Source organism: Marmota monax, unplaced genomic scaffold (assembly GCF_021218885.2).
Source record: "Marmota monax isolate L192 unplaced genomic scaffold, Marmota_monax_Labrador192_F-V1.1 WCK01_AAM20220418_F8-fsc00050, whole genome shotgun sequence".
Taxonomy (NCBI): Eukaryota; Metazoa; Chordata; class Mammalia; order Rodentia; family Sciuridae; genus Marmota; species Marmota monax.
In genome coordinates this window covers 10,782,004-10,854,092 of record NW_026694552.1, presented here as the reverse complement: position 1 = coordinate 10,854,092, position 72,089 = coordinate 10,782,004, and the positions used below count along the sequence as shown (strand labels likewise).

The 72,089-nt window shown below is 39.0% G+C and overlaps 1 protein-coding gene across 2 annotated transcripts; it reads left to right on the top strand.

The window, feature by feature from the left end:
- Window positions 1–16,135: 16,135 nt before the first annotated feature.
- On the top strand, window positions 16,136–68,723 carry Lhfpl1 (LHFPL tetraspan subfamily member 1). 2 transcript variants are annotated; one of them, XM_046420850.2, is made up of 4 exons: window positions 16,136–16,274; window positions 24,999–25,625; window positions 36,507–36,605; window positions 67,482–68,723. In XM_046420850.2, the coding sequence occupies exons 2-4, from the start codon at window positions 25,124–25,126 to the stop codon at window positions 67,661–67,663; spliced, it is 783 nt and encodes a 260-aa protein (XP_046276806.1). In that variant the 5' UTR covers window positions 16,136–16,274; window positions 24,999–25,123; the 3' UTR covers window positions 67,664–68,723. The 2 variants fall into 2 exon arrangements, with proteins under 2 accessions (XP_046276806.1, XP_046276805.1); XM_046420849.2 differs by lacking the exon at window positions 16,136–16,274 and adding an exon at window positions 17,289–17,427.
- Window positions 68,724–72,089: the final 3,366 nt, after the last annotated feature.

Genomic DNA, 72,089 nt, shown 5'->3' with positions numbered 1-72,089 from the left:
TTATAGTTAAGTGTTTGATTCAAATTAATTTTTGTATATGGAGTGAGATGAGGTACAGCTAGAACTTCATATTTTTGTCTATGGATATCCAGTTAATTTTAACTTGCTTTTTGTTCTTTATGTACTCCAACCATTTTGATACCCTGAGGCCTTTTCATTTGCTATTTCCTCTACCTGGAATTTTCTTACCACTCTTCTTTGTATGACTGGCTCCTGATCTTTTAGGTCTCATGTCAACTATCACTTCAGAATCTCTCCTAAATACCCCATCTATTTTAAAGTTGTCCATATTCCCACTCTCACATTCAAAGTTTATTTTCATTTAAGAACATCACTATTTAATTAATTGTTCACTTGCTTTCTTGTCTCATTTTCCTACTAGAATGTGGGCTCTGTGAGAGCTTGGACCTTGTCTATTCTTTTATCATTGTATCTCCAGTGCATGACACATCATAGGTGGTCAACCAATCATTGCAGAATGAACATAGTGGTCCCACAGGTAGTAGCAAGACTAGTAACAATGTCCTTCACATCATTTTGCAACTAAATGGATGATCAGTTCTTATGGTGTACAAGGATAGCTTTTAATTTTCTAAAATTTTCCTGTAGGTAAGGAAAGTAAGCTCTGAAAAAGGTGAAAATGACCGCTCAAGGTCAAACAGGGAGCCTTTGATTTGTAGAGCAATTCCCACAGTATTAATTTGGCTTGTGGTAGCCCACAAAAGTGAAGGAGAAAGACACAAGAGATGCATAGCTTGGAGCTGCTCAAGGCCACATCCAGGGTGCTTGAACTTGATTTTAGCCTCCCTCCCATTTCTTGAAATTTGTCTAAAATCAAGAAAGAAAACCAGGTGGTACCAGAGTTGATGGCTCTTTGCCAAGCACAGCAAGTGTCAGCTACTGAGTGGCCCCTTAGAACTCATTAAAAATGAAAAAGACTTGTTAATAAAGCTGGAAATAGAGTTGCATTTCTGAGTGAGATTGGTTTTTCACAGCTCATCCTTGGTTACCTCCGGACAATGGTTGGTCGATAAAGCACTTAAAATGGAAGGATTTTTAACCACTCTGCCCACCCCCAACCCCCTACCCCCACATGCCCACATCCTGAGCCAGTTCTTCCTGAGCCAGCTCTTGTCCCCAAGAGGCTGTGGTGTGTGGAGAAACAGGAAGGTAAGAGGGACACTGACCAATCATTGTCTCCTTCACAAGTCCTTGTCTCTTTACTCATCCTTTAAGTGTGGGTGTTGCTCCTGCCCTTGGCCCTCATGTTTGACAAATCCTTTAGTCATATTATCTACTCTTAGTGTGGGTGTCTCCTACACATGAACTTTCAGTTCAGAACTTTCTCCTGAGCTCTAGACCCATATATGCTTACTATACATCTCTACTGAGATGCTTCACAGATGCCTTGAACCTAATAGCCAAGGTGAACCCAATCATTCACTGATCTTCATAGTCCCTCATGAAGGAGAAGGGATGGGAAGGAAGAGACACTGCTATGTGCCTTTACCCTTATCTTAAAGAATGATATCTCTGTACATATGTTTCCTAAAGGTAGAAATTTAGGATTCAAACCACATCTCTCCCTTTCCTTCATACCCATTTTGGCCTCTGCCTTCAGTTTCCATTCAACCTATCTTTTGTCTCCAAGATATTTTCTGAACACATTACTTAGTAGACCTCATTGTTCTGAGACTTTGGGAAAGCCATTTAATTTTTCTAAGCCTCTGTTCCCTGTTCTGAAAGTGCGGATTTCATAAAGTTGTTGAGAAGATTACTTTACTATTCAAATTTAAGGAATGATTATTCATTAAAAGGCAAGTCCTATTGGCAAAGGTTAAGCAATATTTGCCTAGAATTCCCTGGAAGTTTTTCTTTTTTAAAAATGTTTTTATTGGTGCATTGTAGTTGTACATAATGGTGGGATTTGTTGTCACATATTTGTATATACACACAACATAGCAATGCAATTTGGCCAATATCATTTCCTAGCACTTCCCCCCACATACCCCTTGGTCCCTTTCTTCTACTCTACTGACCTCCCTTTGATTTTCATGAGACACTTCCTCCAACTTTTCATTTCCTTTTTCCTTTGTAGCTTCCATATATGAGAGAAAACATGGCCCTTGACCTTCTGAGTTTGGCTTATTTTGCTTGACATAATGGTCTCAAGTTCCATCCATTTTCCTGCAAATGCCATAATTTTCTTCTTTATGACGGAGTAAAATTCCATTGTGTACACATGCCACATCTTTATTCATACATCCATTGATGGATACCTAGGAAGGTTCCATAGTTTTGCTATTGTGAACTTTGTCCCTCAAAAATTCTTGATGATAGGCTCCTGGGAACGTATTCCAGACATAAGGCATTTTAGAATCACTGATGTGCCTATGATATCCCCAGAAAGATGAACTGCATCCCAGGAATGAGTAATACAATATTTTTGGCTGTTAATTGGTTTACTTAATGTTGTCAAGAAAACATGATTTGTATTACAAATCACTAGACAAATGTGCACTGAAGTGGTCTTAACCCAGCACCCCAACACTTACTGACAGAATAAAACTGAGATCCATTGAATAGGGTTTTTCATATTGTGTGGTCTTTGCTTTAGCAGCTGTTGCTTCATGGCATTTTGTGAGCAAGAAGTCTGGCTTGTAGTGCTGTCTCCACTGGCCAGTCACTGGCCCGATCAGATTACCACTGTGGAAAAGGCTGTTGTATATATCCTGAGCTCTATCTCTTATTTCCTGAGCATTTTTGGGTTCTTTTGTAACCCTTACTTCCCCTTCAGCCTCTAAGCTATCACTGAAAAGGAAGGCACACTCATCCTTTTAGCTTTTAGTGTCCTCTGGTGTGGTTGCCCAGGTTTTCAGAGCAGCCTGGCCATATACACCACTCAGGGAAGCCAGAAAAGTGTAATAATGTTGTAATTACCAACCTGATGTCAAGAAACAAAATCTGTGTGAGTGAAGTTGCCCAATTCACAGAGCTGTGTGACTTGCTTCAAGAGATAGAGGCAAGAATAGTGATTTCTGGGTTCTGGAATGCTGCTTCTCTTGTTTCACAGAAGTTTCTAATACCCAGTTTAATTGTTCTAGGGAAAATGAACCGAGGCTATTTGGCAAATCTGTTATGCTACCAGTGGCCACTCCCACACATGATTTGACTGACTGAGAAGACAACGGTATTAGTATGAGAAAGGCTTCAAAAGACAGTGATGCCTTTGTGATAAGAGGACTGGGGTGGGAAAGAATGACAGAGGAACACTATTGATAGAGTTGGGAGACCATTTGTTCTGTCAGCTCTCTGGACCATCATTTAGCACACTGCTCTAGAAATAGAATTCTATCCAAACCTTGATTAAGTGGAGTATGAGAGTGGACTTTCTGTTCCTAGGTTAATCGTCCCATAATTAGTTCAATTATTGGGATACCTTAAATGCAGGAGCCAAAAGGGAAATGAAAACTGAAGACTGGAGGTTTTAAATGCAAGATGACAAATGAGGAAAGGAAGTTTTGAGAAAAAACTGGAGCCTATAAATGCCAACAGTACAAAATTATGCATTTTATAAGATGATCTCCAAATATAAGCTAGATAGTATTTTAAATCAGCCAATGCCTTCCCCTTGCTCAGGTCAGAGCTGTAAACTTACTGCTGTCTAAATATGTGATAAATAATTTCTAGAAAACCCTGAAATAAAGGGAAAAAACAAGTTGATGGACACTCTTTCCTGTAGCTGTTTGAATTTTCCTGGAGATAAGTCTGAGCTGATAAGGTCTTAGAGGTCTAGAGATGGGACAAGTACCATCAGAAGCCTACTAGACTCTATTTACACAGCAAATTCTTTGTGTGCTATACTGAGCTCACAAAAGGCTTGTCCATTACCTGCCACTGCAGTTAAAAAGAAATCTTACAGTTCTCTATCTTCCTTCTTTCTACCTCTCTAGTCCTAGCTAGTACCACTTTGTGGTTTGCTATGCCCCAACTCCACTGACATTTCAATTTCTCAGCATGCCATGATCCTTCCTTCCTCAGAGGCTTTGAATTTGCAATCTTCTCTCAGCTTCTTCCAGCTGTTTTCTGTTTTTCATCCTTTGGGGTTCCACACTGGGATTCCATGATTGTTCCTTTTAAAGTAGATATCTCTCAGACTACTAAAGTAGAAGAAAGGGACCAGGGTGAGGGAGGAGGGGAGCGAAAGAAGAAATACTGGGGAACGATATTGACCAAATTATAATGTTATATTGTGTGTGTGTGAATGTGTATGTAACAATGAATCCCTCTATTCTGTATAATTAAAGGCACTGCTATGGTTTAGATATGAAATGTCCCCAAATTTAGTGTTTGAATCAATGCAAGAATTTTCAAAGGTAAAATAATCACATCATGAGAGGTGTAAACTAATTGGTGGATTAATCCACTAATATGGATTACCTGGGCAGTAACTGTAGGCAGGTAGGGTATGGATGGAGAAAGTAGGTCACTGGGACTGTCCCTTTAGAATCTCTCTCTCTCTCTCTCTCTCTCTCTCTCTCTCTCTCTCTCTCTCTCTCTCTCTCTCTTCTTCCTGGCTGTCATGTCCTGAGCTACTTTCCTCTGCCACACTCACTTCCACCCTGATGTTCTGCCTTACCTTGGGCCCAGAGCTATGGAGTTGGCTAACCATGGACTGAACCTCTAAAACTACAATCCAAAAAACCTTTCCTCCTCTAAATTGTTCTTGTCAGTTCTTTTGGTCACAATAACAAAAAGCTGACTAAAACATTACCAATTAAAGATATGGAACAAAATCAGAAATGAATATTAAAAAATTAAGTGGGTTTATCTCATCTTTATTGCCCTATGATATCACTATATTTTTTTATCACCAGAGTTCCTTACTATATGTTATTGAAGTATTTGCTTATTTAATCTTTTTCATTTCCCTGAATAGAATGTAAACTTCATTATGGCAGGGTCTCTGTTTATATTATTTTTTAAAAAATTTCCTTTAGTTATACATGAACACAATATATTTTATTTATTTATTTTTTTTTTAAAAAATTTTTTATTGTTGGCTGTTCAAAACATTACATAGTTCTTGATATATCATATTTCACAATTTGATTCAAGTGGGTTATGAGCTCCCATTTTTACCCCATATACAGATTGCAGAATCACATCAGTTACACATCCATTGATTTACATATTGCCATACTAGTGTCTGTTGTATTCTGCTGCCTTTCCTATCCTCTACTATCCCCCCTCCCCTCCCCTCCCCTCCCCTCCCCTCCCCTCTTCTCTCTCTGCTCCCTCTACTGATTTTCGTTTGTCCCCCTTATATTATTTTTCCCCTTCCCCTCACTTCCTCTTGTATGTACTTTTGTATAACTCTGAGGGTCTCTTTCCATTTCCATGCATTTTCCCTTCTCTCTCCCTTTCCCTCCCACCTCTCATCCCTGTTTAATGTTAATCTTCTTCTCATGCTCTTCGACCCTACTCTGTTCTTAGTTACTCTCCTTATATCAAAGAAGACATTTGGCATTTGTTTTTTAGGGATTGGCTAGCTTCACTTAGCATAATCTGCTCTAATGCTATCCATTTCCCTGTAAATTCTATGATTTTGTCATTTTTTAATGCAGAGTAATACTCCATTGTGTATAAATGCCACATTTTTTTTATCCATTCATCCATTGAAGGGCATCTAGGTTGGTTCCACAGTCTAGCTATTGTGAATTGAGCTGCTATGAACATCGATGTAGCAGTGTCCCTGTAGCATGCTCTTTTTAGGTCTTTAGGGAATAGACCGAGAAGGGGAATAGCTGGGTCAAATGGTGGTTCCATTCCCAGCTTTCCAAGAAATCTCCATACTGCTTTCCAAATTGGCTGCACCAGTTTGCAGTCCCACCAGCAATGTACAAGTGTACCCTTTTCCCACATCCTCGCCAGCACTTGTTGTTGTTTGACTTCATAATGGCTGCCAATCTAACTGGAGTGAGATGGTATCTTAGGGTGGTTTTGATTTGCATTTCTCTGATTGCTAGAGATGGTGAGCATTTTTTCATGTACTTGTTGATTGATTGTATGTCCTCCTCTGAGAAGTGTCTGTTCAGGTCCTTGGCCCATTTGTTGATTGGGTTGTTTGTTCTCTTATTGTCTAATTTTTTGAGTTCTTTGTATACTCTGGATATTAGGGCTCTATCTGAAGTGTGAGGAGTAAAGATTTGTTCCCAGGATGTAGGCTCTCTATTTACCTCTCTTATTGTATCTTTTGCTGAGAAAAAACTTTTTAGTTTGAGTAAGTCCCATTTGTTGATTCTAGTTATTAACTTTTGTGCTATGGGTGTCCTATTGAGGAATTTGGAGCCCGACCCCACAGTATGTAGATCGTAGCCAACTTTTTCTTCTATCAGACGGCGTGTCTCTGATTTGATATCAAGCTCCTTGATCCATTTTGAATTAACTTTTGTGCATGGTGAGAGAAAGGGATTCAGTTTCATTTTGTTGCATATGGATTTCCAGTTTTCCCAGCACCATTTGTTGAAGATGCTATCCTTCCTCCATTGCATGCTTTTAGCCCCTTTATCAAATATAAGGTAGTTGTAGTTTTGTGGATTGGTTTCTGTGTCCTCTACTCTGTACCATTGGTGCACCCACCTGTTTTGGTACCAGTACCATGCTGTTTTTGTTACTATTGCTCTGTAGTATAGTTTGAAGTCTGGTATCGCTATACCGCCTGATTCACACTTCCTGCTTAGCATTGTTTTTGCTATTCTGGGTCTTTTGTTTTTCCATATGAATTTCATGATTGCTTTCTCTATTTCTACAAGAAATGCCATTGGGATTTTGATTGCATTAAACCTATAGAGAACTTTTGGTAATATCGCCATTTTGATGATGTTAGTTCTGCCTATCCATGAACAGGGTATATTTTTCCATCTTCTAAGATCTTCTTCTATTTCTCTCTTTAGGGTTCTGTAGTTTTCATTGTATAAGTCTTTCACCTCTTTTGTTAGGTTGATTCCCAAGTATTTTATTTTTTTTGAAGATATTGTGAATGGAGTGGTTGTCCTCATTTCCATTTCAGAGGATTTGTCGCTGATATACAGGAATGCCTTTGATTTATGCGTGTTGATTTTATATCCTGCCACTTTGCTGAATTATTATTATTATTAGCTCTAATAGTTTGTTTGTAGACCCTTTTGGGTCTGCTAGGTATAGAATCATGTCATCTGCAAATAGTGATAATTTAAGTTCTTCTTTTCCTATTTTGATGCCTTTAATTTCTTTCGTCTGTCTAATTGCTCTGGCCAGTGTTTCGAGAACTATGTTGAACAGAAGTGGTGAGAGAGGGCATCCCTGTCTTGTTCCAGATTTTAGAGGGAATGCCTTCAATTTTTCTCCATTCAGAATGATGCTAGCCTGAGGCTTAGCATAGATTGCTTTTACAATATTGAGGAATGTTCCTGTTATCCCTAGTTTTTCTAGAGTTTTGAACATAAAGGGATGCTGTACTTTGTCGAATGCTTTTTCCGCATCTATCGAGATGATCATATGATTCTTATTTTTAAGTCTATTGATGTGGTGAATAACATTTATTGATTTCCGTATATTGAACCAGCCTTGCATCCCAGGGATGAATCCTACTTGATCATGGTGCACAATTTTTTTGATAAGTTTTTGTATCCGAGTGGCCAGAATTTTATTGAGGATTTTTGCATCTAGGTTCATTAGAGATATTGGTCTGTAGTTTTCTTTCTTTGAAGTGTCTTTGTCTGGTTTAGGTATCAGGGTGATGTTGGCCTCGTAGAATGAATTTGGAAGTTCTCCCTCTTTTTCTGTTTCCCGAAGTAGCTTGAAAAGTATTGGTATTAGTTACTCTTTAAAGGTTTTGTAAAACTCTGCTGTATACCCATCCGGTCCTGGGCTTTTCTTAGTTGGTAGTCTTTTTTTTTTTTTTTTTTTTTTTTTTTTTTTTCATCATCTTAATATTTTAATGTTCTACACTCAGTATGAAATAAATGGGTTAGATTGTATAATATTATTTAAATCACATTAAGTACTTTGATGTGGCACAGCTCAAAGTGTTCACTCAATTTGGGGATTTTCTTAGACTCAATTAAATTGATATTTCAGATATAGGAAGAACTAAATTTGCAGGCCACTTCTTTTACAGCAGCACATTGGGTATTGAATAAATATTTGCCTAGTTACTAACCAATAATTAATTGTCAAATACACAGTAGATGAACTCTGATTGTACTGCAAAGCTAATTCTTTTTTTTTTTTTTTTATTTTTTTTTTATTTTTTAATTTTTTATTGTGGGTTGTTCAAAACATTACAAGTTTCTTGACATATCATATTCCACACTTTGATTCTAGTGGGTTATGAACTCCCACCTTCACCCCATAGTTGGTAGTCTTTTGATGGTTTCTTCTATTTCCTCAATTGATATTGGTCTGTTTAGGTTGTCTATATCCTCCTGACTCAATCTGGGCAGATCATATGACTTAAGAAATTTATCTATGCCTTCACTATCTTCTAATTTATTGGAGTATAAGGATTCAAAGTAATTTTTGATTATCTTCTGTATTTCTGAAGTGTCTGTTGTGATATTGCCTCTTTCATCCCGTATGTTAGTAATTTGAGTTCTCTCTCTTCTTCTCTTCGCTAGCATGGCTAAGGGTCTGTCGATTTTGTTTATTTTTTCAAAGAACCAACTGTTAGTTTTGTCAATTTTTTCAATTGTTTCTTTTGTTTCGATTTCATTAATTTCAGCTCTGATTTTCATTATTTCTTGCCTTCTACTTCTTTTGCTGTTGTTTTGCTCTTCTTTTTCTAGGATTTTGAGATGAAGTATGAGATCATTTATTTGTTGGTTTTTTCTTTTTTTAAGGAATGAACTCCAAGCAATGAATTTTCCTCTTAGAACTGCTTTCAATGTGTCCCATAGATTCCGATATGTTGTGTCTGTGTTTTCATTAATTTCTAAGAATTTTTTAATTTCTTCCTTGATGTCTTCTATAACCCATTGATCGTTCAGTAACCTATTGTTCATTCTCCAAGTGATGTATTCTTTTCCCTTCCTTCTTTTATCATTGATTTTCAGTTCCATTCCATTATGATCAGATAGGATGCATGGTATTATCTCTACTCCTTTATATTGTCTAAGAGTTTCCCTGTGACATAATATATGATCTATTTTTGAGAAGGATCCATGTGCTGCTGAGAAAAAAGTGTAACTGCTTGATGTTGGGTGGTATATTCTATATATGTCAATTAAGTCTAGGTTATTAATTGTGTTATTGAGTTCTATAGTTTCCTTATTCAACTTTTGCTTGGAAGATGTGTCCAGTGGTGATAGAGGCGTGTTGAAGTCTCCCATGATTATTGTATGGTGGTCTATTAGACTCTTGAACTTGAGAAGAGTTTGTTTGATGAACATAGCTGCACCATTGTTTGGGGCATATATATTTATGATTGTTATGTCTTGTTGGTGTATGGTTCCCTTGAGCAGTATGTAGTGTCCCTCTTTATCCCTTTTGATTAACTTTGGCTTGAAATCTATTTTATTTGATATGAGTATGGATACTCCTGCTTGTTTCCGAAGTCCATATGAGTGGTATGATTTTTCCCAACCTTTCACCTTCAGCCTATGTATGTCTTTTCCTATCAAATGCGTCTCCTGTAGGCAGCATATTGTTGGGTCTTGTTTTGTGATCCATTCTACTAGCCTGTGTCTCTTGATTGGTGAGTTTAAGCCATTAACATTTAGGGTTATTATTGAAATATGGGTTGTTCTTCCAGCCATATTTTTTATTTCTGTTACTAAACATGGTTTGTTTTCCTCTTTGATTATTTTCCCCCCTTTACTGTCCTACCTCCCACTGTTGGTTTTCATTGTTATTTTCCATTTCCTCTTCCTGTAATGTTTTGCCAAGGATGTTTTGAAGAGATGGTTTTCTAGCTGCAAATTCTTTTAACTTTTGTTTATCGTGGAAGGTTTTAATTTCATCTTCCATCCTGAAGCTTAATTTCGCTGGAAACACAATTCTTGGTTGGAACCCATTTTCTTTCAGTGTTTGAAATATGTTATTCCAGGATCTTCTAGCTTTCAGAGTCTGTGTTGAAAGATCAGCTGTTATCCTGATTGGCTTACCCCTAAATGTGTTCTGCTTCCTTTCTCTTGTAGCTTTTAAAATTCTCTCCTTATTCTGTATGTTGGGCATCTTCATTATAATGTGTCTAGGTGTGGGTCTCTTATGATTTTGCACATTCGGCATCCTGTAGGCTTCTAGGATTTGGGGTTCTGTCTCATTCTTCAAGTCTGGGAAGTTTTCTCGTATTATTTCATTGAATAGATTGCTCATTCCTTTGGTTTGAAACTCTGTCCCTTCCTGTATCCCAATGACTCTTAAATTTGGTCTCTTGATGTTATCCCATATTTCTTGGATGTTCTGCTCATGGTTTCTTAACAGTCTTGCTGAGCTGTCTATGTTCTTTTCAAGTTGAAATACTTTATCTTCATTGTCTGATGTTCTGTCTTCTAAGTGTTCTACTCTGCTGGTAGTATTCTCAATTGAGTTTTTAAGTTGGCTTATTGCTTCCTGCATTTCTAGGATTTCTGTTTGTTTGTTTTTTATAACCTCTATTTCCCTGTATAGTTGATCTTTTGCTTCTTGGATTTGTTTATGTAATTCATTGTTGAAGTGATCTTTCATTGTCTGATTTTGCTGTCTGATGTCTTCCTTGAGACTCCAGATCATCTGAAGCATGTATATCCTGAATTCTGTATCTGACATTCCATCTGCTGCAGCTATTACCTCTTCTAACGTTGAGTTGACCTGCAATGCTTGTGGTCCTTTCTTTCCTTGTCTCTTCATACTGTTCGCGTTCCTTTCTACTTGGTGAAACTGTTGTGCTATTGAATTTTCCCCCTATATATTTATATTGGTCTTGTATAGTTGCAAAGTCTCCCTCGCAGGCGCGGGCGGCGGCTCTGTCCCTCTGCAGGCCGCTAGGCTTGTTCTGTCCGTGGTCACAGTTCTGTCTACTTTGCAGGCGCAGGCAGCGGCACTGCCCCTCTGCAGGCCTCTGGGGCTGTACTGCCAGTGGGTCGCAGGTGCGCCTACCTTGCAGGCGCGGGGGGGGGGCGGCTCTACCCTTCCTCAGGCCACTGGGCCTGTTCTGTCTCTCGGTTGCAGGTCTGGCCTGTTCTGATGGTGGTCACAGTTCCGTCTACCTTGCAGGCGCTGGGGGGAGGGGGCGGCTCTGCCTCTCAGCAGGCCGCTGCTCCTCTTCTGCCGGTGGGTCGCAGGCCCGCCTACCTTGCAGGAGTGATTGGAAGCTCTGTCCCGTCGCGGGCCACTAGGCCTTTTCTGACCGTGGTCACAGTTCCACCTACCTGGCAGGCGCGGGGGGTGGGGGGCGGCTCTGCCCCTCAGCAGGCCGCTGGGCCTGCTCTGTGCGTGGTCACAGTTCCCTCTACTTTGCCGGCGCAGGGGGAGGGGGTGGCTCAGCCTCTCAGCAGGCCGCTGCTCCTCTTCTGCCGGTGGGTCGCAGGCCCGCCTACCTTGCAGGAGTGATTGGAAGCTCTGTCCCACCGCGGGCCACTTGGCCTTTTCTGTCAGTGGTCACCTGGCAGGAGCGGGGGGTGGGGGTGGCTCTGCCCCTCAGCAGGCCGCTGGGCCTGCTCTGTGCGTGGTCACAGTTCCCTCTACCTTGCCGGTGCAGGGGGAGGGGGCGGCTCTCTTATTTTTTTATTTTTATGTGGTGCTAAGGATGGAACCCAGTGCCTCACAAGTGTGAGGCAAGTGCTCTGCCACTGAGCCTCAACCCTGGCCCCCTGTTTATCTTAACTCTACGTTTTGAGAATTTACCACAGTGCCTGATGCATGTGGAGAATTAATAAATGTCTTAGTGTGTTTCTTCTGCAACAGCAAAAATCCTGAGATTGAGTAATTTATGAAGAAATTAATTTTCTCACAGCTCTGGAGGCTGAGAAATTCAACATCAAGTTACTGGCAGGATTGGCTGTCTGTTGAATGCTGCTCTTTTTCCAAGATGGCCTTATTGCTGCAACTTCCATAGGGGAAGAACACTGTGTCCTCACATGGCTGAAGCCGGAAGGACAGAGATCTGAATGCTGTGTGAAGCCTCAATTATAAGGGCATCAAACCTCTTCAGGATACGAGGAGCTTCATGGCCTAATCACTTTTTAAGATCCTACCTCTTAATACTATTATATTGGCAACACCTGATTTTTTGGACAAAACACATTTAAACCAAGGCAGTAAGTAATGGTTGAATGAATATTAAAAAAAAATAAGTGTTTTTTTTCTCAAAACCCACTTATGGAAAATTAAAAATTAAGTGGTAATAGGATTTTTTTTTACCTTTTTAAAAATGTATTTAAATTCCAATTAGTTATATATGCCAGTAGAATGCTTTTGGACACATCATGCATAAAAGGAGTATAACTTTTCTTTCTTCTGGTTGTACATGATGTATAATCACACTGGTTGTGTAATCACATATGCACACAGGGTATTAATATCTGATTCATTCTACTATTTTCCCTACCCACATACTCCCTTTCTTCCCTTCACTCCCCTCTGTCTAATCCAAAGTACTTCTATTCTTCCCTAGCTGCTGTCCTTATTGTGAATTAGTATCTGCATATCAGAGAAAACATTCAGCTCTTGGAGTTTTGGGATTGGATTATTTCACTTAGCATGATATACTCCAGCTCCATACATTTACCAGCAAATGCCATAATTGCATTCTTCTTTTAAAGCTGAGTAATATTCCATTGTGTATATATACCACAGTTTCTTTATCCATTCATCTATTGAAAGGCACCTAGGTTGGTTTCATAGTTTAGCTATTGTGAGTTGAGCTGGGTAATAGGACTTTTAGAAGAGTTTTATTTAATATCTTGATGGAAATTTTTCTAAATTTGTTTTAAAAATATATTTCAATATAAATATGCATACAGAAAGATACTCAAAATGGTTATTATAATGCAATTTAATTTAACTTACTCTATGCAATTTGGACCCCAAATTTGGTACATTAGTTAAGTTTAAAAAAAGGATTTCTGGTTTATTTTCATGTGTTATAAATATAATAAAGATCCTCCTTCAAAAGCTGTTAAAGCAGGCATCAAGATCCCTGAGCAATTTATTTTTGGTTTACTTCTGAATAATATACAAATTGCACTATAAAAGTTAAAAAGTTGGTGCCCAGTAAAACATTTTGAAGTGTTTCAGTGCCAGTGACTATATTGCATAGCAGGGAAAAAGCCCATGTGTAACATGAAACAACTGTGATAGCTATCCCATTTTGATTAATACTGTATGTAGCTTATAAATCTACACAGACCCAAACTAATATACTTTGAATCTAAATTCCAGTGGTAAACTGGAGCTAGTTTACACTATCTTGTGACTTTCAATTGTGTGTATTTTTTGCCAACTCCACTTTCATTAACTTGGTAACTTGAAACTGGCCATGGTTGGAGAAATTAAACTATGGGAATCAGTAAATGCCACAAATCTGGGCTCTCTTGTACCCCACTCTCCACTCTGAAGCCAGTCATTAAACATTTACCAGTATACTGTATCACTGGTTAACATAATAAGTTCATCCTCTGAGATCAATAGGGAAATTCAACAAAAGAATTTTCAATTCTGGTCATTATATAAAAAAGATATGTTTCATTCCTAAGTTTTTAGTACAGAACTAAAACTACAGTACAGGCAAGGAGTATTTTCTATATTCACTTTGCATGAATGACAGTTTGACAGGTCAGAGTCTATGTGATTTGAAATTTGTAAGCACAAACTTTTCAAAGTTCAAGGGCAATGGGATTCTACACCTGATTTTACAATTGTAGAGTAGAATTTATGTGTAGGGTATAATTTAGGTATTCCATGGCCAATAACTATTTTAGCATAGTTATTGGGCTAGGTTTGTGGCTCAGTGGCAGAATGGGTCCTCCTTGGAAGACTAGAACATAAATCCATAGTAAAGAGAAACTTTATAAAAACCAAAATAAGGAAGGAGCTCCCAAAGTAGAAGCAGATCCAACGAAGGAGGAAAAAAAGAACTTGAAATATATTGGAAAACAACATAAACACTGGTTCAAAGGAAGGACAGAGAAATACATTTTCACAAAACCACTGAATATTTGGCCTATATTAAACACTAGTGTGTTGTTAACCCACAGGCAGTAGATTTTGAAGAACCAATGTTAACTTGCACCTTAATGAAGCTGAACACAAGTGGCCTTTCTATTTATTTCACTATCCCCCCTCCTCTTCAAATTCTTTCTTCTAACAATTAACACACACACACACACATGTACACACACATATGTGTGTGTGTGTGTGTGTGTGTGTGTATATATATATATATATATATATATATTTGTATGAGTATAAACTATGAGTCAACATCTTTTTTTTTCCTGTAAAGAGCCACATTATAAATAAATAAATAAATAAATAAATACTTTAGGCTTGGTAGATCATAAGGTCTCTGTCATAACTACTCAACTCTGTAATTGCAGTATGAAAGCAGTCATAGACAATACATAAATAAATAAGTTGTGGTTGCATGCCAATAAAACCTTACAAAAACAGACAGCCTACTTGATTTGGCATGCACAGTCTCTGGCTTGCTGACCCATTGTCTAGACTGCAAAATGTGGGAGTATTGACACTGCTTGAGAAATGCTACTATAGAGAGCAATGTTTGGTGAACCAGGGATGGGGATGGGACTGTGTATCAGAATTACTAGTCATTGTATCTCATTTTTGCAGAATCTCTAATTCTAGACTGTTCAAAGGTAGAATTTAGGTATTACCTGGCCAACAACTATTTTAGCATTATTAAAAGTACTACATATGGCCCATCTCCTGAACACATTACCAGAAATATCCCCTTCTCAAATCGTTCCCACATGATATTATAAAAGCATCACTGAAGAGCAGTTTTAATTGAGAAAATATGAAGGGCCACATGATGAAATCAATTTATTTCTAAGAAAACTATTAGCTGTTAAATTTTAAACAGGAGAGGATGTAGTAGTAGCTCAGTGGTAGAGTACTTGCCTAGCATGTGTAAGGCCCTGGGTTCAATCCTCAGCACCACATAAAAATAAATAAATAGAATAAAGGTATTATGTTCATCTACAATTAAAAAGTTTAAAAAGGAAGTAAAACTTGTCCTATAGATAATATTGTTTGGTATATACATTAAGTCTCCCTATTATTTCATTTACGGGAACTGGGGGCACAGTGAAAAGAAGTTAAAAAGAGGAAACATATGTGAATATGCCACAGTGAATTTCACCATCATGTACACCCACAAGACACTAATTTAAAAAAAAATTACATAAATAGCAGAAAGATGGGTAGAGTAGAGGGAAGGGAACAGGAAGAGGGAGGAAGTGGGGGAAGGGGAAGTACTGGGAACTGATTTTGAACAAATTATATTCCATGCTTTCATAATTGTATCAAAATGATCCTAATGTTATGTATAACTAAAAAGAACCAATACAAATGCAAAAGAGGGAATTAAAAATTGCAGTATTCTTAGAGTTCCAGTGATAAACTTCCCCAAATGACAGGTGTAGCCACTAAGTGAAAGGCAATGTTTACCAGTGCACAGAGTGAAATCAACTACTTTTCATGACTAAATTTTCATTCATCACTTACATACAGTTACTATGTGTCTGCTAATATTCACTTACTTTTCATGAAGGAGGGCCTAGCACTTCTCTTTATACAGCTCTATATCTGAAGCAGTGATTCCTAAGGGGATGGCAACTGGGAGATGATTAAAATTATCTAGGGAGCTCACACTACCAAAAGTCTGACATTCCACCCAAGAGGTCATCTCTTGTTCTTGCAGAAACTGCCTCAGTAAGCTATTATTACAGATGGGAATGTGGTTTATCAGTGCACAGAGGAAGAAAAAAAATGTTTGAAACTGCTGATGGTAAATAGCTGGATAAACAAATGCATGCATGAATGTGAGGCTATGTCAGTGATAAAAGACAGGATGCACACTCATACCCACTGCAGGCAGGAAAAACTTTAGTAACTTCATTAAATAATTCTGATGGATATATTAAATGGCTAGTTAATTTACTCTCATTTTTTTATTATTGCCACAAAATTTTAGTAAACAGGACTGACAACTTTTATAGCATTCTGGGAAGGCAATTGGGTCATTATAGAAGCACCAATACTTTGGATCCAGTCACATATGCTCTGTTAAGGTAAGCTATTTACCATTCTTCCTTCCAACTCATTTTGATTTGTAAAGCTAAGTTCCCTGTTGACAGGGCATCTAGAAGGGGAAATGAGATACATATGTAAAAAAATTAATACAATGTAGAAGGTGACTAATTTCCCAAAATAAATGTAGAGTATCAGGGACATTCAAAGATGGAAGAGATAACATCAGGTTGAAGTAAAGCATCAGGTAAAACTCCATCCATTTCCAGACCTCTTACCTCTTTTCCCAGTCAGAAAAGCAGTTACTGGTACTTTGTGATAAATTAGACACTGAGTTGCAGTACTTCTGTCATTTAAAAAGGTATCATTTATCCCTTTCAATGTGTGCTTTTGATAGTTTCTTTTTAAATGTTTTTATCAGTGTATCATAGTTATGCATTTTATTGAGGTTCATTTTGACATAATTGTATATGCATGTAATATAATCTACCCCATTTCAGTCCCCAGTACATCCTCCTTCTCCCTCCCTGATCCCCTTCCTCTCTTGCACTGTCTTCCTTATATATATTTATTGATAGTTTCTTAAATGTAACTTGGCTACATCTTGGACCCTAAGATTCTTCTGTTGGAGTGTCATCCCCATCAGACAGTGTAAGTCAATTTGGGGAAAAGACCATATTCTGTCTTGCTCCACTGAACCATGGGTTCTCTCAGTTGTTTCCATTCGTTTACATCTGATACTGAATCTCTGTGTTGAGGATGATTTAGGACTTTCAAAAAAGTCAAGAAGAATTTGTGTTCCTCAGCAGGCATTTGGGCAGCAGGTGAGCAAGTGAGATAGATACACACTTCAAGCATGGGTATAGCTATACACACACACACACACAAAAAAAAAAAACACTGCTGACTTGGCAGCTGTGAAGTTGGAGGTGGGGAACTCAGTACCTGCTAAGCTAGTTTCTACTTCAAGTGCCTGCGTGTCTGAGGCTGTTTGAAGCCTCCAGCGTGGTTAGAGTTAATTCCCATTAGGTTGGACTCCGCCCCTCTCTCCCAAAGGTAAAGCAAGGTTTTCAGGCATCACTGCAAAGAGCAGCTGGGATTCCCATCCCTGTCTGACAAGCTGTGAAGAGAAGTTGTTGCTCAGATCTGAACCCGAAGAGAGGGAACAAGTCAGTCAGTCTTCATGGTCAGAAGGTAAATATGCAACTTGGGCCAAATGCAATTGAAACAGCTGGATAAGAAACTGTTTTGCTCTCCCCTTGCTCAGCCCTCCTTCCCTCCTTCCTTCTTCAGGCTTCCTGTCCTTTCATCTCAAAGCTCAGAGAAGCTGTTTTCCTCCCAAGGGCAGCCTGGTGTATTTTTACTTCCTCATAGTCTGTTGTTTGCACGGAGGCTAAAAGGAACCAGAGCTGGAATCTTATTTCATATTGACAAGCTTTGAGGACCTAAGGGTTAAACGCTAGCTGGTTTCCCCAGGGGAGTTGGTAACCTGAGGAGAGGAAGCTCATGTCTCTGGGAGTGGAGGAAGGGATTTTGTTCTGACTTGTCTATGAGAGTCAGAATGGATCCAGTTTTCCCCGATGTGGTAGGTAGTGGTAGGTTGATCTCTTAGACGTGTTTAATTGGGGTTATGGGACTGAAATGGGGTGATGAGGCTAAACTGAAATGCAAATGTACAGGCCAGTAGGGCTGGAAATAGAAGATAGTATTCATTTAGTAAATATTTAGGAGTTCCTACTATGCGCTGAGCATGATAATTTCCAGATGAACCTGAAGCAGTTTAACTATAAATCCATTCCTGCAAATAGTATCAGCCAAAAGGTGGGAAACTAAAAGCAGAAAGAACCTAGGAATGAGAAAAAAAACAAAACACTGATAAAGTGAGTGGTCATGGAGTGAGAGTCTAAGAGGAGTGATGTTCCCCTCTTGGGTGACTTCAAGTCTTCTCTATTACTTATGAGAGAATGGGGTCTTGTCCGGTAATAAGGGAGAGAATTGATATGTACCATGGTGTTAGGTACACCACAGACATTATTTCATTTGAACTTATGCCTCATCATCTCCATTTTATAGATGAAACTAAAACTCAGGTTTTAATTCATCCACCTCAAGTTCACATCACCTGTAAGGGGCAGAACTCAGGACCTGATCTTAGATCTAATTACAAAAAATCTAGACTCTTTTCCATTAAAACAGTATTCCTCAATTAAAAGTTGCCATAAGAATCAAATGAGTATTTTACAAAATGCAAACTCTTATAAGTTCAAATTCAGTGAATCTGGGAGGCATGGGTCATAGGGTGATTTGATGGAGGGAGTTAGAGCCCCTACTTCAAGAAGCATTCTTTTGTTTTTCATTTATTATTTTTATTTGTTCTTTTTAGGTATACATGAAAGTAGAGTGTATTTTGACATATTATACATACATGGGGTATAACTTATCCTAATTAGGATCCCATTCTTGTGGTTGTACATGATATGGAGTTTCACTGGTCGTGTGTTCATACATGAACATAGGACTGCCACCTTCCAACTCCTCTGAAGTGGTTAGAGAAGCATTCAGTGCACCTTCTTCCCACACTGGGCAGATCTACTCAATGGAGATAGTCAGCTCTTGATGGTATTTTATTTCCAGCTGAGGCCATAGGGGTAAATGAACTATTGAGGAATAATAGCAGGATGAGAGCTATTAGCTTAAGGGCATTGGTCATGCTTTACTAGTTAGTGCATTGTTTTTTTAAAATATATTTTTTTAGTTGTAGATGGATAGAATTTATTTATTTATTTATTTATTTATTTATTTATTTATTTAGTGCTGAGGATTGAACCCAGTGCCTCACATGTGCTATGCAAGTGCACCACCACTAAGTTACAACCCCAGCCCTAGTGCATTGTTGATAGGGCTTCACCATGTCTTTCCGGAGCAGCTGGCAGAGGGACTTTCTAACCAGCTGAGTTTCTGATGTTGGACTGTTAGCCAACCAACTGATCATGAAGGTAGGGACACAGGTAGACTGTCAACCCAGAGTAAAAACTGAGCTGAAGATCTCTAGATGGCAAAGCAAAGGCAAATGGGAGTTTAATGAGCAGCATTTTGAAGAAAGGGAGAAGATCATGTGAAAATTTGGGAAATCATTCCTGCTCCCACTTTCCAACCTCAAACTCTAGAGAAAGAGAGTAGCCTTGAACCTGATGCAGAGGCTCATTTTATTAGCGCTTTTTATATCCTTCTGGATTTTTGATTGCTTATTTGTTCCCCTCTCTTCATGTACTCTCTGCCTTCCTGCCTTTTAGTGCTTTGCTTACCTAAGAGCATCTCCACCTTGGGATGATGAGAGCAAATAAATAATTATCTAACCCAATACAGCTAGTTTTTCTAGTTTCTAGCTCAGACAAAAAGAGGAAGGAAGTGGAAAGAAGGCCTGAAAGGAGGTTCAGCAAGCTTTAAAGCAATGGTCAAAAGTGAGGTCTTCCCTTATATGTGGAAGCTAGAGGAGAAAAATAGGACGGGGGGAAAGGGATGACATGAAAGCAGACGGGATACCATTAGGGTGGAAGGAGATAGTATGGGATGGGAGGATGAGGTGCAGAGGTATTGGGGAGTGAAATTAATCAAAGTATATATATATATATATATATATATATATACACACACACACACACACATCTATACATATATGCATATATATATACACACACACACACACACATTTATATACTGAGGATTGAACCCAGGAGTACTGAACCACTGAGCCACATCCCCAGCTTTTTTATTTTTTAATTTTGAGACAAGTTGCTATGTTACATAGGGTCTCACTAAGTTGCTAAGGCTGGCTTTGAACTTGCAATCCTCCTGCCCCAGCTTCCAAGTTGCTGGGATTACAGGAGTGTGCCACTGCACCCTGGCTCCAATCATGTTTTTATGTATATGCAAATAAACAACTATTAAATCCACCATTCTGTATAGTTGAGATGCACCAATTAAAGAAGAAATGAGGTCTTCTTAGAATCATCCAGATACAAATGGAAAATAAAGCCCTTGAGTGACTACATTATGGAATGATTTCAGGCACAGGAGAACTTGGAACAACTCCCATGGTGAAGATATCCGGAGGAGAAAAATCTTCTAAGATACATAGATGGCAGGAAATGTGGAGAGACATGTTTGGGATATGGTAGTAGATTTTTTAAAAAAAAATGTGTCTGAAATAGAAAGATCTAGAATGGTTGGGCTGCTTATATGCCCAGCTTGATATGAAGAGTGACATTGGTCAAAGGCATTTCTGTGGAGTAGGACTCTTTACATACCAGATACATATGCTTGCCTATCTTGCTCATTTTCTAGAGAAGTCTCAATGTCAAGATGTATTTGTAACAGGCAATGCATATGGGGAATGGGGACATGAGAAAGGCCTGCTCAAATTCCTTTACCAACATGAGTGCCCATAAAGTAGCTCCTCACAGACCTGTTCTAAGAAAACAGTTTTGCAGCCATGTTTTCCTCAGCAGCTGTAAGTCAGAGACTCCCTTCCTGACTACTTCCTGTTCTGATTATTTAACTCACAGGCTTTTGACTGGACCTTGGCACTCTTAGTAAAGGAGTGTTTTCTTTAACTCAGAATTTACACAATAAGCTCCAGTGGAAACAAAAGTTTTTTTGTTTGTTTGTTTTTGGTAGGGTCTGGGGAAGAGATGAGGTAGAGGAAGGACTTGGTTTATTTTTCTCCCCTAAGAAAAATATAAGAGCAATGTTGCCAGTTTTGTTGATACTAAATGCCTACATATGAGTTAGCACAAAAGTGACAAAAACGAAAACAAAGACTTGGCCATGGGACACCACAGGAAGAGAAAGAGTGATCATTTTGGGTGAGAAAAGGCTAAAGGTAATCTACCAACAGTCAGAGTCTAGGGCCCTAATATGGAGGACAGTGGCCATTTGTTCTCCATTCTATCTGAGAATCCAACAAAGGCTTTAAGTTGCAGCAGAAAAGGTTTATAAAGAGATATAACAAGTGATTTATCAACAGTGAGAATTGTTAAGTTACTGTGAAAATTTGTAAATGACCCTTTCCGTAGCTTTCTTTAAAAGTAAGAAATGACCATTTGACATTCATGGCTTATGGCTTAGGTGGGTTCCCTACATTCTGTGGGTTGAGGTGACCATTACCTATGGGGCAGTGTTAGAATAGCTAGCATATCTTTAAAGATTAACCAACATTAGACTTTGGGAAGGACAGTGAATGCAGGAGAGACTTCATGCTTCCACCCTACTCATTACAACATTCTGACCACACTAAGTACATCTCATACAACAAACTCTTAGAAATAGGCATATGACTAATTTAGCAAATGGATAAACTAAGGGAGAAAGACAATGTAATACCTAAAGAGAGAGAATCAAATGCAATTCTATCAATGCCCAGTTGGTTACTGGACCACTCAGCAAGAGAATTATGGTGAGTTCTTGGCTCCTGAAATATAGTGTGACTGTGAAACTAAACATTTCCAGAAAGGGAAGCAAAGTTATTGCATACAAAAAGCATCCACAAGGAATTAGGATAGAATTAAGTGTAGCATTGTTTGTGATTTTTATTGATGTGAATTCAAAGTGACATAACCAGTTTCTGGGAATGAACTTGGACCACTTTGAAGAACTGTCATGAAGAGGATTACTTCATTACAGGTGATGGAACTAAAAGCATTTGATAAAATGCACTTTCCTGTCTAGCACATGTACACTGGAGCAGTGTGAATCCAGACCCCATATGTCCTGATGCTTTCCTACCCAACCATGGGAGAAGCCAGGCTGAAGCTTATGTGCTCAGGAAATAATGAGTGATTGAATCTCTGAAATCTATTCCTTGACCTCATAAGGTCAAGTCTATGATTCAGAAAGGTAAACATTCAGATTTTAGAGGTTTTATCTCTCCAATGTGGAATTCCATGGTCATTTTTAACTTCTGGGGAGAAAAACTTAGCAAATTTTTTGGGTCAGTGATTCTCATGGATGGTTCTGGCTTACAACATCTCTAGTCCTAAATGGGATGACCATCTCATTCCAGGTTATTTGAAACTTTTCTGATTTTATCACTGAATGTCCCACATCCCAGAACATTCTTCAGTCCCAGGCACACTGGCATGGTCATTCACCCTAATCCTAAATGAAATAAGGACAATGAGGTTTGGGGTTTTTCCCCCTAAAATTGAAAGTACTTAATTTAAATTGAATTTTGAAATTCATCTTTCCTACATCTTGGCTTCTGAATGCCACTTGTAAACTGAAATCTTTGTGACAGTGGTAGATAGTATAATAGTTTACTTAACAGCTTTATTTGTCACAGATGGGGTCAACCTTATATGAGAATCCTTCTGCTTTTTTCTATCATAGTCTGGGTACCACTCACTGATATATAATCACTTCCTCTGTCTTAGGTTCTCTGTCCCTCGAACTGGTTGTCACATGAGAATTTTTGATCTCAAGGTTAATGTGCATGGGGGACATATGGGGTTACTTCAAACTCCAAGTGCTAAGCTTTAAAAGCTGATACTTTTCTTCTCACGATATGTCTGGGTAAACTGGCCTTCCTCCTACCTTCCCTATCTTCTTTTCAAATTCTTCCCCATTCTTAAATATTTTTTGAAGTTTTAGATGGGAAGTCATGGAGGCTTTTAATTGTAATACTAGTGGAGTGATAATATAATACTACTGGGGTAATGCTATGGGAGAAGGCTGCAGATGAAGGAGAGGTGGAAAAGTCACCTTGCTTTCTGACCCTCAGTTTACTTTTTTGTTAATTGAGGGATAATACCCACTTTCTTACTATCCTAAGAAGATGGTTCAGCAGAGCACATGTGTTCAAAAGGGATTGTGATGACGCTGCCAGTAACTATTTATCAGCTTTTTTCTCTCCTGTTCTGGCTTGGGTTTATTCATCAGGAAATGAATCCATAACAGAGGGCTACCTGTGCTTTTCATAATCATACAAACTCCAACATAACTAGCAGGAGCATTACATCATTGTGGCCAAGGATTCCTGCTTTTCTAACAGCACTTACTCAAGACAAGTTCCATTTCTCCCCCTGTTGCCTTCAATCCCTCATCACATCTTTCTCTCATTCCCTCCACTCTCAGGCACAAAGCCTTATTCCCAGGGGCCCAGCTCAGGGCACTTTCTTCCCAAACCCTAACATTCCAAAGTAAGCACCTGCAATTTACGATCTCTGCTCCCTTCCTGCACAAAACACACAGCACAAAATACATATGTATCAAGAAGGGAATTGTGGTGGGGAGAAAAAAAGAACATTATACTAAGAATTAAATAACTAGGCTCTGGTTTGGCCAGTGTACCTTGCTAGCCTTTTACCCTTGGGTAAATCACTTCCTCTCCATTTCCCCATCTGTAAAGTGATGGGAATGGGGGTTAGCATTGTGTGGTAGCAAAGTGCTGGCTTAGGAATCTGCAGATCAGGTTTCTGTTTCCGGTGTTGCTGCTTGCTAACTGTGACTGGGGAAAATCACTTCCCCCTTTACTGGTCCAAATTCGCCCCATATGTAAAACAAGAAGGTTGGATTAGGTGATTCATTTAGGTCCCTGCCAGTCTGGAAATTGGATGATTCTATGAAAGGGTTTCATTAAACAAATATGAATTGTAATACCTACCCTGTGCCAGGCAGTGTTTGATAATGCTTGTGAGAGGGCTCATGGCTGAGACCTTGAGACTCTGAATATGACTGCTATTTGTTCCTGTTTAACATCCCAAATTGGCAATGTGGCAACCCCATACTAGTTCCTGTCCATCTCCTTTTTAGGGCCTTATCACCATCTCCCCTCTCCAGCCTCACTACCTGTAACTTTTAGCAATGGTGATGAATCATGGAGATGTTTCTGAAACATACTCCACCATCTGCCTGCTGGAGACATTCACAATGCTGTCATCAAGCTGCAGTGTGGTCTCCAGCCGCCCTAATACAGAACCTAGCCAGAAAGCAATGGCAGATTAATGGATTGGGAGGAAGTGGTGGATTTTTGATTGAGGGGTCTGTAAAAACCATTTAGGAGCTGGGCTAAAGAGACTAGATCTGGAAAATCTCTCAGCATCTTGAAGCTGAGATGACTTGTTCCAAAAGGGACCTTGAAAGGTCCTTACAACTATGTATGTCTGCTACAAGGCAGGAATGCATAATTATGATCTGTTTGAGAGACATGAGAAACTTTCTTCACTATAGCTAGCAAATAATGAGGAGGCTTTTATTTGTAGCCAGTCTACTGGTTGGAATGTTGCCTTCCATTTTGGTTGTCTGAAAAGTGACTGAATGGTACTCTCTCAGTGACTGGAATAGAGTACAAGACTGGGCTTCTATCATTTTATTCTATCCATTTCAACTTGGCTGATGTATCCCACTGAAAAGCTTACAGTAACACACTGTTAGACATCCTATCTAACTCAAATTGATACATCTCATAGCTCCACGGTGAGCTCTCCTGCCCATCCATAAGGGACAGGTCTGTGATTCATCTTCCTTCTTCACTTTCTGCAAACAACTTTGTTCCTCAGCTCTCAAGATATTGCCTGTTTCCACGCCTGCAGATCTGCAAAGCTGTTCAGCTGGAATTCCCAGGGACTCTTGAGGCAGTTTTGTCTTCCTACAGATTCTCTTCCTACCACTAGGTCTAAGCAGTATGCTACAAGTTATAAGATGATGGATCTGGCTACATTGGGTTGGCAGAGCAGTGACTAATCAGTTCTATGATTATTCCACTGCAGGATAGTGACTACAGAACTCTGAACCAAGCAGAAGGAAAGGAAGATGGAAAGCAGGATCCCAAAAGGACCCAAATTGTCTTTGAGAGGCTAATCTCATGCAGAAACAAGGGCCAAGTGGCACATAAATGAACCCCAGGACTGGTCGTTTAGATGAAAAAATCAGCCCGTGGAACCTACATGCTAACTTTTCCATTTGGTGCCGTGACCCAACTGATCTTCCTATCCCTGCAGAGAAACCTGAGACCATGAGGAGCAGCTTGACCTTGGTTGGGACCCTCTGGGCTTTCCTGTCCCTTGTTACTGCTCTGGCCAGTTCTACTAGTTACTTCCTGCCTTACTGGCTCTTTGGATCCCAGTTGGGGAAGCCAGTGTCATTCAGCACATTCCGAAGATGCAACTACCCTGTACGGGGAGAGGGGCACAGTCTGATTATGGTTGAAGAATGTGGGCGCTATGCCAGCTTCAGTGCCATACCAAGTCTGGCCTGGCAGATGTGCACAGTGGTAACAGGTGCTGGCTGTGCTCTGCTGCTCCTGGTGGCACTGGCTGCTGTCTTGGGCTGTTGCATGGAGGAACTCATCTCCAGAATGATGGGACGTTGCATGGGAGCAGCACAGTTTGTAGGAGGTAAGACTGTGTCCATGGGGTTGAGTAAGTAGGAGAGCCTTAGGATGCGAAATTCCACCCACATCTCTTCCACTTTGTCTAACTCTAAGTTATGAATGGTGACTTTTTTGAAATATGTAGTCTAGGAATTCCTAAAGTGCAATATACATCAGGGTTTTATTCACAGAAAAATTGGCTAGTAGGCAGAGTAGATATTTGTTGCATGGCCTTTATTTTTGCACCTTCAGGGTATCCATTTAAGAATATTATCCAGAAGTTGATCTCAAAGTAAAAGAGAGTACAATAGTGGTCCCTAGAGGCCAAGAGGGGGAAGGGGAAGTGAAATAGATGGAGGTAAGATAAGTTAAAATATAGTTAGTTAGGAGGAATAAGTTCTAGTGTTCTATATCATCATAGGGTGACTATAGTCTACAATTTATTGTATATCTTATATAGAACTTGAAGAGAAGAGTTTGAAGGCCCTCAACATAAAGAAATGTTTAAGGAGATGGAAATGCTAATTTCTCTGATTTGATCATTATGTATTGTATAAATGTATCAAATTATTACACTGTACCCCATAAATGTATGTAATTATTATGTGTCAAACAAAAACAAAAATAATAACAATGGACTGGGATTGTAGCTCAGTTTTATAGCACTCTCCTAACAGGTGTAAGGCACTGTGTTCAATTCTCAGCACCACAAAAACAAAACCTAAATAAAATAAAGGTATTGTGTCCATCTATAACTAAACTACTTACCAAACAAACAAAAACAAAAACAAAAAAGCAAAGCAAAAATCCCATTTCATTATGGACTTCACTGATTGGCATAGTTAAATTCACTGAAATAGAATTATTCTCAATGCAAAAAAAATATAAAGAGAATATTATTCACTTCTGTCTTCCATTGACAGCAACACATGCTCTAGTGTTCTTTTTCCAATATGAACTTGATCCTGAAGAACCCTGATTTCTGGTAGTTATCTCAGAGGACAGTGATCTGATAAATACATACACATAGGTACTAATTACTAACAGTCCTCATTAAAGAAATACATCTCTAATTAGTTAAATGCTAAGTGCCAGACACAATGTATGTGACTCCTTTATCCTTGTTGGACGGCCATTCACTAATTCTACTCAGGTTTCTCATGGCCTTGATCCACCCTACAATGTCCTTTCACTTATTCAGTTTCCCCTTAATTTTAGTGCAAATAACCTGAGACACTGGGAATCTGGATGGGCTAGGAAAGAGCAAAATGCCATAATGGCAGACTGCAGGAAGACAATGGGAGACAGTTAATTTAGACCATTTGAGAAGAAATCCCAAATTAGATAGATAAATATATGTGTGCATATTTGTGCTATTTTTAAGCCTAGATGGGGCACTAGGAAAAATCCACTGATAAATTCATTGTTATTTCAGGGTTTTAGAATCATTATCTAATTCATTAACACTATCACCTGTATAAGCACAACAGTATGGATGACTAGAGTCATGAAAGTTGGATTTCACCTCTATTTCTTTTACCACAGGGCTGTATGGCACTTATGGGCAAATGATGTGACTTTTCCTGTGCTTCATTCCCCTCAAATTTATCCCCTTGAAAATTCAGTTCATATCTGTATTTTGTTTCCTTTCTCCAATGATGTCATTCAGTTAATTGGCCTTCAAGTGAGATGGTAGTGATGAGCTTAGGCACCGATTCTCACCTGAGGATAGACTTGCATCCTCTCTCCCACGAGAGGACATCTGGTTGGTTAGGCCTAGAGACTTTTTTTTTGTTACCAGTGATTGAACTCAGGGACCCTTAACTATGGAGCCACATTCCCAGCCCTATTTTATGTTTTATTTTGAGTCAGGGCTTCACTAAGTTGTTGAGGTTGGCCTCAAACTTACAATCCTCTTGCCTTATCCTCCTGAAGTCATTGTAATTATAGGTGTGCACCATAGAGCCTAGGTTGGAGATATTCTTGGTAATTGAAATTTGGGAAGGTAGCTCTGACATAAGTGGGTAAAGGCAAAGGAACTGCTCACCGTCCTATAATTCACAAGAGGAAGACACCTCTATACCTCAACAACTAAAAAGCATCCAGTCCCAAATGCTGATAGTGCCAAGACTGAGAAACCCTGGACTAAGATACCATGGTTTCCTGGCCTGCATATGTAAAGCCCCAGATTCTTCTTGTTGCACCACTTGAGGGGATGCTTTCTGGTTCTTTCTTTGAACATACTCTCATTGTAAAAATCTAAAATCTGAATTACCGTTTTAGCTACCCTCATCTCTGAATTTTCCTACATTTTAGTCACTAATGGGTTTTCTAGCCACACTGAAAATTTTAATTAGAATAATTCATTTCTTTTCCTTAAAAACCATGGTACCAAACTCAGATGCTAACACTGATATAAGCCAATGATTTTATTTCCCTTGGGGAACTCCCTGGGTACCACATGGAGTGCCACTTTGGGAACTGAATTGGTATCACCTTTCACCTATATTCTTGGGTGTGTTATTGTTAATTGAGCACTTCTATGGAAACATTATTTTAGCAATTGACACTTGACTGACAGGAGAGATAGAATCCTTCCCATCAAAATTATAGCCCCAGGGCCCAGCTCACTGCCTGTCACAGAGCAGGTATTCAGTTAACTATAAAAAGGATGAATATGTGGCTAAAGAAGTATTTAATGTATGTTGGGGTACACAGGACATGTGAGATCTGGGTTAGTTCATATACTTTTTATTTTTCCAGGCTTCCATGTAGAGCTATTAATCCCCCGAGCTTTCTTGTCTTCTGACAAGAGAGTGACAACTTAGTCCTGCTTGCCTTTTTGAGAGTTTCCAGTTCTCAAAAGAGAAGGAGGAGGGTCTAAGGGCAGGAATCAGAAGAGCAGTAACAACAGCCTTCATTAGACTCCAAGCATTAATAGCTTACTTTCTCTTGGGGACTTGACTGAAACTTTCATGGAAGAACCCTCATAGTTCTCCATATGATGCATTTTAATTGATCTTACCTCCTAGGTCTAGAAACTCAAAGGGAATTATTGAAGCAGGGACTTGGACATTCCTAGAGGATAAGTGGGACAGAAGTTTGACTGAGGGGCAGGTGTCATACAGAAGAAGTCAAAATATGAATTCCATTTTCATGTCAAATGATTCTGCCATTCTATATTTCCCAAAACCCTCATGTGTAGGAACTTGGTCATGGTGTTCACATTTTGATGAGTGTCTTTTACATTCAAGATTAAAGTATCACTTGACAGTAGTCCTACGAAGGGTCAAGAACAAGGCTAGACTACCAGGTTAATCTCAGGCAAGGGAATAATATTGGGCCAGATTGCTAGAGTTCTATAGCTACCCTATCTGAAACACTGGCCAACGTTAACAGCCATCCTGCCTCTTTTTTAAAGACTGGTGGCTGTCAAGGTTATATAAAATGTGAAGGAATGGTGAAGACTGCTTGGATGTACCATATTTTCTAGGATCTCCTTGGCACATGACCATTACCTATTGCTCTTCACAGATCTTGGATCTAATTTTCAGAGATGGGTTTTGCCAGTGGCAGGAAGTCAAACCTGGGCAGCATTTGGAACTCCATGGATAAAAGACACAAGAGAAAGAGCTCTGGGGGTTAAGTTTATGTTTGTTGTTCAGATGAGGGGAATTGATTTTGTTGCTCTGGGCCTGGCTGCTTCTCGGCAGCTAGTGCATTAACCGAAATACATCAGGGGAGGAGCCAATTTGTTGCAGGTCTGGATTATCTCTGCCAGACCCCAAACCACTGAAGAACTGGAGTATCCATTAAGAACTACCTCCTCCCCCTGCCTGACTCTTGTTCCCGGGTCTGGCGGCTGCCCACAGAGATGAGTGGTGGGAAGTGGGAGAGACAGGAAGAAATAAAGAGCTGCTGGCTTGAGTCATACTCAGCAAGGTGACCTGATGGGGCCCTTGGGTCCCATTTGCTCCACCTGCAGCTGATCCAGCTGAACAAGCTTAGGGTCCAGAGAGCCTTCCACTGGGACCTTTGTGCCCTGCTCTGACCAGTGAAGGAAACATCTGGCCAGGAGATTATTTCAACACTGGGGATGCTGAGCTTTCCAACCAGCTGGCTCCCCTGGTCCCTGAGAACATGGTCATTATTCACATTCCCCTGTGTATGCATATGCATGATGCTTGTGAATTATCCTCTATCTTCAGTGAGAGTTAAACCAAGAAGGAATAGGTGAGAAGTAAATATAAGGAACTTCTTGGCAGGAAAAAAGTGCAAGATCTTGGATTGGGTTACTCAAGGGAGGCCAAGAATCTTTCTAGAGCAGAGAATGTATCAAAATCATCAAGAGTGCTTAAAAGAATGTGAACTCCCTAATTTCCATTCTTATATTCACAGCAACAGGTGGAAGGCTGCATGTTTGGAAAAATGTCCCCAGTGACTCTGGTGTATGTGCCGTGTTTCCTTTCCCCAACCCAAAGGCAGATCACTACCCTGGATATTTTTTGTTTGTTAAGGGGACAGTATGTTACATACCCAGACAGAGAGGGATGATTTCTGTATGTAAGATCCTAATGCTACATGCTACAGGCTGAAAGAAAGTTGCCACTGGAAACAAATCACTGAAAACTTGATTTTCAAAAAGTTGCCATCTTTCTAAAAACTATAATGTTTCAACACATCTATAAATTGTGTAATTATGAAATAAGGCTAATTAGCATGTATATAACCTCAAACATTTATCATTTCTTTGTGAAGGGAGCATTCAAAATCCACTTTTCTAGCTGTTTCGAAATATACAATGGTTATAGTTATTATACTCATTGTTAACTATATTCACCCTGCTGTGCAACAGAATGCCAGAACTTATTCCTCTAATCTAATAATAACTTTGCACCCATTTATTATTTGTTAATTTTAAAATTTATCCTCATCAGGATGGTGGCACTTGCCTGTAATTCTAGTGGCTCAGGAGGCTGGGGGCAGGAGGATCACAGGTTCCAAGCCAGCCTCAGAAACTTAACAAGGGCCTAAGCAACTCGGCAAGACCCTGGTCTCTAAATAAAATATAAAAATTGGCTGGGGATATGCCTCAGTGTTTCCTAGAAAGTTTTCCAAAATTTTACCAGGTATTATGTCATTTATCCTTACTATACTGAGCAAGTGGATTTCTGTTTTAGAAATGACATTTGAGGAAGACTTACATAGCAAATTGGAACAGAGCAGAAAATATTGTCCTGAGCTTCTGACTCTCAGTTTTAAGCTTTATGCACACTGGTGCTCTTGATTTTTCTTCTTTCCTTTCAGGAAGAACTCCTATCTCAGTGATTTTTGGAGTGGTTCTTGAACCACTTGTATAAGAATTACCTGTAGAGCCAGTGCAGATTCCTTAGTGTTTTGACATAGGCTAGAGGCCTGCCAATCTACATTTTACACATCCTGATTTGATTTTGAAAATATAGTATGAAACAATTCAGATGTATACATTGGCTTAGCTTAAAAAAATAGAATATTGCCAATAAAGTTGAAGCCTTTTCATACTCTCATCACATTCCCTGGTCCCCATAGCAAAGGTAACTTACTGTCTCATATTTCTTATTTATCATTTCCCAACATGATTTTAGTACACACTAAAATTTAAGAAACTTTGTTCAATTTTGTTTATGGTGTTGCTTCTTTCCGGAATTCTCTTTTCTTACATCTCTGCCTATAAATAGTTACCAATCTCTCAAAGGCCAGGTTCCATGCAGTCACTCTGTGAAGCCTCCATTGATTTACTTTTGACATCTCTAGTAGGTGTGAACTCTCTGAGAGGGAATATGGAATCAAATGAATAGGAGAGGTGAGTGGGGGAGTTTCCTGGGAAGGGAAAGCTGAGATACAGTTAGAGGGCAGGTTGTAAATTTTCCAGAGTTATATTTATTTATATTGAAGTTGCTATAAGTGCTATAAACTGAGAAAATTAATAAGAAATTAATCCACACTAGGCTTCTGTTCAGAGTAGTAAATTCAAACTACCTAATGAAAATGTTTGGAAAGGAGAATTGGCAGCCATGCAGAATAGGGAATGTGGAGATAGAAGGAGAGTGTAACAAAATAGCTGTTCACTCAACAGTTGTACTTGTGAATGGGGAGCAGGACAAAGGGGGCTGGTAATACCCAGCAAGGAAGCTAGTACTGTCCGGAGATATGGATCTGATTGAGAATGTGCACTTGGGACAGGGTTATACAACTATTAGGATATGAGAAAATAATCATTCTGGGAGCAGAGGGAAGGTTGAGGGCAGCTGGGATATCTGGAGAGAGGCCTCTCAGTTCTGTCTGAGATTTTATACCTGAGGGTATATATTAGTATTGAAGTTGTTGCAAGGGTGAAGCTAAGTAAGTGTCCAACTCAAGTCTCTGTTTGGTCAGGGCAGAGAGTTCAAACTATAGCCATCATATTTGAGAAGGACATCTGGTACATTTTGTGATAGGTGATTCTTACAGAGGAGAGCAAGTTAGAAATGGAAACAAGATGGCAGCCCATTAGATATCTGCACCTGTACAGTAGGAAAAGAAGTTTGTAGCACACTCTATAGAGCTTTTTTTTAACCTTTCTGAGAAGCAGATAAGAATAGAAAAATGCCTAGCTGAGAATATGCACTTGGGACAGACTTCTCGAAATGTTACGGTTGGAGGGGCAATAAAAGTGTTACGGTTGGAGGGGCATGAGTAATGACATGTAAGAGAAGAGTGAGCCAAAACTGCAGCTCATATGTGGCAGAACTGGATTTAAACTGGTGTTCTCTGCCACCAGAATTCCCGTTCTTAACATTTTTACTGCTGCTTTTCTCAAGTGTTGTTACCAGGACTAGATGCATCAGTATCATAGAGTACTTTTTAAAAAAAATATTTATTTTTCTGTTGTAATATTTTCTTTATATGTGGTGCTGAGGATCGAACCCAGGGCCCTGCACGTTCTAGGCAAGCACTCTACCGCTGAGCCACAACCCCAGCCTCCCTGAAGAGTACTTTTAAAATGCATATTACTAGGCCATAGTTACTAAATTAAATACCTGCATTTGAAGTCCAAGTTTGTCCCTACTGTTCCAGAAGGTGGCAGAACCTGGTACTGGCAAATGACTTCCCTGTTGATAGTAGCAGCACATTTTCACAACCCCAAATTGATGAGAAGAACTGTTGGGGACAAACATAATTGAGGATGAATTATCCTGTGAGTTCATTTTTATTTTTAATGTGTCCCCCAAGGCATCATTTTCCAGCTATGATCAAATGTAATGGATTCAGCTGTCAGTTACAAGTCAAATATCCCCATGAAGTATGTTTACAATTCAATGTGCTCACTTGTCTAAAAGGCAGGATGAGGGCATGGGGGTGGTGTGAGGGCAGATTGGTCAGAGTGGGGAGCTATACACACTGGGGCAGGATGCCTGACAGAGAGTTCTGGTCTTTGGCCAGGTAGCTCCGCAAAATTGCAGGAAAATTACTTCAATGAGACATCTTTTGAACTGAGCCCTGCTCAGCTTTTGGCTTTTTAAAATCTGTTATGAAGACAGAGAAGTGAAGAACAAATTAGCACAGGGAATATAGGCAGAAACTGGGAAAGGAGCCTCAGGGAGAGGCAGCTGTTGAATAATAATAAATCTTTGTTGAGTATTTTCCATATAGCAGTCACTTTATGTGCACTAATCTCATTGATTGTTGGAACAGCTGTGTAAGATACAGTACTAATATTGTTTCCATTAAAAATGAGGTAACAAAGGTAGAGAGAGATCAAGTAACTTATCTGAAATCACACAGCCCTTAGGTGGCAGAGCAGGAATTTAAACTTAGGTCTAGGCTGACTCCGGAACCTATTCTCTTAAACCATCATGTTTTGCTGTCTTTTTGGATCTAATATCTGCATAATGCCTTGTGTTAAGAGATAATCTTGCCCAAAGGTAGTCATTACTGGACAACCATCTATAAAAATGGAGCCTTTAAAGGCTGATAATCTCTCTGATCAGTGAGAAAAAGTGTTGCCAGTAACTGACTATATGATCTAGGGTAAACCACATTACCTCTCAGGGCCTCAGCATCTACCTCTGTAGATCTGTAATAGGGAAGGAGTAGAGTAGGTCATTACAAAGTTTCTTTCCTCTCTAAGCTTTTATGACTATATCAGATATCTAGGATGATCTTTTAAACACTATGGAAGTCTCTTCAGATGGCTTGCCCCTTGGGGAATGTAGGTTAAGGAAGCTGAATATTCTTTTTTTTTTAAAAATAGTTTTTAGTTGTCGATAGACCTTTATTTTATTTATTTATATGTGGTGTTGAGAATCGAACCCAGTGCCTCACACATGCCAGGCAAGTGCGCTACCACTGAGCCACAGCCTGAGCCCCAGGAAGCTGAATATTCTGAAACAAATATATTCATTGAGCACATAATATGTACCAGGTGCCAAGGATATAGAATCGAAGATAAATATGGCTCTTGCCTTCAAGGGATACACACTCTAATGAGGAAAACAGATTACAAGCCACTATGAAGAATATACATTACAGGGTATTTTAGTCAGTAGACTAAGCATAGGGTGTTATGGGAACCATGATGAGGAGGATATATCACCTAGGGCATTGGGGATGATGAGGGAATGTTTCAGGGAGGGGTTAATTTCTGACCTGATCTCTGCATGGTGATGCCTGAGGAGCAAAAGGACTAAAGAGGGAGGAAGGTTCCCCCCTGCTGTGCCAAGAAAGGCACTTGGCCAACAGTAGTTCCTGCTTGAGAAGTCAGAGTTCTTGCCAGTCCTGTTGATCTGAAAGTGGAGGTTGGAAAGTAGAGCTGATGTTCTTTTATAAAACTTGTGTTCTTTTCTCCTAGTCTCTGTGGGAAAGCTCAGTCTTTATTTACTCTTCCCACAAAGGGTAGACACTGTGCAGGAAAAGGCTTAGTTTTCTTTTGCAGTTTTGTCTTAACCCATTGTGCATACTCTGGGTTGCCTCCTCATAGCATAGAATTTTAGTTTATATGTGGTGAAAAAAGGGGGTATTGTTTTACTGCTGCTGGACAAATTCCAAAGCCTAGAAAAATCTTTGAGCCACCAGTTTCATTTCCTGTAAAGCTATGAGACAGGCAAGAAAGCTTACTAATTTTAAGCTTTCCACTGAAGGGAATTTTAAACCTTCATTGGTCATTCTTTGCAGTTCTAAAACCTTCCTCACTATCATTTAGTTCTCTCCATTTCCCTAATTAAGCCCTCCTCACTTATATTTTAAGGTCCTCCTCTTCTCCCATGGCTTCACTAAGTAGTGAGAAAAACTGCTTGCCATGTGGCACACTAACTTGGAGAGCACTTTGAGATCTTCTTCCTAAAGAACACATCCTGAGGCAAAGAGGCCTTCTGAGCTTCTTAGCATGTAGATGGAATCTACCTCAGTTCAGAAAGAGGTGCAAAGTGAAGCCAACAATCCATGGAACAGCCTGCCTTTCACTCTGCCACTGATCACCAGAGCTGTGGAACCTATAAGAATGCTATTCAGGCATCATCCACCAAGTGCCTGAACTGTGGCAATTCTGCATCCACATTAATGGCAGGTATCCCTGTTGTGTGTTTTGGTATGGCACCCAGTATATTGATCTTACAATTAGACCCCTCTTGGTTGCAAATAGTAGAGACTCCTTGATTTGCCTCAATGAAAAGGGAGTTTATTATAACAAGGAAATAAACATTGGAAACCCATCAATAAGGGCTTTTCTTTTCTCTTTTCACGGACAATAAGAAAATTTTCCCATGGTGTGTTTAGTTCATGTCACTTTTCTATTTTAGTCTCCTCCTCTACCCATCAATTTGCTCAGCTGACCCAGAACTGATTTTCACCCATAACTTTGGATTGAATCTGGCTTTAGATTACATGATTCTACCTCTTGGTGTTTCTTTTGCCACTGTTTATTAGCTCACCATCCCTATGTTTCTCAGTTAAAATTTTCAGAAATAAGAATGTAGTCCAGCTCCTCTCTTCATGCCAGACTATAGTGTCACCCATTACTGACCACCCAATGAATTTGGTTGCATTTTTTCATCAGGTGCACATTCTTGACCCAATTTTCTGTGGCTAAAGGCAGAATAGCGTGATAGATTCTAAAATATGAAAATGTTGGCAGTAAAAAAGAGCTATGAGTAAGGCAGTTGCCCTTAGAAGACAGTGTTGCCAAGCAGACCCAGATTTGTGTCTCTGGTTAAAAGAACAAGATTTCCACTAAGATACCACAGAGTTTCTCTGTAGTTTTTAAATGGCCTAAATCAAAGGGGAGTAAAGGCAAGGGGCATGATGGAAGATACTAGAAGCCAAAGAATGGAGGGATGCTTGGCTTGAAGCTGATATTATTTTTTGAGCAAGAGGGAGTGTTGTGCCCCGATCAACAGACAAAAATCTTTTCAGTGTGTACGCTCTTCATAGATCTCAGTTTTGACTGCTAATTCTGTGTGACAAAAATTATGACCCACTTATAGCTAGTAGGGTCATAAATGACACTTTAAAAAGGTTTGATTTTAGGAAATAGTATAGTGATCTTTACATTGTTATTTTCTTTAAACCAGACCAACTTAGAACAGGTTGGAGAAGACTTATAAGTTATTTATCAATAGTATTGACTGCAAAATATGTATTGACCTGTCTCAATTTCCAATACTACCCTTCCTTTAGAAGATATCTCCTGAAATGTCTACTGAACTCTACCTTCTATGATATGGCAAATAAATCCTTTTGAGTTGGCAGTATCAGAGGAATTTAGAGTAAAAGGAGAAGGGGAAGCTCTGAATGGGGAGGCAGAATTTGAGCTGAGCTCATTCAGGGGGATAATGGGGTAACAGAAAACTTGTTGTATTTTTTGTACCTGTTTTTATGTTTTTCTTTCCAGGACTCCTGATAAGCTCAGGCTGTGCGTTATATCCTTTAGGATGGAATAGCCCGGAGATAATGCAAACATGTGGGAATGTCTCCAATCAATTTCAGTTAGGTAAGGTGGCCTGGGAAGAATGGCAGTGATGATTCATGGGAAATCTGTTTTTCTAAAGTGCTTTACCTCTTGGAGGGACCTCTTCTTGGTAGTGGTATATACCTGACTCTCTCATGCTGTTAGCTTACAGAAGGTGGTGGTTTTGCCAGACTTATCTGGCTTTGCTAACTTGCAAGAATTGACTATAAATTCCACTTATTTAAGTATTTTCTACACTGTTTATGCATTTTTGCTCAGAGTTCATTGACAAGTTTTGATAACTTTATTTAAATGGGGATTTAAAATACTTGGAGACTAATGATCTATCATCTTCTGAATAAATCCTAGTTACTATTAATGTTTCTTTCTAGCACTATTTTCCAAATATAAATCCACAGTATCTCTTACCAATCTCCACTGAGGATATAAGAAGAGGTAATTTATTGTACATGAAGCATAAGGAACCCAGATGGTTCCTAATGGCAAAGGCTATTAAATATTAGAATAGGTGACAGATATAACACTCGATCATTTTCTGGTTTGCCAAATCTGAGTATGGTTTAGATTTACAATTATGAATTGGTCATATATTAGCCTCTCATTGGAACACTTCAAAACATTTCCCCAAACTATCATGATGGAAGAGAGTAGGAGGAGAGATGTCTAGGTTTTCTTGAGTATTGTCAGTTATAGGAAAGGATTTGGGAACAACAAGACCACCCTCTCACACAGAATTTATGCTCTAATACTTCCCTTTCTTTCTATTGCATCAGACTGTTCTAAGTTTTGTCTCACCTCTGTTTGGGAAGGATTGGTTCTCTGTACAAACATTATATGAGGGCATTGTTGTACAGAAGATGTGACGAGTTTGGACGCTGGAATGTTCAGTGTTCTTGACACAAGACAGGGCTGACTGGTAAATAAAATAATTCTGCCACAGGAGAAGGAATGATGAAATATTGTGGGCAGTGGTTGAAGAAATTGGAAGCAAGCCACTGGTCCTGCTAGTTGGGCTATGGGAACCTGAACATTTAGCCCACTTTTCCTACTTGGTTATTGGACTTATAATTCTACTTATTAAAAATAATAGATTTATTGATGTATATTTCACATACCATGAAATTCACTCTCTTAAAGTATGTAATCAGTGGTTTTTAGTATATTCCCAAGGTTGTGCAACCATCACCACTATCCAATTCCAGAACATTTTCATCAACACAAAACAAAACCCCTTATCAATTAGCAGTCAGTCCCCATTCCCCTCTGCCCCCATCCTCTGGCAAACACTATCAATATGGATTTATGTATTCTGGACATTTCATTTAAATGAAATCATACAATGTATTTTGTATATCTTTTTTTTCACTTAGTGTAAAGTTTTCAAAATTAATCCATATTGTAGCATGTGTCTCTATTTCTTTTCGTGAATGAATAATATTCTATGTATAGCTGGGCACAGTGGCACATGCCCGTAATCCCAGTGACTCAGAAGCATGGAGCAGGAGGATCATAAATTCAAACCCAGCCTCAGCAATTTAGTGAGGCCTTAAGCAACTTAGTAAGACCCTGTCACAAAATAAAAAAATAAAAAGGGCTGGGGACATGACTCAGTGGTGAAGCATACCCAAGTTCAATCCCTGACACAAAAAATTTAAAAAATCTGTGGTGTAACTATAACACACTTCATTTAAACATACTTGGGTTTTCCCACATTTTAGCTATTATAAATAGTATTGCTACTAATATCTTTGTGTATATTTTTATGTGGAAATACATTTTCATTTATTAAAAAGTCTATTATTTACCCTCATTGAATAGTGTTGGTATCCTTGTTGAAAACCAATTACCAATAAATATAGAGGTTTATTATCTCACTCTTGGTTCTATTCCAATGATGTCCATCTATATCCCTATGCTAGTACCACACTGTCTTAATTACCATAGTTTTGTAAGTGCTGAAATTGGAAAGTGTGAGTGATCCTTCTTTTTCAAAATTCTTTTGCTATTTTGGGTCCTTTGGATTTCCATGTGGATTTTTTGTTAATCTTGTCAATTTCTGCATAAAATCCAGCTGATATTTTGCTAGTGTTCAATCTGTACCTTAGTTTGAAGAGTATTGCTATTTTCTGATTTAAGTTTTCCAATCCATGAACATGAGATAACTTTCCATTTATTTGGGCAGTGTTTAGTTCCTTCTAATGATATTTTTCAGTTTTCAGAACACGTTTCCATGTCTTTGGTTAAATCTATTCCTAAACATTTTATTGGATTTTAATTTTTTTTAAATTTTTAATGACAAATAATAATTTCATATATTTATGGAGTACCATGTGATGTTATAAATCAGGTGTACATCATAAAGTGATTAAATCAGGCTAATTAACAGAATTATTTTCTTAATTTTATTTCCAGATTGCTTTTTTTTAGTGAATAGAAATTAAAATTGTTTACCTTACTAAACTCTTTTATTAATTCTAATATTTTTTGGTGTATTCCTTAATATTGTTTAAATAGAAACTCATATTACTTGAGAATAGAGAAAGTTTACCTTCTTCCTCTCCACTCTGGATGCTTTTTGTTTCTTTTCCTCTCCTGATTGTCCTGGAGAGAACACCTAGGAAAATGCTAAATAATACTAGTGAGAGTAGAAATCTTTGTCTTAACCCTGGTAGTTAGTACTAACTACTCTTAAGCATTGATACCTTCAATCAAGTTTATGACAAAATTGTTCTTTTTCTTTTTTTTCTTCTTTTTTTTTATTTGTTTGTTTGGTTTTGGTTTTTGTTTTTGCAGTGCTGGGAATCAAACCCAGGAATTAATGAATGCTAGGCAAGTGCTCTACCACTGGGCTATATCACAGCCTTCTCTTTCTTCTTTTACTTGATTTTTTAGTGTCATTTCTCTCTCTATTACTTTCTCCTTCATTAGTTATAATCTGAACTGTACAATATGAGCTCCCCTCTCCTCAATGGACTGGATACCATGTTGTTATGTGAATTCCTAAAAATTGAAGGACTCAATTAGGATTTAGTCTTTGGTGACTATCTTTGAATTCTTTCAACTTCCAAAGTGTCTTTCATCCCTCCAGTACCTTCATTTGCTGATTAGAGTTTCCAATTCCATGCCCCTATATTAGCATATTTCTGATAAATGCTGAAAGGAGTAAAAACCCATGCCATCCTTGATTCTTTTCTGGTAAACTGCCAAAACATACATGACAGTTTCAATTGTAACCGTTGTTCTCTTGCAAAGTGGAGGTGCCAGAAGAAGCAACAAAGCAAGGGATAGAATTAAATAAATTTTTATGGTGCATTAGTAATTCCATACTTAGGAATAACCAAGCTTGGGAATGTCAAGAGTGAAAAATATGGTATTTCTCCCCAGACATTTCTTTAATGTTCTGGGTATTCTGGTAGTGTGTAAGCATCCTTGAAACACCCTAGGTATTGTGTGGTTGGATGACCAAGATAGGGGAAACTTATCCTGAGTGTGTTCCTTTTTCCTTACAAGGCGGCATGTTGAACTGAAAAATCATAGGCCTTAGCATCAAGGACCTTAACTGGTATCCAAGTTATACTACTTAAGCTGTTTTATGGGAGTAAAGTTGCTTTTTTTGTGTGTCTCAGTTTTCTTCTCTGTAAAATGTGATCAGTAATAATATTGGTTTCAGTATCATTGTTAGAATGGAATAATAAAAGTTGTATTATTAACTACCTAAGGCAGTACAATGTTTGGCTCAAAGAAACTGGCAGCCTTTTTAAAAAAAAAAACACAAAATAAAGTAATGTACAAGGAAATAGATTATCAACTGATAGCATTTACTTTGACTCTACTGTAGACTCCATACACTATTATGTGTTCCTTATTTTGGAAAAGGGAGATGCAAAAAGCCAAAAACACATGGTGCCTTCCAGAGGAACAAAGCTCTTTACCTGACTTGCTTGAAAGAGATGAGGAACTAAGAAGGAGAATAGAGACAGGCATTATCAATCAGTCAGAGGAAGTAAAATAGATTTCTCACCTTGACACTCTGTGTTATGGTTTGAATATGCAGGTGTCCACCCAAAAGCTCCTGTGTTGATGTAAGAACATTCAGAGGAGATGAGATTGGATCACAAGAACTGTAACCTAATCAGTCCATCCTAGTTTGAATAAATTGACAGGGTGGTAGCTGTAGGTAGGTACGGTGTAGCTGGAGGAGGTGGGTCACTCATGGTGTGCCCTGGAGGGATGGATCTCCCTCATGGCCTCTTCCCCGGTATCCCTCTCTCTACTTCCTGGCTGCCATGAGGGGAGCAGATTCCCTCCATCACGCTCTTCCCCCATCATGTTTTGCCTCACCTTAGGCCCAGAGAAATGAAGTTGGCCATATATGGACTGAGACCTCTGAAACCATGAGTCAAAAATTAATTTTACATCCTTCAAGTTATTCTTTAATTTAATTTATTTTAGTTGTAGATGGACACAATACCTTTATTTTATTTTTATGTGGTGCTGAGGATCGAACCCAGTGCCTTCCACATGTGAGGCAAGCGCTCTACCACTGAGCTACAACCCCAGCCCCTTCAAGTTATTCTTCTCAGGTATTTTGATCACATTGACAGAAAAGCTCACTAAACACTCTAATAAGACTTCCTACATCCTCCAGTTTGAAGGGGTCATATTCATGTTGTCAACTACGCCTCCCTGTGTTTCTATTCTAGTTATACTAAACCAATTGTGTTAGTCAGCTTTCCATTGTTGTGACTAATACCTCAGAAAAATAACTTGGAAGAAGAAGCATTTATTAGGTTGATTCCCAAGTATTTTATTTTTTTTTGAAGATATTGTGAATGGAGTGGTTGTCCTCATTTCCATTTCAGAGGATTTGTCGCTGATGTACAGGAATGCCTTTGATTTATGCGTGTTGATTTTATATCCTGCCACTTTGCTGAATTCATTTATTAATCAACCTAACAAAAGAGGTGAAAGACTTATACAATGAAGACTACAGAACCCTAAAGAGAGAAATAGAAGAAGATCTTAGAAGATGGAAAAATATACCCTGTTCATGGATAGGCAGAACTAACATCATCAAAATGGCGATATTACCAAAAGTTCTCTATAGGTTTAATGCAATGCCAATCAAAATCCCAATGGCATATCTTGTAGAAATAGAGAAAGCAATCATGAAATTCATATGGAAAAATAAAAGACCCAGAATAGCAAAAACAATGCTAAGCAGGAAGTGTGAATCAGGCGGTATAGCGATACCAGACTTCAAACTATACTACAGAGCAATAGTAACAAAAACAGCATGGTACTGGTACCAAAACAGGCGGGTGGACCAATGGTACAGAATAGAGGACACAGAAACCAATCCACAAAACTACAACTACCTTATATTTGATAAAGGGGCTAAAAGCATGCAATGGAGGAAGGATAGCATCTTCAACAAATGGTGCTGGGAAAACTGGAAATCCATATGCAACAAAATGAAACTGAATCCCTTTCTCTCGCCATGCACAAAAGTGAATTCAAAATGGATCAAGGAGCTTGATATCAAATCAGAGATGCGCCGTCTGATAGAAGAAAAAGTTGTCTACGATCTACATACTGTGGGGTCGGGCTCCAAATTCCTCAATAGAACACCCATAGCACAAAAGTTAATAACTAGAATCAACAAATGGGACTTACTCAAACTAAAAAGTTTTTTCTCAGCTAAAGAAACAATAAGAGAGGTAAATAGAGAGCCTACATCCTGGGAACAAATCTTTACTCCTCACACTTCAGATAGAGCCCTAATATCCAGAGTATACAAAGAACTCCAAAAAATAGACAATAAGATAACAAACAACCCAATCAACAAATGGGCCAAGGACCTGAACAGACACTTCTCAGAGGAGGACATACAATCAATCAACAAGTACATGAAAAAATGCTCACCATCTCTAGCAATCAGAGAAATGCAAATCAAAACCACCCTAAGATACCATCTCACTCCAGTAAGATTGGCAGCCATCATGAAGTCAAACAACAACAAGTGCTGGCGAGGATGTGGGGAAAAGGGTACACTTGTACATTGCTGGTGGGACTGCAAATTGGTGCAGCCAATTTGGAAAGCAGTATGGAGATTTCTTGGAAAGCTGGGAATGGAACCACCATTTGACCCAGCTATTCCCCTTCTTGGTCTATTCCCTAAAGACCTAAAAAGAGCATGCTACAGGGACATTGCTACATCGATGTTCATAGCAGCTCAATTCACAATAGCAAGACTGTGGAACCAACCTAGATGCCCTTCAATAGACGAATGGATTAAAAAAATGTGGCATTTATACACAATGGAGTATTACTCTGTATTAAAAAATGACAAAATCATAGAATTTGCAGGGAAATGGATGGTACTAGAGCAGATTATGCTAAGTGAAGCTAGCCAATCCCTAAAAAACAAATGCCAAATGTCTTCTTTGATATAAGGACAGTAACTAAGAACAGAGTAGGGACGAAGAGCAGGAGAAGAAGATTAACATTAAACAGAGATGAGAGGTGGGAGGGAAAGGGAGAGAAAAGGGAAATTGCATGGAAATGGAAGGAGACCCTCAGGGTTATACAAAAGAACATACAAGAGGAAATGAGGGGAAAGGGAAAAATAATACAAGGGGGAGAAATGAAGGTCAATAGAGGGGGTAGAGAGAGAAGAGGGGAGGTGAGGGGAGGGGAGGGGGGATAGTAGAGGATAGGAAAGGTAGCAGAACACGAGAGTCACTAGTATGGCAATATGTAAATCAATGGATGTGTAATTGATGTGATTCTGCAATGTGTATATGGGCTAAAAATGGGAGTTCATAACCCACTTGAAGCAAAGTGTGAAAGATGATATATCAAGAACTATGTAATGTTTTGAACAACCAACAATAAACAAAAAATAAATAAATAAATAAACAATATTTTTAGCAAATAAAAAAAAAAAGAAGAAGCATTTATTTTGGACTCATGGTTTGAGAGGTTTCAGTACATGGTCAGCTGGTTCCAATGTTTTTGGCCTGAAGTAAGACAGAAAAAAATCATGGTAGAAGGTCCTGGTGGAGGAAAGCTGCTCAGCTTATAATAGTTGGAAAGAATGGGGAAGGGCCAGGAAGAAGATAAACCCTTCCAGGGCAGCACCCCTGTAACCTACTTCCTCTAAGTAGGCCCTATTGTTTACAGTTTTCACCACCTCTGAGTAGTCCATTCAAATTATTGCCCATCAAATGGTTTGATCTACTGATGAGGTTACAGGCCTCATGATCTAATTATTTCCTAAAAGCTTCACCTGTGGACAGTGGTGCAATGGAGACCAAGCCTTTAAGTATATGAGCCTTTTAGGAACATTCCAGATCCAAACTGTAACATGCTATGTGTTTAAGTCCTAATATGAATTATTAAATATATAATTTATATCAAGGTACTAATCTTGATGCCTGCATTGAATTAAAAATAGCTACAAAGTCTTTGACTCTTTCTCACAGAGAGACCAAATCTTCCTCCCATCCCTGTCACCAGATCTGGGCTGGCCTTTAACAACTTTAACTTAATCTAATTAAATCTAATTAGAATTCAGGTTGAGAATCTCTTATCTGAAATTCTTGGAAACAGAAGTGTTTTGATTTTTTCTTGATTTTGGAATGTTTGCATGTATATAATGAGATATCTCCAGGTTGAAACTCAAGTCTAAAAATGAAATTCATCTATGTTCTATATGCACTTTTTATATTTACCCTGAAAGTAATTTTTTTTACAATATTTTCAGTGTGCTTATATTTTGACTGACTTGTCACATAAGGTCAGGGGTAGAATTTTCCACTTGTTGTATCATGTCAGTGGTCAAAAAGTTTGGATTCTGGAGCATGTTGGTTTTCAAATTTTTGGATTAGTGATGCTCTAACTGTTTTAGACTTATTCGAATTAGCTAAGTAGAGTATGGCAGTTGTGATGTCAAGCTTGTTCTAGGCCTACCTTCTACAGAACTTGCAGTTTCCGTCTTAGTTTCTTGGAGCTCTGAGCCATCATATGAAATGTCTGGCCATTCTGTTTGATACCTCATAGAAAGTTCTACAGACACCTAAAGACAGAGGAGGCTCAGCTGAGTCCACCTTTATAGCCATTCCTGCCAAGGCAACAGACACATGATTGGAGCTGTCCTGACTCTCCATACCAGCAGTCAAAATACCCCTGAATGACCCCAGTTAATGCCTTAAACTCTATGAATTGCCCAGTTGAGCCCTGGCAAAATTTTGGCCCACAGAATCATTAGATATGATAAAATGATTGTTGTTTTAAGCTGCTATGTTCTGGAGTAGTTTGTTATACAGCAATGAGTAACCAGAAAAACGCCCAAATTTCTTTATATATTTAAGGCTGTTATTTTTATTTTTTCTCTTTTCATATTTTAAGGCTGTTATTTTAATCAAAAGCAGTTCTCATATGTTACAAAATAAAAGAGCACATACATCAAAGTTTAAAATGCAAATTCAGACTTTTTCGTGACCTCAACCCCATTCCCTCAAAGGACCATTATGTTTCTTTTGTATCCTCCAGAATGTTTAATAAATATAAAAATATGAGTTTCCAACAGGGATCATAGTACCCACCTAAATATCTAGCTACGTAGCTATCTATACTGTTATGCACTTTGAGTTTTTCACTTACCCATATCTCTTGAAGAGCTATATATGGATCTTCCTGCTATATTTTAAGTATGCCACATTTTTACATTTTAGAGATAGCATATGCTTCATGAGGGCAGGGATTTTTGTCTGTTTATTGCTGTCTTCCTAGTGCCTGCTTGAACAGTACCAAGTAGTAGGCACTGAATATTTGTTGAATAACTGAATTATATAAATTTAAACCACTCTTCTATTTATGCACATTTAGGCTGCTTCCAGTTATTGGCTTTTCCAAAACATATTTCAGTAAAACACCTTATGTGTATGTCTTAGCATACTAGTATATCTGGATAAGTTCCTAGAAGTAAAATTATTGGGTTAACAGTTACATATATTTTAAATTTCCAAAGGTTACTATGAATGAATTGCCTTCCAAAGAGATTATACCAAATTATTCTCCAACCACCAGTGTGAGATTGCCCATTGTCCCTCAGACTATTTGATTTGGGGGATAAGCAACATTTTTTATTTTTTTCATTTTGGTATCTTGTTTTAATCTCCATTTCAATAATTATGAAAAAGATTAAGCATCATATCCTTTTCATTGGTCATTTCAAACAATATATTCAATTAAAGCAGCTTAAAAGATAACTGTCTAATTTACAATTACAATTCTTAAACATTTTTAAACTTTCATCCATTTTTTTCTGGGTGTACTTTAATTTTGAATCCTGGGGACACTGAACAGAATGTTTCTGAGATTTGATTTAGCATGCATTATCTTGAAGTCAGAATCCTTCCTAGTAACTAGTCCACAACTCTCAGACAGGATAACAATCAGAGCACCCCACTCTGCTTCTTGTTAAGAGGATATTTGGGTATTTGTCATCTTCCTTCATGTACATAAGGAGGAATGCAAAAGGAGGGGCCAGAAAATGAGAGACCTACTTTATTCTCTTCATTCTTTTTTTTCTGTACCTGAGATAGAAAAGAATAAACATATTAACAATAATAATCAAGATGTTTTTGAGCATTTGCTATATTCCATGCATTATATCACTTAAGCCTTAATGACAGGAAGAGAGGAAATAAGGAACAAAGATTTGAGAAGGTGGTTATTAACTTGTCCATGGGCACAGAGTTTGAACTTGACAGAATTAGGATTTGAACACAAGTTCAGGAGTCTCCATAGCCTAGCTCTTAACCATTATTAGGTGCCATGATCCTTATGCATTAATAACTTCTATCATTTATTAATCACGCACTTATAGGAATCATGTTAATTACTTTAAAATTATTGTACAATATTTTTAAATGATAAAATTAAGACAATGAACATTCATGTGCCTATCATTAATTAGGTAGCTACTTAATGTCACTCAGTTGTTAACTTAAGAAGTAATACCTTACTAATATGATTGAATCCCTTTGTATTTACTGCCCAAATTATATCTCCCTGCCTTTCCAACAGAGATAATTATTGTCTTGAATTTATAGATCTTTTGTGAATTATACATAATAGTTGGATTCATTATGCCATATTCAAACATGCACATAACATAATTTGATCAATCTTATTCCCTAGTCCTCTTTCCCCTCTCTTGCCTCCCCCTGATTTGCTTGCTCTACTATAATGATCTCCCTTCTATTACTATACAGGTCTTAAATGTATATACTCAATATGGTGATTATGCACTGAACTTTATATTTATTATCATATTTTATTCTTGAAACAACTTTATGAGTTTGGTTGTATCTACTTGTTTTATCCTGCAAAGAAGAATAAAACCCTCATATACCTGTACTGAAAGTACAAATTAATGGTGTCATTTTAAATTAGTTGACTCCATCCTTTTTACTGCTTGGCATATTTAGCTACACATGTATAAATAGAATGTCTGAATAAAGTGGATCTTAGTTATTATTTAGGATTTTACTGTTTCCTTATCACTCTTCCTCTTAAATATCACAAACCCAAAGCTCCTCCTGCCACCATATTTTTCTATCACAGCGTCTTTTTGGTTTCCTTTGTAGCAGTAATCACAATTTGCAACTCTTTGGTTTGATTATTTGATTGCCCATCTCCCTAAAGCTCTATGCTGGCAGAGACTTCATCTATCCTTTCTTAATATTCAAGCAATATTTATTGAATGAATAAATTTGGTCCAACCTCCTCAGTTTAAAGACAAGAAAACGGAGGTCTGGAAAATACTTGTTACAATCATACAGTCTGAGTTTCCTAACTCAGGCAGGTGCTCCTACTCAGGTAGAAGAGACAGGGACCACAATGGTTAACAAAACGGTGGTTTTTCTCATGTTTCCTAATTACAATGTTGATAAGTGCTGTGAAGGAAAAGATGGAGTTATGTGAGAGAGAATAATAGAGGAGCATCTAACTTAAGTTGGGGGAAAATTGTAAGGTGAGGTGTAAAAGAAACCGAAAGTGTAGATAGCCTTAACCAGAAGTGCAAGAAGAAGAGAGTTCCACACAAAGGAGCCAATGTGCTTTCAAGGCCCTAAAGTTGACAAGTACTTTTTGTGTTGGGGAACTGTAAGGCCAGTGTCACTGGAGAAGAGTGATGTTCTCAGAGGCAGAGGCATCAGCTAAAATTTACATGGGTTTGTATTTTATCCTAACTACAATGGGAAGCCATTGGATTTTAAGAAGGACAGAGATAGGATATGATTTTTCTTTCAATTAAATTGATCAGAATTCTAAAATCCAAGCATCACATTTATTTTATTCTTTTTTATTTGTCCTTTTTAGGTATACATGACAGCAGAGTGTATTTTGACATATTATACATACATGGAGTATAACTTACCATTCTTGTGGGTGTACATGATATAGAGTTTCACTGACTGTGTATTCATATATGAACATAGGAAAGTTATGTCCAATTCATACTAATGTATTTGGCATATAATTTATAATTTAGGGAAATTCCTCTGTTAGGATTGTGAAGTAGTGGGAACTATGGGAATAGTGGAAAGAGTGGAAATAGGAGGCAGAAGGGAGGCTAGAGCTATGGGCTAGGCATAGAGATGATGAAGGTACAGGGGGCAGTGGAATTGAGTAAAGTAAACTGATTCAAAATACTGTTGACCCTCCACATCCATGGGTTCCACATCCAAAGATTTTACATTTGTGCGTTGAATGAACCATGGATTGAAAACATTTGGGGGAAAAAATTCACCTGTCCTGAACATGTACAAACATTTTTCTTGTCATCATTCCTCAAATAATACTACCCTTTACAGAGCATTTACATTGTATTAGGTATCATAAGTAATCTACAGGTGATTTAAAATATACAGGAGGATGTTCACAAGTTGTATGCAAATACTGACATTTTATGTAAGGGATTTGAGCATCTGTGGATTTTGGTACCTGTGGGTAGGGGGTTGCTGGAACCAATCCCCTGTGGATACCAAGGGACAACTATATATTGTAAAAGTGTAATCAATTAGAGAAGGTGATAAGTTAATGAGGATAAGAGAAGAGATATCAAGAAATAAGACTAGAGGAGAAGCAACTGTGGCTGGGAATGGGAAGAGAAGGAAGGAAACTTAGTTTAGATAGTATTTTTCAGATATCTGTTGGAGGAATCCAAGTGGAGGTCAAGCAAGCAGTCTGGAAGTCACTTAAGAGTCCCAAGGAAATTTGGAGTCCTTATTACATAGAGAATACTTAAAAGTTATGGGAATGAATGATTGTGATAATTATAATGTCTATCAGGCATTTTTCAAGTATTTTGAATGTATCATCTCATTTAATCTTCACAGGAACCTAGTAAAACTGTTGCTGTTATCTTTACCTTATGATGAAGAAGATGACTTTATATAGAGAGGTCCAGAGGATTTTAGCTAGGGAAATGATTTAAGTGAGAATAGAAGAAAGATCAGTCCAAGTCACAGGAAATCCCCAACATGTGAAAATTGGGCAATGATATCAAACTCCTATATAGCACTCACTATATATACAAGAAGTCATCACATCTTAGCAACAACCTACAAGGGAAGTATCATTATTAGCCTCTGTCTTAGTTCCTTTTGTGTTGTGATAATAAAATACCTGGCATTGGGTAATGTATAAAGTAGAGATTTACTTGGTCATAATTCTGGTGGCTGGAAAATTTAAACAGCATAGTGTCAGTGTCTATATCACAACATGATGGAGAAAGTAGAAAGAATTAGTTATGTTATGTGGGGTCATGCATGTAAACAGAAAGCAAGAGTTGGAAGGAGTCAGACTTGTTCTTTTATAACAACTTGCTCTTTTGGGAGCTAATCCATTATTGGGAGACCTGAGACTGTCCTGTGAAACAGCACTAGTCCATTCCTCGGAGTGGAGCCTCATGACCTAATGACCTTCCACAAAGCCTCACTTTATTGAAGGTTCTACCACCTCAACACTGCCACACTGGGGATAAGCTTCTAGCATATGAACCCTTTGGAGAACAAACCATATTCAAATCACAGAAGTCTCATTTTACAGAAAGTAAAATCAAAGTCAAGAGAGTTTCAGTCATTTGTCTAAGCTCATTCAGCTGGTGGAATGGTAGAGCTGAGGTTCTAATCCTAAAAGTCTGACTGAGGCAGCACCATTCCACAGAAGTCTCAGCATTGTTGGAAATGTTCTGTGACTTGCTGGCCAATGTGTTGCTAGCCACATGTTGTTGTTGAACAATAGAAATGTAGATGATGGCTGAGGGATTGAATTATGAATTTTAACTTGGTTAAATAAATATATAATTTATTTAACTTAATTTTTTAAAAAAATTTAAATGTAAGAGCCCTGGTGTGACTAGTGACTACCATAGTAGACAGCATGACTTGAGAGTCTGTGCCCTTAGCTTCTCTGCTCCTCTGTAGAGGTTTCCACTAAGGACACTCAGGAGTTTCTGGAGAGACATAAAAAGAAAATCATTTTCAGGTAAGTGGGTGCAACTGGAGAATATCATGCTAAGGGAAATAAGCCAACCCCCAAAACCAAAGGCCGAATGTTTTCTCTGATAAGTGGATGCTGAGCTATAATATGTGTGTTTGTGTGTGTGGGGAGAAATGGAGGAGCTTTGGGTTGTGCAGAGGGGAGTAAGGGAAGGGATAGGGCTGTAGGGATGGGAAGGATGGTGGAATGAGATGGACATTATTACCCTATACCCGTATGATTTCCTGGTGTGACTGCACCATCTTCAGTCAGAGGAAGGAGAAGTAGTGCTCCTTTGTGTACAATGTGTCAAAATGCAGTCTACTATCACGTGTGTCTAATTAGAACAAATGAAAAGAAAAAGATATGAGGTCACAGAAGCTGAGAAAGAAAGTATGTCAAACAGGGTGTAGTCAATTATGTTTATGCTACAAGTTGCTAGATGAGGATAGAGAAGTGCCCCCTGGAGTTGTCCACACAAAGGTGACCTAGAAGAGCCATTTTACAGGTTTCGATAATGGAGATAATGTGAGATGAGGAAATGAAGGTAGCAGGTGTAGACAATTCTTTCAAAAAGTTTTGCTGTCTGGTTGAGGGTGTAGCTGAGTGTTAGACCAGTTGTCTAGCATGCATGAGGCCTTGGGTTTGATTCTCAGCACCAAAAAGGGAAAAAAAAGAAAGGAAGAAATATTTTCACTGTGAAGGAGGGCAGAAAACAGTGAGATGAAGAGGAGTTTTTACTAAAATGGCCAAATATTTGAATGCTAATGGGAGTGATCCTGTAGTAGAGATGGATACAAAATCAAGATCCTTGAGCAAGAGGAGGTATAAGGTAAAGGAAGTTTTCTTTTGTTATAAAGAAATGTGAGAACTCCAAGTAAGAGCCTTGAACAGAGAACTCAACTGAATTTGTAATATGCATATTCAGCTTTGATGATACTTTTAAAAAATCCTTTTAAGTTAATAAACTATGAGAGAATTCCTTTATATCAAATGACCTGTGGACAGGGGACAACCAAGTAGGCCTCATTGAGAATTCAAAGGGGTAAATACTTGTAATGAGATATATCTGTTTTCAAGCAAGCTTATACAACCATTGTGTTATCAATAGCACTTCTTAGGTAAGGTCTGTATCATCTATTAAAGAACCATATTTACAAAATGTTCTCATAAATATAATCTAATGTGTTTCTCAAAAATTCATGCATGGTTGATGGTAAAATTCTGTTCTTATGATGAGGAAACTGAGACATGGAGAGACAAAGTAATTTATGTAAGGTCACACAGCAAATTAAAGGCAGGACTGTGAATGGAGCCAATCTCCTATTTCACTGACCCATATGGGCTGCAGTGACTGCTTTTCCCCTTCGTTGGTGAGGGTGTATCTTAAGTCATTTGAGAATTTTTTTAAAAGATACATTTTGGTTTTAAGAAACAAGTGTCTGAAATACCATAGAAAATACCCAGCTTTGCATCCTGTCTCCCCAAGCCCATCTTCACCCTCAGTTCCCTGTCAATTTTTTTAGTGCAAAAGTGGAGTAAAACTAAATATACTGGTGGCTAAACTTGATGACATTCTGGAAGAGGTTTCCAGTGAAATAGATATATATGGGAAATTTAAAAGTGCTTCTATATTTGACTTGTACTAATAAAGGTGTCTTAATTGTCCTGCCAAACCTGATAGCAGAGGAAAGAGAAAAATGTTTGTGTTTTATATATTCTAAAATAATATTCACTCTACCTGGGACCTCTTTCTGATCTTCTGGAATGTCTACTTCTTATGTATGTACTCCTTATCTGTCCTCCTTCCTGAGAGAAAGAGATCATGTGCGTTTGGGGGGTGGGAGGATGAATGATTGGAGGAGGGATGGGGAAAACAAAATTCTGAAGACAAAACCTTACAACTGCAAAAGGAATCCCAAAACTCCTTGCCCACCAAAAGTTTGAGAGCACATATTTATTCTCATGTGTTCTAGCCTTATTACTGTCCCAGTACTTCAAGGTGCCTGCCCTGAAATTACTTAACTGACTTTCTCTCTCACTCACCAGGTATTCAGTTAACAGTTTATGAAACTGACAGCTTTTCTTCTTTTCTCTATTAAAGAGGAGACTAACAATCAAATATTTAAAACAAAAAAAATTAACAAACATTAATCACAAGCTTGCCCTAAAACCTACAATGGGAGGCACCATGCATATCTATCAGTGGCTTCCATTATAGCTATTGAGGCCCAATAAGGAGTAGTGACTTTCCCAAGGCCACACAGCTAGTGATCTGAGACTAGCTTCCTGATGCTTATGAACACTATTAGTGCTGCTCCATGGCAATCTGATATTTGTTTGTTTAGTGAATCACCCATTCATTAAGAAGGAGAAAGACAGCTGGGCACGGTAGCGCATGCCTGTGATCCCAGCAGCTCCGAGGCTGAGGCAGGAAGATTGCAGGTTCAAAACCACACTTAGCAATTTAGTGAGACTGTAAGCAACCTAGTGAGATCCTGATTCCACAAAAAAGAAAAAGAAGAAGGAAAAAGTCAGGCAAGGGCTCCCAGCCATAGCCTTGTCAAGTAAAATGCTTTCCCCAAACCTTGATTTTCTCAAGCAAATGAAAGATCAAAGCTGATTAAGTCCAATGTGAAATTGATGCATTTAACTCCACCTCCTAGCCATCCTTCACCAAGCCTCTAATTGTCATCAAAAGTAGTGGAGGCCAGGGGGGAAAAAAGAACCTCTTCGAGGAGGGCTGGGTATAGATTGCATTGTGGTAGGAGTGGGCTTTAGCATGACTATATCCTCAGATCAGTGACCTGGGTCAAATTATTCAGCACTGTGATCTTGTTACCACCTCATAGGGTTGTTGAGATGATTAAATGAGATAATGAATTAAACACACTCAGTACAGTGTTTGGTATATAATAACCAGTCAATAGTTTCTGTCTGTTATCATTATTGTTCTCCTGATAACCCGTTTTCTAAATGAAAACATCTAAGTACTTTCATTTTCAGAAAAAGGACCTATTGCAGCAAGAAGCCAGTCTAAATTGCATGAAGGATAAAAACACAGATTAATAGTAGAAAGACCTGTGTTCAAAATTTGTGCCCTTCCACTTACTACTTGTGTAAACCTTGGTATGCTCTTTAACCTCTATGTCTCCCTTGCTGAGGATCAGTAATATTATTTCTCCCCATGGGATTATTGAGATGATTAAGTGAAGTAATAGATACATTCAAAGCACAATAGGCTGCATTAAGGGTAACTTGTTATCAGCAGGTAGTCGGGCCAGTTGTCCAGACCCTCTTTGAAGGGTTGCCCCAGGCTTGGTATCTGAGAGGGAAGGAGGGATCTGGGAGGAACCCACCCAACTTGGCAAAGGCTTGCAATAGAGGCTACCCAAAGGCCATGTGTGTGCTCCCTGTGTTTCCTCTCCCTGAGGCTCTTTTCCTTTGCTCTCCCATCATTTCCTTTCACTCTTGCCAGTTCAAAGCCTTTTGCAGTGACTCTAGATTTGGCCTTTGTGGGTTCAGTTTCCAGGCATTTCCTGTTACCTTTCCTTTTTTGTCAGTTTCCTTCTTTATGGACAGAATGTTTTCTTGTGTTCACCAGAGCACAGTGAGGCAAGCTTAATATATTTTTATGTCCACAAAGGGGCAGCAGAGTGTGCTAGAAATAGGCCTGGCCAGGGTAATGAGACACCTGGGTTTTAATTTTCCTAAGCTTGCTTGGGCACATCACTTTGTCAGTCATCTTTGGTTTCCCTGTTTTTACAGTAGAAAGCATTGGACCAGGTGGATGAGTAACCAGAAGCATAGATATCTTACCCAGCTCCCTGTTGTGAGCTGCCTACCCTTTAGGGCAAATCTTTCAATTTAGTTTCATATTTATCTGTTTTGTTCTTATAAAGCAGAAAAGTAGATTTCAAGTGCTTTTTTAACATGCATGTTTACATATAGGCACATGAGAGCACATATACACTAGGAAATGGATATGTTAATTTGACTGTAGTAGTCACTTCACTATAAAAATATCAAAACATTATGTTATACACATTAGATACATACCATGTATATGAACTGATCTGCCTAAGATACCTTCTTAAAGGAAAGGAGATGTTAAGAATCATTCATCCAATAGGAGTCAAGGTTTGCCCAAGGGGATTGTCCAAAGCAACTCATTTTTTTTTTGTGTTCGAATCTACTAGAACACTCTGATAGTTCTGGAAAATTCATGGCTCAAGGGTTGCTTGATTTTTTAAGTCTCCATCCAGAGGAGAAGCTGGGATAAGCTAGAGGAGGCAGGAAGGAATCGGTGAGTCAGGGAGCAAACTAAATTGACTATATCTCTGGCATACTCTTGGCACTCTTAGACGGAATAGTCAACTTGTAGGATGGTTCTGTTGCTCTCTTACTGTTTGGATACAGACATTTATTTCACTTTTTATACGTACTTCCCCATGACTAATGTGAAGATGGTATTACCTACCTCCAGAAACTGTTTTGGGTAGGAAATAATGGAAAAGTATACATAAAAGGACACCGTGAAATCAGTGTTCTACATGTGTAAGGGGTAAGAGATTTGCAAGTTAATCTGTTAGATTTTCTCACGGATCATCTTCTCTATTCAAAATAGTGAGATGGTTAAAGTAATGAGACTGTATACCTCCCAGGGGACATGAAGCTATTTTCATTTTGAATAGAAAAAATAATAATAATGTTATGCACATTTCTCTCTTTCCTGAAATAGTCTGCATGAGAAAAGGGTGTTGATCGCTAAGATGCCTTACAGCTTGGTGACTCCAGAGGGAGTCAAGGCTCTTACAAAGTCCTCAAAGGCAGGTCCTCTGCTTTACTTGGCTTTATTTCCCCAGTGTCTACAGAAGGCCCAGTAAGCTCACTAATTGAAATAATGAAATAATGAAGTGAAGTGGTTGTCTATACATCAGAACACCACACGATGGCGGTAAAGTCAGGCAAATTTATTTGGTTCTCTGCTGGTTTCTCAGTCCTGCTTCTGACTCTCATGTGAATCACAATTTCTTTGCTTCCATGTCTTCCACTGGAGTTCCTTCTGTAAACCTTCCTTACTGTTGGTTTCCTTTCCTTCCTTCACCATTTATCGTAAGTTAACTTCTCCTTTCTCCTATAGGATGAAATTGTATCTTAAGCATTTGTTTAAAAGCAGAAAAATATTTATTCTTTATTTTCATATTTTTATTGGCACATTATAATGATACATAATAGTGGGTTTTGTTATTACATTTTTGTACATGCACACACTGTAACACAATTAAATTTGGTCAAAATCATTATCCAGTGTTATCCCTTTCCCTTCGCTCTCTCTTCCCCTGTAGCTTTCCTCTACTTTCCTGATCTCTCTTTGATTTTCATGAGATCTTCCCGAACTTTCTTTTCCTTTTTCCTCTCTAACTTCTACATAGAAGAGAAAACATATGAGTCTTGACTTTGTGGGTTTGGATTATTTCACTTCACATAATGCTCTCAAGGAGCAGAACCTATTTTAATGAGGATGCTAATACTGTAGTACAGGGGTCTGGAAGTGAGGATTGACCTGCACCCAATAAGCACAAAGAATAACTGCTATTACTCTGGTTGTTATGATAGATCAGACTAATCCAGAAAGTTTATTAACACATCTGATGGGTTTCAAGACAGGGGCAAGGAGGAAAACCAGGGACAATTATAATCCTAGCAGCAATTCCCTGCTTAGTTATAGGAGTAAATATAATGTTATGTCTGTGTTCTGTATCATAATTTTTTTCAAGCCATTGTCATCAAGCCCCATCCAGGTGAATTGTGACAAATGGTGAGAAACATTTAAAAGTTATCTCCCAAGGGAAAGTCCATAGCACTGTGTCAAGTACCGTGTAGAGTCTATTAGAATAGTCTATATATGTTGATTCCCTGTGGCTTTTTCTCTAAAAGCTCAACTAGTGTGGGCTGCACATAAGAATCATTTGGGCCCTTTTCCCACAAATATGAATCCTGCTCATATGGAGCAAATGCTAGGAGTGTGTGTGTGTGTGTGTGTGTGTGTATTTGGTACCAGAGATTGAACCCAGGGGCTCTTAATCGCTGAACCACATCCCCAGGCCTTTTTAAAAAATTTTTGAGACAGGACCTAACTAAGTTGTAAAGGCTGGCTTCAAATTTGTAATCCTCTGGCCTCAGCCTCCCGAGTCTCTGGGATTACAGGCCTGCTCCACCACACCCAGTGAGGAAACTGTATCTTAAAGCTCTCCCACACATTTTTAGGAACTGATAGACCAGTTGACAGTGTGCAGCTGAGAGAAAGAGAAGCTGAGAACTATTCATTGTTCTAGTTCTTTGCTAAGTGTTTTATATATGTCATCTTATTTGATCCTCTGAACTATTAAGTGGCATCAGTTCCATTTTACTTATGGAGGAGCTAGAACTAAGAAAGATTAAATGACTTGCCCCAAGGTTCAGTTTATAAGTGGCGGGACATGGTTTCAAATACAGTTCCCTGGAAGTCTCATCCCAGGCTTTTCTCTTGGTACCACACTGACTTCTGAAGCTCATAGAGGCCTAGGTCAAAGCTCTATACTCTCTCACTCAGTGGGGACCTTGGTTGGACACTTCATCTGGCGGCTCAGTTCTTTCCTGTAGATAATCTTCTTGCTTCTACTTGGGACTTAAATGAATTAAACAAATGAAAGAGGACTGAGATAATGGTTGGGAAAAGTACCTTGCAAATTGCAAGGTACTATATTCATAGATGGTATTATTTGTGGTATGTCTTATTAATCAGAGACCTGGGATCCAGGATAAGTTGCTATGGTGTATATCTGATGGCTGAGGGAGAATGGATAGAAATAGTTAATGCTTAATGCTGGAATTCCTGCGATAGGGCTAAGTCAATGGCTGGAATGAGGGAGCACTCACTCTTGAGTCTTGAAGTAGGTCAGCTTGCTGAGTCTGGCCTTCCAGCATTCTTAAGAGTTTAAGGATTATGTCAAAATGAATAACAGTCACTCAATTAGCATATTCTGGTTATTCACTGTATACAAGATGCTGAATGAGGCACTGTAAAAATGCAAAGAATTCAAGGATATAATCTTCAAGGAGCTTATAGTTTATTTGAGGAGACATTTTTATAGCTATCTAACAAATTCAACCATAAAGATGTCAATCCAAATTTACTTCTTCATCAAAATGAGTGAATACTGTTGAAATGGTATGACACACAAGAAAGACTCTAGACTCTTTCCCCTTACTATAAGTTCTTATCTGGATTACTGGAAATAGTCCTTGACTTCCTTTCTCTTCATATTCCCCCAAATGTTGCACATCACCCCCTTTACCTAACTCCCATTTCATCCAATTTCTTTGCTAGGGAGTGCACATACCTGTAATGCCAGCAACTGGGGAGGCTGAGGCAGGAAGATCACAAGTTCAAGGCCAGCCTCAGCAACTTAGTGAAGCCTTAAGCAACTTAGTGAGACACTGTCCCAAAATAAAAACTAAAAAGGGCTGGACATGTGGCTCAGTGGTTAAGTGCCCCTGGGTTCAATCTCCAGTGTCAAAACCAAAAAGTGCTTACTATACTGCTTGACACATAGAAACATTTGATTGATATTAGCTACTCTGTTCCAGTTCAAGTGGTGCTGAGAAAGTTCAAGTAGATTTAAGCAGGGAGCTATTGGGCAGATGTTAGAGGAGAGGGACCAATTTCTTAGAAGTCAAGTGTCCTAGAGAGCTCATGCTGAATCAAAGAGGTCCAGTATATGGTTAGATGATGTTTTTTAAAAATATTTTGTTAGGGGCTGGGGATGTGGCTCAAGCGGTAGCGCGCTCGCCTGGCATGCGTGTGGCCCGGGTTCTATCCTCAGCACCACATACAAACAAAGATGTTGTGTCTGCTGAAAACTAAAAAAATAAATATTAAACTTCTCTCTCTCTGTCTCCCTCTCTCTCGCTCACTCTCTCTTTAAAAAAAAATTTTGTTAATTGTCAATGGATCCTTACTTTATTTGTTTATATGTGGTGCTAAGAATTGAACCCAGTGGCTCCTACATGCTTGGCAAGTGCTCTACCACTGAGCTGCAACTCCAGCCCTAGCTGTTTTTTCTTTTTTTAATCTGTCTCCTTGGGGAGAGTGTCATACCTGAATTAGCTTCTCAAAATAGCTTTTTATAATTCCAACAACTGGGGAGGCTGAGGCAGGAGGATCACAAAAAGCTAACTCAAAATAGCTTTTTGAGAAGCTAATTCAGGTATGACTGATGGGATGTAGAAAGGTCAATACAGGATAACATGCAAGTTTTTCCATGGGTAGGTGGGGTCAATCTGGAGAAAGACCAAGAAGTATAATTTAAATTGGCCTGAGACATTTTAAAGTACCTAAAACAGGATAGCTATACAGGAGATGAAATAAAGAGGAAATATAGCAAAACCTGAGGAGAACTCAGAAGCAAATACTCAATACTCAATAGTGACAGGGAAGATTTCAATAGAAGGACTCAGTTTACTTGGCAGAACTGTGCATGAGAGATAAACTCAGAAAAATAAAGGTATCTCTGTCATGAGGACTTGACCTTTCACTCCTCACACATCTGACTTCTAGAAAGTGCCATTGTCTTCTATTACCCTACAGAGCATTGGGTGGGACCGAGATGAAGTTGGGAACCCAGAATGTCCTACATCTGTAACAGATCTGACAGGACTAAAGCACCAGTGCCTCCTAGCAATAACGTGTTTACCTGAAAAACTGAAGTTTTCAGAATTTTTTTTTCCCTTCATCTCTGCCAAGGGATCCTGGCAGGCTTCTGGAATATTCACTAGGTTCTGGGCCTCCAATCTGGGCTGCTGGTGACACTCACACCCAGGCTGGGGTGTGAGAAGAGAGCTGTTCTCATAGCTTTGGCTGTCTTTTTACTGGGGACTGTGGTGGGGGTGGTAGGGTGTTTGGCAATTGCTTTTGAATTCGTTGGCTTTGCTTTATCTTTGAAGATTATTCATCTGTTTGCTGGAACCTAGTAGAGAAAGTTCTCTGCTCATTTAGCTTGGCTGCATTAAAAAATGTTTTTATGTTGCTGCCTATGGAGACCCTAAAGTCTAAAGTCATCTCTGAACAGAAGGGACCACCAGCTTCTCCCCAAACCCTGCTGCTTCTATTGTCATAAAATTCAGATCCCTGTGGCAAAAATATGCCAAATCAGCAAATAGTAATCCCCTCTCTCCCTCATCCCCCACCATACATTCCAAGTAGCAGTTTAGGAGATGTATTGTAGCCTAGTTTTATGAATTTAAATGGTGCCACAGTGATAGGAAGATCAGTTAGCTTACCTGAGCTGAATTTACATTGAACAAAACAATACCCCCACTAGGAAGAGGTTTGGTTCCCCCCACTTCTCAGTTCACATATATCATGATCTTAGTGTGCTGTGTTAACATTTTATCCCCAAGAAAAATCAACTTATAGGAAGAAAGATTTATTTTGGCTCACAGTTTCAGAGGTTTCAGTCCATTGTCAGTTGGCTCCATTATTTTGGGCCTGTGGTAAGAAAGAGCATCATGGTGGAAGGACAGGAGAGATGTAAGCTTCCCAATTTACTGCAGCAAGGGAGCAGAGAGAGAGAGAGGATCAGGAGGAAAAGATATAATATCCAAGGGCATGTCCCCAAGGACTCACTCCCAACTAGATTCTTCCTCTTACAGTTTCTAACACCTCCCCCAAATCTATTCAGCTATGAATTACTTAATGTATTAATCCACTGATGATGTCAGAGCCCTCATGATCAAATTACTTTCCAGAATCCCCACCTCTGAACGTTGGTGTTTTGGGAATCAAGCAATCAATGCATGAATTCTGGGGGGATACTTCATATCCAAACCACAACAACTTCTAATATTCTTTTGTGTATCCCATTGACCCTCCATTAGTCTCCTTTTGTTCTTTGATCTCTACTTCTTCCCTTTACTCTCTACTCCATTAAATTCTAAAGTATTCCTTGGTATGTCATTGTAGCTGAGGGTCTTACTTTAAGAGCCAGTATAGACAGCCTGGTTTGATATGGAGAAAGCTGTGAAGGCTACCATTGATGGCTCCCAAACAAACATCTCTGCATATCTGGAAGGTGAGGTTGAGAATGATATGTAGGTTCTCATAGGTTCTCTTATACTCTTAGGGTCACTCCTTGCCTTATATTGCCTTTATAAGGTCAGAGCACATTTTGCCAACTTTCTGGTTATTGGAGTACATGAGATGCCAAAAATATGTTAATGTTAATATGATTTTTTTTGCATGATACATGAAACTTATTCCCCCTGACTCCAAGAATTCCTAGAACTTGGATCTCACCCTTGCAGAGAAATATAGACACCTTTCTACACCCTTGAACAATTCGTATTCTCCAAACAGCTTTATTCTTTCTCCAACTCTGAAGCTCCAAGTTCCTTTATAATTTTTATCCCTCCCCCTCTCAGCAGCCTGTGTCCTAATGCACCAATATTCAGAGATTCTTACCACTGATCCTTGATTGCAAACATGGTTTTCTAAGAGTTGTAGCTCTTAGAACTTGACTGTTGGCAACACCTGTGTCCAATGGGCCTTCACATATCTGACAGTTTCATCATATCACATCTAGTCCCAGTCAGTATGGGTGGTGTTAGTTCTCATTATTTGCTGCTGTATTTCTGCCTCCCTAACTCTTCCTCCAACTTTTCAGGGGTTTCAGGTTCCATCATATGATTATCTAAAAGAGAAGTTTCAAGAAACTCAGAAGATAGACTTATCTCATTCTTTTTGTATGGCTTTCATATTCAACATTGCTTCCCTCTTCTTCCAAGGAGGACCCCTTGCTTTTGATTAGTTCTCCAGCATTCTTGGCTTCTAACCTGGTATTCTGAATGAAGGTGGAGCCTGTCTGTCAGACTCTGGTTGTGCTTTCAGCTCTGATGCCCACATCAATGCTAGGTCCAACCACAAGCATTAGTTTGGGGCCAACTTATCAGGACAAATTGACAGCTGGCTAGAGAGTGGGCCCTTAAAGTTTACAGGACTGGGGTTATATGCAAAGTGGTTGGTCAGTTGAAGTGACAACCAGTGACAATTTTTCTCTAAACAGTAGAGTTATAATAATATAACCTAATGCTGAATCAAAGGAAACAAAGTCAAACTCCAAACCAATTTGATTTGCAACTTGGAAGAAAAGCAACATGTCTTGATTTAAATGTCAGGCCCACTGCTGAGTGATGATTTAATAACTTTTATGAGGAATCCTGTCACAGCAAATTCAACACTGGAATAGAGTGACTCACAAATAGGGTGTTAGAAACGATACAGAAGCACATGGAAAGGAACAGGCTTATCTCAGGACTCATCCAGAAACTTTGCATAAAGCTAATTTGCAGTTAGAACTCTTTTCTCCCTGTCTTGTCACCCAGTCATTTGCTTCACAGATATCCAGACATGGATGTAGAGAAAACCACAGTCTGATGTCAGCTCACTGCAGTATTTTCTGAGGACACAGGCCCTTGAACAAGTCTAGAGTGGAAGTTCAGAGACTGTGCCTTCAATCCAAAGGCAAGGTAGCAATGAGTCTGGCTGTTTCTCAAGGTATTTCAAGAATTCATCTGGTCCTACTGCTCTGTCTTTGAGCACATATTTAATTACCACTACCGCCCCCTCCCCCACCATTTTCAGGGTGAGTGAGTTTAGACTCAGTGGTATTAAAAAGAGTCCATATCCTGACTCCCAGGAAACCAGAACTTCCTCCTCAGTACTATGTAGATCTCTCTCCTTAAACTTCTATAGTTTTTCACGAAAGCTCAAGGCCAATCAGGCTTCAGTCCTGGTCTGCTTCCCAGGTCAGGAAGGAACCATGCATGGCCATTCTTAACTGAGGACATTCCATTCTGTTGGACTAATCTTTCAGTGGTCAAGGTTCATTTTGAAGGGAATTTAATGTGTAAATATCTGGTGTTTGCCTAGAGGAGAGTTGCTCAACCTGCACAATATTGACATTTTTGGCTGTATCTTTCTTTGTTCTACGGAACGGTTTTATGTATTGTTGGATGTGCAGCAGTGTTCTTGGCTTCTGGTTAACTCTCTGTTTTCCAATCTTTTACACAGGGCTTTCAGGTTTAACCTTCCCAAATTATGCCTCTAACAGGGTAGTTCTCAATGGGAAGAAACATCCTCCTCTCCCAGGGACATTTGGCAATGATGTCATACTTTTTCTTTTCTATATTAAATTGTCTTCTTTTTTAAAAAAGTTATTTCTTTATTCACTTATTTGTGGTGTGGGGGATGGAACCCAGGGCCAGGGCCTCATGCATGCTTAGGTAAGCACTCTATTATTGTACTACACCCCCAACCACTTTATCATTTTCCAGAAGGGGAAGAGATAATTTTCTGTGGGCATCCAGCAGGTAGAATCCAGGGTACCACATTGCACAGGGTAACTCCTTCCCATAAGTCCCCCTCCCCGCCCCAACAAAGAATTCTCCAGTCTGAGCCAGGTGTGATGGCTCACACCTATAATCCCAGCAGCTCAGGAGGCTGAGACAGGAGGATCATGAGTTCAAAAATAGACTCATCAGCTTAGTTAGACCCCAAGCAACTCAGTGAGACTCTATGTTTAAATAAAATACTTAAAAAGGGCTGGAGATGTGGCTCAGTGTCTGAAATGTCAGTAGTGTCAAGGTGGAGAAAACTTGCTCTATCAAATCATCTCTTGGTCAGGAACATTCTATTGTTTCCTGTTGCTTGTGAGAAAGATGGCAAATTTATGAACCTCTCTGATGTAGATGTGGTTTATTATTTGCCAACCATTGCTTCTTTACTAAAACAATTCTGAATGATATGCTGCTTCTGAAACCTGTCATCTGCTTTCTTACTCATATAACTTCCCTCACACTAACCACTCCCTCTGTCTGAGATGCCCACTTCCCACTTTTAAAGCTAAGTTTAAATGTTGTCTCCTCTATAAAGCCTTATCTGAGCCTGAATTCTCCTATCTACAAGTAAGTTCTCTTTTTCTCAATATTCTTATAATCTTTTCTCATATGTATCTTAAAGCACTTATATTTATAGTACAATGGAAAAATTGAATTGGAATGGGCTTTTAGAATTTCTTCAGTAAAATTTCTCCCATTTAAAGAAAAGGAAACAGGCCCAGAAATGTGATGTTATTGGTTGAAGGCATTGTACTTTCCCATAAAACGTAAACTATAATAATTTGTGTCCTTGACTTTGTTCTGACATTATTGAAATGGATAGCATTGAGATTTGAGCTTTGACAAAAGTCAAAGCTTCAAATGAAGCCTGGCCTTCAAAACTAAACTCTGACACTTTTAAGTAATAAGTTTCCTTTTTGACACAAGTTTCCTTTCTGAAACTCACATCCCACCACCATATATGGAAATAATTATGACACTCGTGAGAATCAAATGAGATTGTGTGTTCAAAATTCTTGGCACATAGCAGTCCCTCAATAACTATTTCTCAGAAGAATATAAAGATCAACAATACTTTGCTGGCATTTCCTAAAACACCATTAGAGGCAAAGAGTAGCAGTTCTTTGCCACTGCTCCTGTATTTTTCATCTTTCCATAGATAGATTCCTCTGTGGGCCATGAGATGAGTGTCCAAGCTTTCTGTGGAGTAGCTAAATACTGACAAGTGGAAAGATAGTTCTTTAAACATCTGATTTTACCCCCCCCCCTTTTTGCAAAGCCAATGATGTCACTTCTCTCTTCCCTTAAGCAGATAACAGGTAGTATTATGAGGAGAGAGTGGGACAAAAACTATATTTCTTCTATTTCTTGTTAGCTTCCAGAATGGAAGCATGCTGGGGCTTAGATGCTATTGAAAGGCCTAACAGGTGTGTCTGTGAGAGAAAATTCAATATGCACTTGGGGTAGCAATGGGAGCACTTTGGTGTTGGCTCATAGTGTAGTGGTAGCTGATTTAGTTTACTGAGGCCTTTTTTATCCAGTTTTTTACTTAAGAATTGTCCACTCTGTCATTTTCTTCCTGCCTAGAGCTTTGGGGTAATGGCATGCTACGGCACTCATTCCTTTCATTTAGAAAAATAAGTCTTTCCCTGGTCCCATGATGCATGTACCTACTAGAAATGCCCCTGCTACTCTAATGAGGGGATGACTTTAAAGGCAAGTGAGAAACAAAATGTGATTCCCAGTGCCTTGTCTAGACTACATTGGGAATGTATTGAGGAGGAGGAAGTTGCTTGACAATGAGCTTATCTCAGAGGTAGCTCCTGCCTACTCTGTAATATAAGAATGGGTTTGGGTAGGAGGGGCTATAGGGAAGGCCAAGAAGGTCTATATAAATTGATTTAGGAGCTTCCTCTGTAGAGTGTACAGATCAAAGGTCCAGTAGGAGAAAAATGTTTGTTGGAAGGATGAGAAAACCAGTAGGGGGCAAACCACTGGATTGGGAGTAAAGGGCTTTTCTCTGGATCCCTGCTTTTACCTCTTCTTCTTCTGAGAAATTTCCTAGAGCTATTCTTAAGCCTCATATTCCAGTCTGTAAAGGGAATACAATAAAGTCTACAGTCTTCCTCCCAATGATGACAGAAATTAAGGGTTTGTAAATCTCCAGAATTTTCACTCTGTGAATCCCATAGCCATTTTACAAAAACATGTACTTTGAGTGTGTGTGTGTGTGTGTGTGTGTGTGTGTGTGTGTGTTTAGGGAGAGATGCAGTAAGAAGGAGGATGCAGATCTATTGGCTGATGACTTCAATACGGTATTCTTCAGTCTACTCTTCCCAGAGTCTACCATGTTCATATTGAGGCCACTTTGGAGATAGTTAGATTCCTTTCTCAAAGGAGGCTGCTTTTTTAAATCTGTCCTTTCTCTGGGGTATTTTCATTGTTTTCATAGTTATTGAATTTTCACCATGATTTTGAGTGGGGCCACAGGAATTTATGGAAGTTGTATGACTATCCAGGTCTATTGGTAAAGTACTATCTCCTCAGAAAGACTAACCCTTTACACTTTCATAGGAGAGGTTAATGGATATGTTCTAGTACAGAAATGAGGATAATGATCCTACAAGAGCTTCTGATGAAGGAATTTTACTTAGGGAAGTCAGAAAAGGTTTCACAGAGAAATTAATGATTGTTCTGAGCTCTTAAGAATAATTGACAAGGGGCTGGGGTTTGTAGTTCAGTGGTAGAGCACTTACCCAGATGTGTGAGGCACTGGGTTCGATCCTCAGCATCATATACAAACAAATAAACAAAATAAAGGTATTATGTCCATCTACAACTAAAAATATTTTTTTTAAAAAAGAATGACTAAGCAAAGAGAGTGATGGGAAGTATAGGTATACATGTGGACATTCAGTAAGCATTTTACAGATGAAAGATAATGTGAATAGGCCTTATGGTGGAAAGGTCCATGACACATTCTAGAAACAAATAGAATGCTACTTAACTGGTTTCACAACTTTAATTCAAAATTTAAACCAGAATTTTGGGTATTTAAAGTCTAATATGCAAGAGTACCCAGCTTCAAAGTACTGTTAGGCTAGATCGCACATATTAAATTATACCCACTGGGGGAAAGCACATGAAGCATTATCAAGAAAAGAAACAATCTGGAATGGGGGAAATGACAGATGAAAATATGTGAAATCTGAATATTCCTCCTAATGTTTTGCTTCACAGCTATGTATGAGGTATATGGACAGATTCCTAGAGAGCTCCTTGGTTGAGGTGACTTGAGCACACTGAAATAAATCAGGGAAGACTTCCAGCAAATGCCAATTACTAAACAGTGTTCTATAAAAGATATGGATTAGTGAATAAGGAGAGAAGGTGTTTCTGGCAGAAGAGACAGTATGAGTGGTGACTTGGTGTGGTACAAAGACTATTTCTGAGGTGGGAGATTTGTGATAAATTAGATCGACATGAATGGAAAAGCAAAACAGCCTCACTTGGGGCCATCTCAGAGTCTTTCTATGACACATCAACTAGTCAATTAAAATGAGAAAAATTAAGGTTCACTGGGTACAATGAGAAAAGAAATAATTGCTTATTTGGTTGAACTTAACCTTTAAAAATAAATTGTCATAAATCTCAGTCTTGTCACCCTCAACTGAGTGTAGTTAGATGTAGCTTTCTGCGAGACTGTGAGAAGGTTGCTGCCTACCTCTCTTCTTAGGACCTCTCTGAAATTTTATAACTGGGCACCTACCAAATTTCTGGAGTACTGTTTGCGTATGCACTTTATTTTAGCAGTTAGTTACTCTGATACCTCATAAAATAATAGCTTCAATATTCTCTGAGCTTCAACATTTTTTTGTAAGATTGCTGAAAAAAACCACAAATCCTTCAAACAAAGGAATCTACCTCTGATAAGATGGCAGGTGGTGAGGTGGATGTATGTGAGCAGATGCCCTTTCCCATTACTCTTCAAATCAAAACTCTCTTAGAAGCTTGGCTTTGGTTCCAATGTATACCTCCCCTCCCAAGTGTTGAAAGGCTAAATTAGGTGACAGACATGTAGAAAGAAACAAGGGATTTGATTTTGTCTGTCAAATCTCTTGATTACTCAGCATATGGCTCTTTGAAAGCAGCCCATGTGCAAAGGTATATCACTGAGGTTAAAAGTGAAAAAAAAAAAGTGTGGAGTTTTTGCTGGGTGTGGCAGCACATGGTTGTAATCACAGCTACTCAAGAGACTTTGGCAGGAGAATTGCAAGCTCATGGAAACCTAGCAGGACCGTCTAAAAATGAAAAATAAAAAGGACTGGAGATGTGGTAGAGTACCCCAGAGCTCAATCCCCAGTACTCCTCACAAAGGTATGAAAACATGGAGTCATCATGCACCATGGCTCATATCCTGACTGCCACTTTCTAGTTGAGAGATTTTTTTTTACAGTTAGTTGAATATGTGCCTTGCTTGCCTCATCTTTTTGTAAAACACAAATAATAAGAGTTCCTATATCATACATTCACTGTGATGGTCAAGGAGATATATGTGTAAACAGCTTAGCATAATGTTTGGCATTTGATCAAGTTGTTGTGGTCATCATTGTCATTAGCAGCATTGCCACACTGTCATCACCAAACACCCCTAGTTTAACCCTCTAACAGGAAAATAAAATCTTGCAGTCTCTTGCTAAAGAAGAAACCTGTAGTCAGCAAAGAAGGAAAAGAGGAAATGGGAAACCCAGTTGCATTCACTATTTCCTGCTCTCACCCTAACCATATTCCAAAGAGAATCTATGATGACTATACTTTCAAGGATCATTTCTATAGTTTGTTACCAAGGAGAATGCATGAGAAGAAGACAACCCAAGCCTTATGTCTCTGTCTCTGTTTCCACAGGTACCTGTCGCCTTGGCTGGGCCTATTACTGTGCTGGAGGTGGAGCAGCTGCAGCCATGTTGATTTGCACCTGGCTCTCTTGCTTTGCTGGAAGAAACCCCAAGCCAGTCATGTTGGTGGAAAGCATCATGAGGAACACCAATTCTTATGCTATGGAGCTTGACCATTGCCTAAAACCTTGAGCTTTGAAAGAAGACTGGTTGGAGAGAATGGCAAAGGGAAGCGAAGGGAACTCTGAAAAGAAGTACTAAGACTAAGCCAGTTGGCACCCATCTGCCAGTAATATAGGCTAGTGTTTGCATGGTTTTTTTTAACCCACCTGACATTCATTTTCTTTTTTTTCCATAAGCCAGTTGGCCTGTAGCTATTTAAAAAACTCATCTACAGCAATGATTTTCTCAAATATTAATCCAACTAAGGTATTTTACAGACCTCCAAGTCCCAAAGTTTTCCTTTAAGCAAAATAAGGAGAAGCTCTCCACCTGAAAGGTAATTGCACAATCAAGCAGTCCTTCAGAATTCTGTAACTCCTGTCTTCCACTTACCTTAAAGCTTAAAGGCTGAGTAAGAATAGTTGTACAGTGAGGGACCAGGAGATGGACAGGGCTGGTTCATATCACTCCATTTATATGGCCCTTTCCTTGATATTTTTGCCGCTGTTAAACATCTCTGGAACAATGCTGCCCAAATTGTTTTGACTTTCTCACATGTATACCTTCTGTATTTTTTCCTTTCTAGTTGTGGGGAAGCTTGGTGGGAAGGCAACTTGCAGTGGTGAAAACATTAATCAACAATGTTTGCATATAGTCTGGGACCCCTTCTGCATATATGCATTAGAATATTCATAGGAATTCATTTTGTGTTCTATCTAAGTGATTGGCATTAAAATATAGTGGCAAGTATTCCCCAATCCCTTATAGATACAGAAATGATGTTCATCAAATGTTCTGAGAAGAGACTAACATTCGTTGGGCACTCAATAAATATGAATTCAGAATGATGATGACAAGGATGTTTCTGCTGGATCCTTATTGAAATTTCTATCAGAGTTCATTATAATTGACTAGGAAATCCGCAGTAGCATTTGGCCCCTGTAATCACTCCTAGCGTGATACAAGTTTCTCCGCCTATTTCAATGACTGCTCATCAAATGATCTCTCCTCCATCTGGGGTAAGTTAGACATGAAAGAACACAGCCCTGATGTCACCTAGGGCTGATTTATTTTTAGCCCTGGCCTCTATCCCATCTGTGCTCAAGGCTGACTGATGGTGTAGAAGAACTTGGTGTCTCCTGGGGGCAAAATTAGTCTCACCCTCTCCCCCAACCCCAGTTAATTCAGGCCAGCTCTATCATTCCATAACTACAGTTTTAAGGACTGGGGAGGGCCTGTGACTCAAGAGGCCAGCTCATCTGTTTCTATTCTTAATCATTTCAGCTTGATTTGGGTACAGCCCTATCTCAAGGGAGAGGAATGGAAAAACTGGCTTCCTGAGTTATATTCCATCCCCCAAGGAGTCAGCATTCTTATATTGTCCTTGTGTAAGTCAGCAAATTCAAATACAGTGTACTCGGGCACAGTTCATTCATGCACTTATTCATGGAGTCAGGAAATATTTCTTGAGAATTTCACTATATGCAAAAGTACAGAGGCTAAAAAGATGAAGACACAGATTCTCACCTTAAAACGAACAGTAGTGAACTAGAAAAGTGGAGCAGGGGAGGGTAAAGAATCACAGGGGGACCACAAAACCAGCTTGAGCATTGGGGGATTAATGAGAAATATTTCTAGAAAAGACAATACTTAGGATGAGTCTAGGAGATAAATACGGGGAGTTAGTGAGCAAAGGTAAAAAGTGCACTGGACAAGGAGCAGTATAAGCAAAGGCACGGGGACACCACGAAGATGATGATCAGGTATGAAAGGGGAGGTGACAGAAGCTGAAGCTTAAAAGGGACTCGGTAGCCAGATTCTGTAGAACCTTCTACTCCCAGGACAAAGAGTATAGATTTTATCCTAAAAGGCTACACAAAGAGAAGTGATATGATCATGTTTGTGCTTTTCCAAAGACCAGTTTGGCTACAGTGATGAGAATTAAAGAGAATAGGGAGAGACTGGAGATATTTTCATAATCTAGGTATAAATGGATCAAATTCTCAACTCAGGTATTAACTGCGGGGCTGGAGTAGATGGATGAATTTGAAAGAAAATACAGGCTGAGCATCCCTAATATGAAAGTATAAAATCCAAAATGATCCAAAATCTAAAGCTATGCCATTGTCATGTCCATGCTTGGAAGGTTTCAGAACACTTCAGATTTTGGATTTTTGGATAAACGATGTTCAACCTATAATATCTGCAAATATTGCAAAATCTGAAGAAAAAACAACTTTAGATTCTGAAACATTTTTGGTCTCAAGCATTTTGGATAAGGGATACTCAGCCTACCTTCAGGAAGTTAATTCCACGGGATTTAATATCTAAAGGACAAACACAAATGAGGGCAAGTGAAGATTTTGGGATAACATCTCTTGTACATGGTACCTTATACCAAGATGGGGAATACAAGAGGAATAGTGCAAAGGAGGAAAGTGGTTATTGAATTCATGTCAAGTATTATCTCCCACTTAGAAGTGAACTAAGTAAGGTAAGGCAAGTTGAACATACCTCACTGGAAGGGAAACAACGTGATTGGGTGTATAGCATCACCTTTCTCTAAGAAACATGACGAAGAATTGCTGAAATAAATTGGAACTGAGTCAAGATGAATTTTTATATCATAGACACAATAATGCAACTTTGATTTACGAGAGCAGAGTATGTGGTGAATATGTGAAATGTTTGGGAAAGGGCAGATCACTTTCTTTAGATAAGGTAATTTGGCTAGGTGATCTTTCTTCTCAGACTACGGAAGCTTCTGGAATTCTAAGGGAAAGAATTTGTTGAAGTGAGTGCATACATCAGACTCCTGGCAAGAAACAGATGGTATATTCAAGGAGTTTAGCTGAGATGAGTTTAATGCAGGAACCATTTATGGTAGTGTGCTTGGGGTTAAGGGAACCTACCAGTAATGGTTAGGCTTAGAAAGAGGAAGAATAGTTGTGGGGAACCACTCTGAATGACCCACGCCTTCCAGTCCTGAAGCAAGAGGCTCTGACCAATCACTACATTTTGTGATGATTTGGGTGTTGTCCCAGCCCAGGAAGTAGAAGGCGTGCCTTCAGGTGTAGGCATGTCACCGGTGGGGTTGAGCTACACTCACCTATTCTTTTGTAATCCTACCCCTTTGCCCTGTTTGGGATAGAATGTTCCACGGAAGCTTCCTTTGTGTGTCCACTTCTCTTCCTCTGCCTTTGGGTGCAGCCTTCCTAGTTGTCAGTCAATCTGCTGACAGCAGACATCAGAAGGCTAGATTCAATTCCCTGAAACCTGACCCCTTGCCTTATTTGAATGGCTTCTCCCTAATAAAAAAAAGGTTCAGCATGTGCGCTCTCGCTCTCTCTCTCTCTCTCTCTCTCTCTCTCTCTCTCTCTCTCTCCCCTTAAGGTCAGAGGAGCCATCACAGGACCCAAAGAAACAGGTATCTCTGTCTCTTGTGTGATTATTTCATGCAGCCCAGTTCACTTAGAGTGACCCTAAGTGTTTTAGTCGTGAGAAACGAGACAAATAGTGGATAAAGAAAATGTGGTATAAATGTGCAATGGAATATTACTCAGCCATAAAAAGATTGATTTTATAACATTTGTGGTAAATGGATGTATCTGGAGACTATCATGCTAAATGAACTAAGCCAGTCCCCAAAAGTCAAAGATTGAATGTTCTCTTTAGTATGCAGATGCTGACACAGAATAAGAGGGGAGGGGAAGAATAGAAGTTCATTGGATTAGACAAAGGGGACTGAAGGAAAGGGAAGGGGAATGGGAATAGGAAAGACAGTAGAATTAATTGGACGTAGCTTTCCTATGTTCATATATGAATACACGACCAGTGAAACTCCACATCAGGCACAACCACGAGAATGGGATCCTGATTAGAGTAAGTTATACTCCATGTATGTATAATATGTCAAAATACACTCTACTGTCATGTATATCTAAAACGAATTTAAAAAACTAAAAAAGAATATAAAGAGTGCGGAACCATCATCTTCTCTATGATGGCAGGAGCAAGAGGAAGAAACGATATTACTGAAGCCATCAAGAGCTGTAGCTGTGTGAGAAGGGCTGCCTGATACACGTTGTGGCTTTGGGTACCAAAATACAGTCTTTACCCAAATTCCACACAGTAGTGAAGGAGAGAGGGGAATAAATACTCAGATTTCACTCTTTTCCTTTTTTTCTGATCTTCTCATGTGTCCACCATTAGCCAGACCCAGGCAGATGCTAGCTAGCAAAAAGCATTTTGCTACAGTCCATTGAGGTCAGTCTCTTTTAGCACAGAGCTTGGTAGGAAAAGGCAGAGAATGGAGCTTGGGGAGACGAGGGAAAATGGAAAATAACAGCTCAAGTGTTCTTATCCCTCCTTACTACCATTGCCTTAAGTAGGGCTTTCCAAGAAGTATAGCTTTTGATGCCCTCCCTCGATCAGATACCTAAACACACTAGGAAGC

Excerpts from the sequence above, each read along its gene's own strand:
- Lhfpl1 (XM_046420850.2), top strand. The coding sequence starts at position 25,124 with ATGAACCCCAGGACTGGTCGTTTAGATGAAAAAATCAGCCCGTGGAAC. Across the intron at positions 25,626-36,506 it reads AGCAGCACAGTTTGTAGGAG|GACTCCTGATAAGCTCAGGC; the intron begins GTAAGACTGTGT and ends TTTTCTTTCCAG. Across the intron at positions 36,606-67,481 it reads CTCCAATCAATTTCAGTTAG|GTACCTGTCGCCTTGGCTGG; the intron begins GTAAGGTGGCCT and ends CTGTTTCCACAG.